Genomic DNA, 72089 nt, shown 5'->3' with positions numbered 1-72089 from the left:
GAGAAATTCATTCACGAAAACGGTGAATGAATGCTCCCAACGGGAGCCATATGGGTCTTCTCGCTGATGAAGCGGGTTCGTAAAAGTGCTCTCGGAGATTTCCTGAGTTGGTCTTTTATGGAAAATATGGGTTGACGCCTCTGTTCGCACGAACAACCAATCACCTTCAGAGATTTCAGAGCGGGAAGAAGTTCTTTGTCTCGGGGGGGGGGGGGGGGGGGGGGCGACACCCACTCGAGGGAGTTATGGTGTTGTCTTAATACTCTAGTAAGATGATTCATATAGTAATAATCATATCATTGCAATCTATTATCGAGATTCAACTCCGTTAAGTCTCAAGATTTAAAATGATATAAAACATGTCATATGAAAGATTATGGGAATACACAAAGTTACATACTTGTATGCATCTTACAAACATTTTAAAGTTTTGATTAATACACGATAACATTGCAGATACACAAATTTGATATGGGAAAATCAAATCCTTGTTTATACATTTCTTAAGTAGTTATACATAAATGTAGGATTAACACTTTATTCCTACTCCTCTCCTGGAATCTCAGTTTGCTTGACATTCCGTTAGGGCAATAAAAACCAAGTGGGGGGAAGGCAATTGCCAGACAATCTTGAATGCTGATTCTAGATTACACATTAGAAAACTACACCTCTATTATAAAGCAAAGCTAATCACACATGCATAATGGCATTGTACTTATATGAAAATGATATTTCTAAGTTCTAATACACAGGTGTGTGTGTGTGGGGGTGTGATGTCACGTAGCAGGAGGAAGTTTCGTTATCTTTCTGTGGTCCAGAGAGGGGAAGGGGGTTTGGAATGTCTCTGAGGTGCAATTAGTGTCGTAAAAGTCCATTTGTCGCCGACTAGCTGGAGCCGACGTATGATATACATTTGGGAGTCAGGAGGTTACAAGCTTTAGTAAGCTTAGCAAAGAACGTTTTGGGAAGGAATGTGCTTAGAAAACACAGAGAGTCTGAATTTGTTAATTCAGGACAAACGAACGAATGATTCAAATAGCCAATGTTGTTACATATTCCCCCTTTTCGTCTGATGAAGTCCCTGCGTGGACATCATCGGACGACAATTATCACAATGGTCACATGGTAGGTGAATCATGACAGTCGTGTAGCAGGTGGATCATGACGGTAGGAAGACAGGTGGTTCTTGGAGCTGAGGATTCAGCTCGATGAGGTTCGGCGTGGTCTCTGATTTGGCACCCCCTTTCCGGGGATTCCATCTGAAACCTTTGGACACAGCTTTCGTGAGCTTGGCTGTATCGCATCTCGTTGAGTCTTCTGGACAGGATGGAGGCCAACCTAGTGTCAGGGTGTGGCTGATTACCTGCAGAGGTGCACAGCCCAATGTCGGCGGCGGTCCCGGCTTGGACCGCAGATGAAGTGTTCAGAACAGGTCGTCGAGACAGTGCTCGGAGGGCTGTGTTGACAGGAGCAGGGTCAGTGAGTTGAGACCCCCTTTTCTCAATCCAGAGTTCCAGTCCTGGATTCAAGGTGAAGTTGAAGTTCTGTCTGGTACTCTTTGCTGGGAAGCTGGTACCATGTCAGGCCATCAAGGTGTAAGATGACACCTTTCAGTACTTGAAGTCCCATTTTCTGGTTGAGCATGTTGACACGGCTGGTTGTGTCATGCTGGTCGTGAGTGACAGTGGCAGTGTGCACAGGCGTGTTAGCACGCAACCTTTCACCTGCAATCTCTGCTTGTGTGTTGGTGACTTTGTTGACCAGGGGGTGCTACCCGCAGATTTCTTCAGCGTTGTCTCTGAGTAAGGGTTTGCTAAGGCAGAGATAACGAATGTCTTTGGTCATAGTACACAGGTGCAGGTTTGGAGCTGAGTACCGTTGTGTGTCGCCGTCGTGGTAGTCCACCACGTCTGGAGGGCTTATCTTGATGTGGGTGTTGTTTTTCCAAAACCTGACCTTGACAATGTCTGTAAGTCTGTAGACTTGGCTTGACTCGCTGATGGGTAGGTTTAGGAGAAAGCCCACTTCTCTCTGCTCGGGATCGACGTAGAGTGGGATGGCGCTACCCAGAGAGTAGGCCAGGTGTATTTGTAGAGGGTCAGCCGGCATGGTGATGGCGGAAGCCAGCACAGTTAGCACGAAGCTTAAGGGTATCATGAACGGTGGGCTTCTACCCGTGGCTAGGCTGTCATTGGAGGAGCTAACCTCCCACAGCATGTCTGTCGTTGTGACCAGCTGAGTCGGGGCAAGGTCATTCTGTAAGACAGTAAACAGTGGTTTCATGGAGTTCACAGTCTGGTTCGCTGCATTGACATTGGACATACCAATGGCTCCGAGCAACGCTCCCAGGAACCATCTGGAGTGGTGGTTGGTGCTTAGGAGTCCCGATTGTGCAACAGTCACTTTCTCAAGTTTGTTGAGCATGTGTTTGACCTTGGCCTCGGCATGAGAGAGGGAGTCCTCTGTCCATTGGGCACTTGTCCAGATGTATTGGGCTACGGAGCTGGGGTAGTGTGCTCTGTAGACCGGGCAGGGCTGGATGAGTCGAACGTGCACTTGCTGGGGGTAGGTCCTGCAGTCGGTGATCATGAGTCTCAGTTGTTCTCTCTGTGGCAGCTGTTCTCTGGTTGGCTGACAGTACAGCATGGCGACCCACAGCAGCAACCTGGTACAGACAACAGGGAGAGAGAGAGAGAAAGGGGAGGAAGAAGCCAGCAAGGGTTGTCTTTGATTGGACAGGGCAGTCTTTTTACTTCGTGGGCGGCGACTGGGTTTAGTTCGCCTTGGCCCATGTTTTGCCACATCTTGCTGCCGGCTTGTCGCTTGCTTCAGTGTCTCGTCAGTGTCTCTGGTGCTGCTGTGTGCAGCACATGATGCGTTATAGACGAACATTAGCAGTTTATCCCCCTTTGTGCGCCGTGGCATTACACGCCTTGGCATAGTGATGTCAATCGGTGCACAACTCATAATGTTGTTCTGTACGCGCAGCATGTGCGTTGTGTCATGCACTGGTCTGAGGCACTGGTTGTCAGTGAGGTCAGACGGCGTGTGAGGGTGGATAAGCAAAGTCTTTATGTAGATGTCAGAAGCCCGCATGTCCATTATGTTTTTCTTTGTAAACAGCGGAGCCAGCGTAAGCGGCTCTGTGGTAGGCAGTGTAGCTTGTAAAGTTCTTATGCTGTGTGTAATCACTTCACGCTTGAGGGTGGGTGGGTGGGTTTGAAGTGACCACAGCTTGTTGTTTAGTGCGCCAGGTTTGGCGATGGCATGAGTGAGGTCATGTCGCTGCAGGTCAGTCATGACCTTGAGGCAGCAGGTGTCAAAGTCTTTGGTGGGCTGTAAGGTGCAGGGTAGCGGATTCGAACCTTCAGTTGGTGCTGAGTCTGTGTCTTCATGGCTGGCTGTGGGAGTTCCCATGAACTCTGTGGCCTGAAAGTCTGGCTCTGCGGAAGTTCTCGTGACCTGTGTGACCTGACCGTCTGGTTCAGACGACCTGTGTGGCTGAAGAGGAAGAGGTTCTCGCACTTGAGCCCAGACTTTGAGCTGTTTCAAGTCCAGTAATGGTTCAAAACGATCTAGAAGGTCTCTGCCGATGAGGAACGGAAAAGTGTCCATTTTTGAGATGAACACTGGATGGAGTAGACTCAGAGGACCAATTGTCAGGTGAATGTGAGCTACCTGTTCGAGCCGGATGTCATGTTGACTGTTCGTTCAGTTCACAAGTTTGAGGTGTAAGAGTTTGATCTTGTCTCTTAGCTTCACATTGGAGTCTTTTGAAAAGTTGATTTGAGATCACCGTAATGTCTGATCCTGTGTCTATCAAGGCTTCCATGCTCACTTCCTTTTCCAACGTGATGTTCAGGTAGAGTTTTCGGCCTGTGCCCTTTTCAATGAGGTTGCTCAGGAACATTGGCATCGGGACAGGTGTAACGGTCGTTGGGTGGTTAGGACCGGTCTCGTGTAGCTTGCTGCGGAGGCAGTTAGCCAAAACAGCATTTCGTGGTACCTTGGGATTGTGGTACCTGGTTTGAGGAAGTGTGCTGTTTCGTTCATGGTGTGCAGCTGTCAGCTGTGGAGCTTGGGTGATGCTGTCACCTTGTGATGTGACAGTTAGCTCTGTGGTCTGTGGATGATGAGCAGTGTTCGAGGTGCTTGGCTCAGTCAAATGGCGGTCAGACGGTTTGGTTTCAGTTCTTATGCTTAGGCATAAGATGTCTGGCTCGTCCTTCTTGTCTTTCTTGCAACGTTCCTGGTGAAGAAGCTCTTTCAGCACCCTTAGGATCTCTGCTGTTTCAGACGTGGCTGCACTGTGGTTATCTGATGTGAGCTCAGGCTTGAGCTTACCAGTGTCGTGTCGAGAGTGGTTCCACTCTCTGTCGGGGCTTGTTGTCCTGGACGGTGGAGATCGGCTCTTCTTGGGTCGCCGGCCGGCTTCCCAGAATCTTTCAGAGCGCTCGCTCTGGTGCTTTGGACGAGCACCACCGCGATTGTGTTGCCCTCTGCTGGTTTGGAACGGTCGTGACTCTCTGTAAAAATGTCTGTGACTGTGGTGTTGTGGGGCACCCTCTAAAGTCAGTTCTGAACAGTGCTCAGAGACAGAATAGATTGTGGGGTTTTTCACAGTCTTTTCAGAAATAGTCTTTTGCTTGGTGTAAGCTTTATGGGCTAAGTCACGCAGCTGTTGGGTAGACATGGTCCGTGCATCGGCCAAAACCCCAATATGATGGGATAAGGTTGATGGAGATTCCGCAGGAAAAGAGTTTTAAAGGTAACATCCTGTTCCATCCCGGGCTCATTCCGTGCTCCGAAGAAGGCTTGTCGGAGTCGGTTGTAGTAGATCTGGGGGTGTTCACGCCGACCTTGCTTGAGGTCTACAGCAACGATGAAACCTTGATCGGAGTCTGGATCAGAGAATTCACGGATCAAAGCTTGCCGTAATTGTTGGAAGTCCGTTTTGACAGCCTCAGTTTGACGGTCTAGGAAGCTACGAACATCACTGCTAGCCGTTATTCTTAACAGATACAAATTGTCCCAAGCTGTCACGTTGGCGACAGTTTGCAAGTAAAAGTCAATGTCTTTTAAATAAGCATGAATGTCACACCCTTCTGCAGAATCTGGATCGAACATAGGAATGTTTCGAGCTAGCTTGTCAAGTTCTCGGGGGGTCGTGCCGTGGTTAGTGGCATGGGTTGTCTGAAGGGGTCCTCCCCCTTTTGCTGCTGACAGGTGTTCTTGAAAGCTGGCTGGTGATGTCTTGAGCGGTGGGCTTACATCTCCCTTTTCAGCTCTGGGTTCTTGGCTGAAAGGGTTGGGGTGGCTGGCCGGGAGAAACTCTGTGATGTGTGTTTCTCCGTTCCAGCCACTCTGCAGTCTGTAAGAATGTCTCAGTTCTGCATGAACAGTGTCAAGTTCATCTTGGAGCTCGTCTCTCTGCAGAGTAAGCTCACCGATTTTAGCTCGGGCCTTTTGCAAATGTTTTTCGCAGGCCCTGGCTTTTGCGTCTGTTTCTTTTAGTTCAGTCTCGGCTCTCCGTAGGAGAGCGTCACTTTGTTGGAGTTTTGCGTTGAGTTCTTTTCTGGTTTCTCTCTCCAACTGTTCTCTTTGGTCTGTGTCAAGGTGCAGATCTTGCAGGGCATTTCAAAGTCTTTTTACTTCTTTCTGTAGCTCTGGATCTGTGGCGTCCTCTTTCTCGCGCCGGTACTGGGTCTCGAGGAGGAGCTGATCTAGACGACTCTGGGTTCGGGCCTGGTCCCTCCGGGCCTCCTCCGCTTGAAGCTTAAGCGTTGCGGCTTGCTGCTCCAGGTCGATGTTGCTCCGTTCGCTGAGCCTCGCCTGGGCGACGACATTGTGGGCGACGCTGCTGACGATCCTGGCCCCGTCTTTGTAGTTGTAGCTTTGGGTAGGATCGTGTGTTATCAGTTCGTTTAACTCGGTGTCCAGTTGCGTTTGGCTCAGATGCTGCAGGTCACTGGCGTCCTTGGCTAAGTGCTCCCGACGGACCGCGGGACTGGATGCACGGGACATATTGGCTTCACTGTAGGCGAGAGAAGCACAGCACACGCACAAAGAGACCAATGCAAGTTCGTTCTAAGGTTGATGAGCTATACTCATACGGGCTATGCCGTTTATGAGAATTTTGGGCTAACTGATGCACAGTTAGACAGTTAGCGGAGCCAATTGACTTGGGTCAAAGGACCCGAACTAGAGATTTGACAGGCAGTAGCCTCGCGGGTCACGTGATGACACCGGCTGCTTGGTCTGTCGCCCTATTATTTAGCTTCCTTGGTGGCTCTCACAGGTTACTTGTCTCTAGGTGAAATGAAAGAAACAAATCACAACAGAACAAAGGATAGAAAAGACTGAGGTAAAACAAAACACTAGTGATGACTAGGTCTGAAATTAAATAAACAGAATAGTAACACAGTACGTGTTCAAGAGGATAAAGAGACCTAAGCTATTACCACTGCTAGGGTTTAGGATAGGCCAACAGGTGAGTGGGGCTATCGGGGGGGGGTAGGAAACCTAGGAAGATGGTATGGCTTAGAGAAGAGATGGGCCAAACACCTAGACTGTACCCGGGGGAATATCTAATATTCTGTGGCTTATAGTAAGTGGAATGGGTTTTACTAAATTTAGATTAACCTGTGGTGAATTGAAGCCGCTCTGGTGGGATCCGTGGCTCAGTCAACCCCTCCGACGGTTCCCAACACTTGATCGCAGTGTTCTCGGGCAACTTCGTTTTCTCCCTGTACCTTGCTGCGCCCTCTCAGACAACTTGCGACTTTAAAACACAACCTGGCAACACCAAGGTTTCCCCGGCCAGACAACACGTCAAAATTGGGTTTTAGCCCGGAACTCTCTCGAAGAGTGGCCCACTTTTAGGCCTCAGTTCGGGTTTATTGTCCCAAAATTGCTTTGTGTGTGTCGGCTGGCGCGGTTGACCTTTGGAGTGCCAAATTGCTAATGTCGAAGTTGCGTGCCGCAACGATGGTACGGGATTTGAAAGTGTCCGAAACTCACGGAACGGCAAGTGTCAGTAACGCCGGTTGGGCAACCTCGCTCGCGGAAACCAACCCGAGATGACTGCAACTCCCCACAGTGCTCTTAGTGAATGCCACCTATAAATACACAAAGGATAAACAAGTGAAACTTAAAGTGAATTAAGGTTAGTTTGTTTAAACCAAATTGATTAATTATTTATGTGGCAATAAGAGTCAAAGGTTTTACTAAACAAAGGGAGATTATGATAATGTTACTTATCAAAATGACCTAACCCAAAAGAGAGATAGGGAAAGAATAACAGTAGATATAAAATAATAGAATAATAATTAAAATTTAAAAATCAAATCAAAATGAAATGACAGGATGAACCCAGGAGAAGAGGCAGGCCGCAGTAGTGGGTTTTCACCACAAGGGGGCGTGCTCCCTCTCTGTGCTTAACCTGGCAAACAGAGAACTTAATTCAAATCAAAAATTCAAAACTTGTTTAAATTAAAATTTAAAATAAGCATGTAAGGAAATGTAAAAATAAGAATGATATCTTATAATAATCCAGATACAATAAAGTATCAGTCCTATTTATAAAAATAATCAGGAGAGAAAGACGATATAAAAGAGTGAAAGGAGGAAAATAGTGATGCCGACTTAGTATCCACAAGGCCACACGATGGTGCTGTTTCCTTCAAGTGGATGTAAGTGGCTGAATACACAACTCAATTTAAATTTAAAATTCAAACTAGTTTAAATCAAATTTGAATGAGCATGTAAATAACATGTAAAAGGAAAACTCAGAATAATATCCCATAATAATTAATGGTAACAGTGAAGTCTCATCACTAATTATTAAGATAATCAAAAGAGAAACGTGGAAGTAAACAATTCCCGACAGGATTTGTAAAGAGAGAAAAGAGAGCTGAGTGGACCGACCTAGCGGGAGGCGGCCACTAGGTGCCGTTGTTTCCTCTAAGGGAATGGCTGAGATTTAATCTAAGTTTTAATTCAAATCTTGTTTGAACCAAACTCAGAGTAAATCAGTTAAAAGCAGGAAAGTTGTCTAACACAAAATAATATTCGCACGAGCAAAGCTGTAAATGCGAATAGTTATTTAGAGTTTAAACATTAATTCACAGGGAAATTTATTCAGCCATAAAGAGAGCGTTATCTGATAACTGGCCACGAGATGGCGTTGTTGCGCTCATGCAGGCAGAAATCAGAGGGGCAAAGGGTTAATTTGGGGCTGCTAAACACTTACGCCCTCTGGCGTTTAGTCAATGGAATTACACCACTTCAATGTGATTCAAACGCTAAGAGCTTTCAGCTCGCGTCACGCGCTGATTTTCTGCAACAGTCACAAATTAGACAGAGGTCTCGGCGGACCTTTTGGTGCTATTAATTCTGCACAGGAGAGTATGGCGGGGTTTCTTCGCCGCAAATACTCAAATGTGGACAACAGGAATTTTCCGTCTGTTGCTAGACTCCATACACACTTTATCAAAATAGCACTTATGATTTAATGTGTCGGTTTAAAAATTGGGTAGCTAATCCATTTTTTTCGACCAGGAGTTTTATCGTTTATTTTTGAATATCACTGTGGCTAACCACGAATTCAATAACGATAGCATGCATGCAAGGCCTAAATGTTTAAAAAGGAATCTCGCTTTAGAAACATATTTATTAATACCGGTAGTACGCACGTGAGAATTCTTCGTTCACAGCGATTTAAAACAAATATTAGAAATGTATCAACTGCAGAGATATTTCTTCATCTCTTAACAGGACATTTGTAATATCAAATAGGCTACTGCAGTGTACGTAGCATTTAACAGTGCTAAAATTGTTTAGGCATATTTTAGCAACTTGTTAAAATGTAACGTTAGGCCTACTGACTTCGGTTTTTTACCTTGGACAGTTAGGAGTGAGTTCGCGATGCGACTTCATTTCATAATTTCATAAAATGTGCACAAAAATTATTAATAAACATATAAACAGATTGAAATTGAATATTGTTCATAAAACAAAGTTTGAAACGTGCCCAAAATATCTCCACCAAACTGTAACGAATATGACTTAGCTCAAATGATTAGGGAATCAAAATTATGAATCGGGTTGATTCATCTATATTCTTACAATATTAATAAATTATTGAAGCTGAAATTTAGACTTATTCGTATACATCAATGTTCAATTACAATGAATTATAATTCAATCATTAATATACCAAAATGTCCCTCTTTCAGATCAATTAATCAGAATAATTTTAAGGGAAATTAATGTATTAATTAAACAGTTGTTTGTCCCGCAAACTGGTCGTAAAATTAATTCCATCAACTTCTCAACAAAATTATCTCTTTCTTATAATTCGAAGAAAGCTATATTTTCTGGCCAAGAAAATAACTTTCTTGTTCTTATAAAATGTAGGTTACTTAACAGTAGCGCATTTGTAAAGCTTGATCGTCATTTCATTGACTTGTAAAATGAACACTTATACAGAGACAATCTAGGATATAATGGGTCTTTAATAATTTGACTAATACTACATCGAACTAAGGAATACAAGTTCTACAATTTACATAAGTATGCGTATAACAATACAAACAGTAAAGACAAATACAAGACTAAACGAATAACGAAAATGAGAGAGAGAGAGAGAGAGAAAGAGAGAGAGAGATCGGACAATGAGAGAGATGAGAGAAAGTGAAACTAACATGTGCGATCAAAGATCGATCACAGTTAGGCAAAGTCACAGGCAGGGTAACCTCGAGAGACAACAAGGAATCAAATCACCTTAAAAGTTCAATAAACTTATCTTGCAAAATGGTTCTCTTTGTTGCTGAAGAACGCCGAGTTCGTGCGTGTGTCCTAAGAGCAGCTGCGTGTGTTTCTTTAAGAAAGCAGGGCTTGCTTCGGTGTGCGCGGCCGCGGGATTTTCAAAAGAGTCTTTTTCTTTGAGTTGAAGTTGCTTGCTGCGTTTGCTTCGCTGAGTCCGAATACGAAAATAAAGAAAAGACTTAAAGAAAAGAAAAGAGAAATTCATTCACGAAAACGGTGGGAGTCACCCACTCGAGGGAGTTATGGTGTTGTCTTAATACTCTAGTAAGATGATTCATATAGTAATAATCATATCATTGCAATCTATTATCGAGATTCAACTCCGTTAAGTCTCAAGATTTAAAATGATATAAAACATGTCATATGAAAGATTATGGGAATACACAAAGTTACATACTTGTATGCATCTTACAAACATTTTAAAGTTTTGATTAATACACGATAACATTGCAGATACACAAATTTGATATGGGAAAATCAAATCCTTGTTTATACATTTCTTAAGTAGTTATACATAAATGTAGGATTAACACTTTATTCCTACTCCTCTCCTGGAATCTCAGTTTGCTTGACATTCCGTTAGGGCAATAAAAACCAAGTGGGGGGAAGGCAATTGCCAGACAATCTTGAATGCTGATTCTAGATTACACATTAGAAAACTACACCTCTATTATAAAGCAAAGCTAATCACACATGCATAATGGCATTGTACTTATATGAAAATGATATTTCTAAGTTCTAATACACAGGTGTGTGTGTGTGGGGGTGTGATGTCACGTAGCAGTCACCACAGCGCGCGGTAGACATTCAGCGCACAACGAGCTCGTTCCGCTGCAGCGCGTCTGTCCCGCTCAAGAAATTTCAGAAGATGCTGGGTCTCATGGCCTCAGCATCATCAGTGCTCCAGCTGGGCCTGCTCCACATGCGCCCGCTGCAGTTTTTGGCTGAAAGCGCGAGTCCCACGCCAAGCGTGGGCATCTGGTCTGCTTCGCCTCAAGGTCAATCAGAAGTGCGTCACAGCTCTGAAACCTTGGAGAGCGGACGACTGGTACCAATCAGGTGTAAGCCTGGGACTTCCTCGAGGGTGAGAGTGGTGTCCACGGACGCATCCACCTCGGGATGGGGAGCGCTGCTCGAGGGCAGACCGTTCTTCGGCCAGTGGTCAGGACGGGAGAAGCTCCTGCACATAAACTGCCTCGAAACGCTGGCAGTAGACAACGCGCTGACGCGTTTTGTCCCCAAATAAAAGGACGCCACGTCCTGGTCCGCTCGGACAACATGTTTGTGGTGTCCTACATAAATCGCCAGGGCGGCCTCAGGTCCAGGAGCCTGTACAGGCTAGCAGAACGCCTCCTGGTATGGGCTCAGCGCAACCTGCGCTCGCTCAGAGCAGCGCACGTGCCAGGGCTCCTAAATATAGGACCAGACAGACTGTCCAGGAACAATGTTCCGGCAGGCGAATGGTCTCTACACCCACAGACAGTCCAACTGCTGTGGAAGAAATTCGGCAGAGCGGAAGTAGACCTGTTCGCGTCTCAAGAAAACGCTCACTGTCCGGAATTTTTCTCCAAGAGCGGGGATGCGCTGGCTCATGTATGGCCCCGCCGCCCGCTCTATGCTTTTCCCCCCGTCTCTCTCCTGCCTCAGGTGATAGAGCGGATCAGGGAAGAAGGATGCTCAGTTCTGCTTGTAGCACCGTTTCTGGGAAAACCAACCTTGGTCCCCAGTTGTGATGCAGTTAGCGAGCGCTGCCCCATGGCCAGTGCCAGTGAGGAGAGACCTCCTCTCTCAGGCCCACGGCTCGGTCTGGCATCCTCACCCGGAATTGTGGTCCCTTCATGTCTGGGCCATCAACGGGTACATGTTGAACTCCCTAAGGGAGTATTAAACACGATCACGCAGGCTAGAGCTCCGTCTACGAGACGGCTCTACTCCTCGAAATGGTCAGTGTTTTCGGGCTGGTGCACAGCCCGTGGCGTGTCACCCACAGACTGTGGAGTAACGGAGATGTTTTCCTTCCTGCAAGAGCTGTTGGATAAGGGCAGGACCCCTTCCACGCTCAAAAGTTTATGTGGCGGCTATAGCAGCGTTCTCAAGAACAACGCTTGGTCAGTCAATAGGAAGGAACGATTTAGTCATCCACTTCCTTAGAGGGGCTAAGAGACTGAATCCTCCCAGACCTCCCTCAGTCCCTGTATGGGACCTTTCTACAGTACTGGAAGCCATGAAAGGTGGACCATTCGAGCCTTTACAGACGATTGATCTGAAACATCTGTTTTTCAAGACTGTGTTTCTGCTGGCTCTCGCTTCAGTGAAGCGCATAGGGGACTTACACGCGTCTAAGCGACGCTGCCATATGTGGAAGAGTGCGGCTTCGCCCCTCCCTCTTCCCGGACTCCCTGTGAGTTCCCTGGGTGATTGTGCACTATATGAACCCCGGGCTTTCGCCCTTGGGTCTTTGGTGTCAGATCTCAGCATGCACGGCGTTTTGCATTGGGTCCCCTAGCGTAAGATATCTTACGCAGTACGAGAGACCTCTCGTAAGAGAACTCTCTAGAAGAGGGAACGAGTACTGCGTATCTTGCCGTGCATGCGCACGCTCTGGTTGCTTCGATGATGAAAAAACAGATAATAGCTGCCTGCGAGCGGTATTTATAGGCCTAGACCACGCCCGTTTCGGCGGGACGTGACGCAGCGGGCGCGAAGCACCCTCATTGGGTCTGGCGTCACACCAGGCCTCGCTCGATAGGCTGCTGCAGTTGCCGCAGAGCAGCCAATAGGCGCGCGAGCTGCCTCGCCTATGTCTGCATGCTGCCGCAACGCGTTTTGCATTATTACAAAATTAAGGATAACTTTTGGCTTCAATATATCGCGGAAAAAGGATTTTCCCCTAGCGTAAGATATCTTACGCAGTACTCGTTCCCTCTTCTAGAGAGAACCGAGGTTACGTTAGTAACAGAGTACGTTTTTTTGGTGATATAAAAAATTCAAGTACTTATTTGTACCAACACGATCCCATAAAATGCTTACCTCAGGAATCAATTCACACATTAAAAGGTCGATATGTTCAAGCTTTTTGTCCTTCTTTTGCTCAAACACAATGTTGTCGATGTGTCCCAGAAGTTCCTCAACATGTGCTGACAAGGCTGGATGAAAGCTCTTAGGTTTTGCCATTTTTTCCAGTCTTCATTTGCCACCATTTGTTCCATGTGGGTTTCAGTGAGCCTTTTACAATTCCTTGAAACAACTCCTGAAAAAAATATTTAGTATAGCAAACAATATCTAGCCATTTAAAATTTTGTAAAGTCTTATATGTACCTGAATTTCAGTATCACTGACAAGAGAACAAATTCCTTTTTTTTTTTCACCTCCTCGACTGTCCTATATTTTAAAAATCATCGATCTACTTTATTTAATACAATTTTAAGTTGATTTATACACGGGTTTCTTGTATACAAACAATACCGGATGCGCGCGCATCCAGGAGGGCAGAAAACAGCTAGCTGTTATGCCGAGTTCTGTAAAAGAACATTGTAATTAACATAGATTTCGCATTGTTTGTAATTTCTTGTTGACTCAATAATAAACTGCAATTTCAGAGTTGGATCTGTTTGTTTGTGTTTCATATTAATATAACATTATGTAAAACGTCCAACTGTTTACGAATCAAAATCCGGACATACTGTGATGCGTATGAATTATCATGTTAGACTAAGTTAGTAATGTAATAGCCAATGTTAACAGTGCAGCATCTATTTTAGCCCGAATTTGCTTTTATATAAGTTAACCTTGTTTACGTTACTTTACGACCTGCAACATTTCATGACACATATAACGTTACTTTACTGTAAATCAAAGATTTGACGATGGATTATGTGGGAAGCCATTAGTACCTCCGACCGTGGCGATTATATCAAAAAACTTACTCTCAGCATTGGTGAGATCTTGCCGGATCCCTACGCAATACATGACGATCTTTGGATTGTGGATGACAAGAAGTGGCCAGCAATTGTATGGCCTGATATATATAATTATCTTATTCAGACACCAAGTGTGTATACAAGAGAAATGATTAGAGCGTACAAATCCCTTGATGCATATAACTAGCTATGTGGTCGGTCATGTGCAGCTCGTCAAATTATGAATAGAAAGAATATAACATACAACTTCCTCCTTCTGTCCCACTCTTCCATTCGCCTAGATTTGGAGTTACTTACAACACATATAATTTAAATGAGCAGATAAAACACAACAGATAGGCCTGCATGTAAATAAATTACGCAACAACTCCTTGGCATTTTGACTTAGCGACAACACCACCACTTTGTTACTAGCCTAAACCCTTTACTCCGGTACGAAGACCGCGGGTCTTTCTGCCTCCAGGTTGCGTGCGCAAGCAGTGATGACGTCGCTGAGAAATCCATGTATATGAATGAGGACACACATTTTACACATACCTTTTATACGTCATATGCTGAACAGCATATGCTGCCATTGATGATGCGTGATATGCCAAAGATCGTCTCCCTGTATCACCTCGTTTTTCATGGAGGTCCATTTGTCCCTCACCTCTATTTCTGCCATCTAATGAAATAAACACAGTTGTTAAAGTAATGTAGATAAAAATAAAATAAAATAAATAAATAAAAGCATTTATTTAACTTGCTGTACAAACCAAAACCCCACAGTTGTTAGAGCCAGCCAGCCTCCACTGTTCTGGGTACTCAACAGTCCATTTTCCCAAGTCCCAAGTATTTCGGAAGGCATTGCTTTTGCACAAAAGAAAAAAGAAATTAATAAATGTACATTAGTAAATAAAGATAACAATTTTGACATTTACAAAGCACAAAATACCATAGTATGGCCAGGTCCATCGCAGAAATTGACTTGTAGTTGCCAGTGGGGTCGTAAACTCGAATACGATTCAGCAAACCATCCAAGACCTTTACAACATAAACAGAAACCGCTTTAACCAGAGTAACAACTGTTGAGCAAAAATGTATTTTTTTTTTCCATACATACCCACAAAATGAAGTGGTTTCCCTTTTCGGGGCTCTGTCCACCAACAATTCTTGGAATAAGGACTGTGTCATTCTCATCAAGGTCCTTGAAAATATTTTTAAGTAAATAAGTAAGTAAGTGTGTCCCCTGCCCCTGAAATTTATTTCATAGATTTTCATTTACCTTCAGACAAGAAATGTGACTGTCATCCACATATTTCTTCATAGTGAAGGATCGCCACCAGAGAACGAACGTGTGCACCTGTAAAGCAGTTCCACCATGTGCTTTACAGAGCTGTGCAATCCTTGTGTCAAGAATCTAAAAGAAATAGTAGATTTCAATAAAATGTTGTTGAATAATAAAAGAAGTACATATAGGAGGTTCGTGTACAAAAGACCATATAAATAAGCTGCCATTGGACACATATGGAGGGCTCGCCTGAGTCCCAAAATTTCTCCAATCATGCATTCATGTCTATGTCTCAGCACCCTCTAACAGAATCCACGGTTTCGAGAATATCCGAGAAACTTTATTTTTTGCCCCAAAAAAACTATAAGGTGTACGTACTGTTACGATAGCAGTAGCGGATGGAGGCCCAAAGTGACAGAGGAAGCCATTGGTCAAGTTCAAGAGAGCTTTTTTTTTATTTGCCACACGATGAGACGCTCAATAATTGTGGAAAAAAAAAACACAAAAACAAAAATTTAAACAACAAAATACAAACTGCACCAAACACATGATCAAAAATAAATTATATTAACAAGACAAACTCTGACCTGTACATGCAATCGCACGACACAAACAGCACTTCCCAACCCCATGCTAAATTTCTGGAGCCATTTTATAGGCCTAACTCCTCCCCTGGTCCGGGACATACCATTTGAAAGGTAACTATGTTTCACATAAATCACATATACATATAATAATAACAATAATAAATACCATAACTCATATCTGCAGATACACACATAACACACACATTATGTACACACAAATAATAAAACAAATAACTTTTGTACAGCTATGACGGATGGAACCCCCGGTGACGTCACACACCCGGACGCACGCGCTACCAAGATGGCGCGAACACCATGTATAAATAGACCGGATTTTTAACTGAACAGGTTTGGCAAATGACTCGTTAAATGTCGTAAGTATATTTGTATCACTCTTAACACTGTACTTAATAAACTATATAAATCAAATAATAATGGTGGGGTGATTTATTTCTGTACATAAGACAACAATCCTATCATGTTATATGCGCTGATGTTACAGCCACTGATTCCCCATATATCTCGCGTAAACCAGGTAATATCAACATACAGGACATAATACACCACAACACACCTTTAAACATACAATAACATCAAATTCTACACAAGTCCGTGTATACATGATTGTCAGTGCCGGCAAACAGACCGTGTTAACATGACGCCGGTGTATGTATGAAATGTGTGTGTGTGTGCGTGTGTGTGTGCGCGTGTTCAGTCCATGCATAGTCACAGGCTTACCCTGTGACACGTACCTTATAGATATTTTGGGTCAAAAAATAAAGTTTCTTGGATATTCTTGAAATCTTGGATTCTGTTAGAGGGTGCTGAGACATAGACATGAATGCATGATTGGAGGATCTAGAGCCTTCCAGAGCTGAGATATGGAGATCCCACAAAGCATTTATTCCATTGGGGCAAATAGAGACTCGCAAATTAAAATTCTAACGTCGTCATTCAGCCATGGGAAACTTTTCTTCTGTGGACACAGTGTCTCGAAATCTTCAACTGTGGCCTGGCATCTCGGAAACTGAATGAGTGGCCGCTTTCTGTCGGTTTCCTCACTCAAAATTCTCATATACATTTCCTAGAAAAAAAAAAGCTTTGTAATTGTCTTACATATATAATATTATATAATATATAACAGACTTCCATTTATTTGACATCTTACCTCTTCTAGCTCCAAGATGTGAAAGCGATCCACGGAAAACTGATTTTATTTTTCAATTTCTGTAAACACATTTGGATCAGTCACAAATCTTTGTCAAAGTTACTTATTGTACTTTTTAAAAATTAAATCAAATAAAGCATTCCTGTGCGTGATGCATCACCTCCTGCCATGTCTGTCTTCAGGCAGTAAGAATCATGGTCATCATGAATTTTCACTGAAAAAGGTTGTATATGTAATATTTTAAATTTGCCATAAACATTTACTTCAAAAAGTGGACCATCTACTGTAATGTACTGCCTTTCTCACCATTCAGGTTAATGTCACGCCGCAGGAATGGTTTGAGTTGGGACACATTGGTTTTCTGGCGGAGAATGTTGCCTGATTTGTCTGCAAGTGTAGCAACCCCTTTTCCGGTAATGTCTTTGACTACAAAAGGGCCTGTCCAGTTCCCCTCTAAACGTCCACCTTTGCGTCCCTCTTTTCTTTTGTTTGCTTTGAGTACCTCCTCTCCTTCATGGATGTGAAATGATTTCACATTTTTTCTTTTCCGGGACTTGTACTCTGCCTTTTGCTTCCCCTGTGCTTTTTCAATGTGATCCCGCACCTTATGAAGATAATGTACAATAAACAGACTTAAAGGGATACTTCAGGATTTAGCATTAAGCTTTGTATTAGTAGAAAACCTGTAGTATTTTCGAATTACCATGCTTTCCACCCTCATATCCCCCTGAGACAAGAGATTTATGTATTTTTTGTCTGGAAAAAATCCTCCGATGACGCAAAAATCGTCATTTTGCGTCATCGGAGGATTTTCTGGCCAGAGGCTAAAGACTACAGCCAAGGCGTTGTTCCGCATGTGTTCAACCCGCCCATAGAGGGTGGGATCTGACTCACAGAATGTACACAGTGTCAGCCGTCTTTCTTTGGAAGCTAAGCTAACAGGCTCTTGTTCTGTGGAGAAAGCTGAATAGTAGGAGAAAGCTGAGTAAGTAGGGGTTACCATCCTCCTTTTCCCGGACTTGTCCGGCGGGCGAGATCGTTCAAAATGTCCGGGATTCAGCTTTTGCGTTCTGCGGTCGCCATTCACTGTTTACATGCACACCTTTTGTTTCAATCTAACTGAATTCATTCCGATTGGTGAGTCTGAATGTAGTGTTTACATGAACGCTAGACGAGGCTACGTTCACACTGCAGGGCTTAATGCTCAATTCCGATTTTTTGAAAAAATTCGATTTTTTTGCAAGGCCGTTCACATTTCCAATTAAATGCGACCTTTTGTGATCTCCTGTGTGAACGTGAAATGACCCAGAAGTGACTCGCATGCGCAGAAGAGTACTCAACGGTCAACGACGTCACTTTTTGTTTGCGGAAGTAGCTAAACTTTAACTGTGATTCTCTCTCTCACACACACACACACACACACACGAGCGCGCGCAGCGACCGTTACACAAGAGCCAGACAGCAGCCGCTGATCTATCTAATATCAGATTCAGCACAAATAAGTTAACATAACGTATATAATGGCCGTGGGCTTTTTTTATTTTATTTTTTTTTTATTAACGGGCTCGTCGAGGTCGACCCGTTCGGCAGATTTACCTCAGCTCGACGAATATGCAGTCCGTTTTCAAACCGACGACTACTTCAACGCAGGATTATGACGTTTTTCGCGTATCAATGACGTGCGGGTCGGATAAATGCGACCTGGCCGTTCAGACTGAAGTCGCATTTGAAAAGATCGGATATGTATCGGATTTGGGACCACATACCCAAGTGGCCTGGGTCGCATTTGAAAAGATCGGATCTGTGTCGTTCAGACTGTCATGAAAAGATCAGATACAGGTCGCATAGGGGCAAAAAAATCGGAATTGGGTCGTTTCAGCCTGCAGTGTGAACGTAGCCCAAGTGATCGGTTGATGTGCGTTTTACCATTGCTAAGAAAATTCCCGCTCCTCCGTGAGAGATGCAAGACCCGGCGCGTCTCAGTAATGACGCCACCGGCCTCGCGCCGTTCTCCCGCGGCCGTCAGCCTCGTCCTGCTCGCCACAGTAAACATAATGAATGGCGACTGTAGAACGCAAAAGCCGAATCCCAGACATTTTGGGCGATCTCTAAATCCCTGGCAAACTCATCACGTAGGCTAGCCTAATAGCCTTGTTGTTCAACTGCGCTCTCTTACCGGTAGGCGTGGCCTCCTAGGGCAGCGAAGCAAGTGCATACTGGGAGTTGTTGTCTTTCATCCACATAAGCCAAAAATACATTTTCTGGCTTTTCTCAGTCTAGAAAGCTCCAAATTCAAAAATTTCTTCACATTTCTTCTACTTAAATGACCTATTTTAAATTCATCTTCCCAGAGCTGAAGTATCCCTTTAATAGAATACCTTAAATAATGTGAATTATTACTTAATTATAGTTCATACTAGAGACAATTACCTTTGCCTGTACTGCTGTCACCTCTACTATCCGTGTTGGCATTACAATATTCGGATCCTCTGCTACAAAGCAATCTGTCTCAGATACTACCTTTGTGTTTAGAACCTCTGGCGTGTTTGAGTGCCGGTGAAACATCAAAAAGAATGGTGTATACTTTGTGACACGACTTAACACCATTAAGTATTTAATATAATATGATCTTGTGGCCTCAATATAATATGTCGTGGCCTCTACATAACGTACCCATGAGTTAATTATTTACACTTGAGGGGCTGTATGAAACCATCTTGTGGTTCGGGAATTTGAGTCTACAATTATCTTACCCACTTCGTGACGTCCGAAAGATGCCTTGCCAGTAGTATGCGCTTGCAATCTTATTAAATGTCCTTGTTATCCCCTGATGCCCACCTGTAGCTGGGCTGTCATGGCAGTCCCGAAGGACTCGTTCCTTCTGTTTCTCATCCATGACAATCAGGGATGTAGTGGAGGCTAAACGCACGTAAACGCCGTTTACGCACCTCCCAAAATTCGGAAATAGCGTTTGCCCACCTACAAAATGCGTTTATCCACCTCTAAATTTCACGTTATTTGAGCGGACTTTGCTTTTCCAGTGCGTGATCGCCGATCGGTACATGATTCGAGCATTTGGGCCGTTAAGGACAGAGCAGAACGCGCAGCGCAAACACGGAGCAGAACATTGAGCAGAGAGCGCAGCGCGCAGACACACACACAGTGGTGTAGTCTAGTTTTTTGTAGTGAGTATACTCTAATATAACACCCCCAGCTCCCCCCCACCCCCCCACCCCGCCGCATACTCACCCAGCCCAGAGCGTCACCCCATAAGCACCACCACACTCACTAATGCATACAGTATGCATCGACATGTAATTGAGAGCATTATGAAATACTAAGTGTTATCAATTTATTTATTTGTTATATGAATATGGTCCCTGAAGCACAGGTTTTATCAGTTGACAATTATCAACAATAAAAAAAAAAAAAACATTATAGGCACAAATACAAATTTACTTTTAGAAATGGTGTTTTTGAAAAAAATTTTATTTTAAAAAACATTTTACTGTGCAATTCCTTTCTAATTAATTTGAGTTATACCGAACTTTTATTTTGGTGGGTTGTAGACATTTGAGTTTCTGTGTGTTTTAATAAACTATAATTATTATTATTATTATTATTAGGCCTGAAGTATACTCTGTGCAATAGTAATATATTTCTGTTATAATTTCTTCAAGTTATACAGAACTTTTATTTTGACAGGTTGTCGTAAAGACATAACAGTTTCTGTGTGTATATGAAACGAATAAATGACGATAGTTTTATCAAATGAAATGGTGAAATTCTCATCAAGTGACTCTCATAGCAGCTCTGCGATGAAATGCACATGTGTAGCCTACATCATGTCTCAATACAGTGAAACGCTGAAAACACCACGAGCGTGAGTCACGCGTGCTTCTGTGTGTGTGTGTGTGTGTGTGTGTAGTGGAGCACACTGAGCGCTCATTCCCAGAGACGCGTAGAACAATTGCAGTCTCTTTTAGCTTTAATATTCATAGACACTAGTCCATATCGAGATTTGATTCATTGTACAGCAGCTACTTTTGATTTATTCATTCAAAAATAGCCTAATTCCGTGACGTTCTGCTTTATATAGCAAGTTCCATTTGTGACTGGATTCCGCGATTCGATCCGTCGCTTCGCAAACACAGACGGGGTGAATTTATGAATGAAAGTGTGAAAGTTCTGACACAAAACGAAGTTGATACGTATCCTCACGCTTTTTTTAAGTGGGTATACGCAAATCCTTGGCCTTTTCTAGTGGGTATACGGCGTATACCTGCGTATCACGTAGACTACACCACTGCACACACACACACATGGAACAAGAGAACGGCGCACACACGTAGCAGAAAACACACGCTCGTGAAGTTACTAAACAAGCTGCGCGAGAATGAAACTTGATCGCAGCCGCAACAGGAAATTATTAAAACGATGCAAAAAAAAGTTTTTATTTTTTATTTTTATTCATTACAGGCAGCTGATTTAATGTAGGGAGCATGTCAACACCCAACTGTACAAGAGATTCAGAGGGAATCAAGCCTGCACCAGGTTAAAGACTTTTCCCATTTACAGGGAAACACTGATCCACATTTTTCTGATAGACCAAACAACTAATCAATTAATTGAGGAAATATTCAACAGATTAATCGACTATGAAAATAATCCCAAATCCCTAATCATTATGTAGGCTACAAGTGCATTGCATTGGAAGCCCTGGATATAAGCCTCCCTCTCTATCTCTCTTAAATATTTTTGTTCTCTCTGTTTTGTCATTTAGTAGCCTAAACTTTATAGATTTCAACCATATTATTCCTTTTTGAGTCTCTTTAACAAGAACTTAGATTAATGTATGAATTGAATAGTGATTGTGTGACCTATGATGAGGGAACAACCAGTGATACCCTTGGTAGTAGCTACCATCAAATGATAGCCTATAGCAATGTCATCAGGATACACATACCGGGTGACCACGTCATGGTCCACCAGAATTTATAGTTTACCCACCTCTTTTTTTACCACTACACCACTGATGACAACTAGACGGTTTGATCCGTCTGCAGTCTTGTAATAAAGATGTCCACCAGTGTTAGAGACATAAAGAGGTAATGTGAGGGAACGCAACACACAGTATTTAAATCATGTTATTTATTGAAGAAAATATGATGTAAATTTAGTTGTTTTATCATAAGCAAACGTAGCGGATACTGTAAATCACAGAATACATAACACATTAAAAGGCAATGATATTTTTTCATTTTGCTACTACTATCATTACGTTAGTAATTCATTAAGTTAACTATAAAGTGTCGCTATGTTGTGAGAAGGTACTCCTTTGCAGAGATCCCAAACCTAACTGAGCATTTAACAAACAGAAAAGAAGTCGTGACATCCCATTGCCAGATTTTCTCCAGTCCTAAAAGTAAAACAAAAAACACAAACAATCTGTTTTTAAAAGATCTTTTAGAAAGTCATGGTCTCTTTTGAGCCTTTGTCAGTGATACTTGATTTCTTTCTTTCAAGACACCTGAAATACTTCCCATCCCATACATGAAAAAAATAAATAAATACATGCCGTGTTGGTGATATCATATTTTATATATATTAAGATATTCTTACATAGGCTATATAAAATAAAATGACACAACCCTGTCTCTTTTTGTTAAATTTCAGTTTTATTGATCAATAATAGCCATTATAAAAGCAGCCTAAAAGGTATAAGAAGCTATACAAGTCAAGAAATAAAGTAAGTAAAACGATTCAGTCAAACACAAGTCAGCAGGCTACAACGTTAAAGATAAATAGCCTAAATAATTTAACGTTATATAAAGTTATGAAACTAAAACTTTGCCCTCAGCCAAAACGATTTGCCAGGGAACAAATTATAGATTAATGATATCAAAGATTGTCCGTTAGATATAGCCTACACAAGACGAATTATATCTCATGTTTAACCACTAGACTAGAGACATAAACCAGCGGCAGACGGCAGTAGATCTAGCCGAGGTAAGGCTGTTCCAGGCGGGGTACATGAGCGCTGAGCACCCGGTGATCCCTTGGATCTCACATCTCCGAAAACGTCAGATACATTTTTTAAATAGGCGCTATCTGTATAAACAAACAACATATTTGAGATTGAAACAACTACATTATCGACTGAAAAACTCTTAAAACTACATTTCGTGACACATTAACAGTAGTATTTTTAAATTTCGCGGTCTTTCTCCTGCTATTGACGCAACTTGAGATTTTAAATATTAGCTATAGAATATACACAATTTACATATACAATATACAATTTAATTTAATCTTACCTTGCATATAGCAGCGGGATTTAGCATTCTACATAAAGCTACCACATAATAACACTAAAACAGCTCACGTTAGCTACAAGTTATCGCGAGAACAGATTTAGATCAGGCATACTACTGGCATACTAATTGGGTCCTCAGCCCGGACCCATCACTTCAGAGCTTCAGAGTGACCGGATACTTCGGGTGCTTCTCATTTCTTATTTGTGCATCCTCGTTTCCTTTCCTCGCGTCTCAGCTCCGCCCCCTGTAGGATGCGAGGGAAGGCTGCAAGGAAAAGACGCGAGGACGGAGGAATCGAATGTAACTTTTTTTTAAACATTGGAATACTTGATCATTCAAGCGTCACTTCATCAAGCGTCACTTCATCGCGTCATCAGCAGCGCTCAAAGGATCTGCCCTTATGTTGTTGAAGTTTGTTTATTTAAGAAATTCATAATAAATAATAATAAAGCAAGATACCCTGTTGAAATATTTGAGATGTGTGGTTTATATAAACTGCAAAGGTAAAGTATAAATTAAAATGATTGTGACCGATGTGAAGGGGGAGGAGAATTTAGACGTGCGTCACGTTAAAGTCGATAAAACTCTTCCGCATAGGATACACCTGTGTATCCTCGCTCATAACTCCTCAGGAAGCCTCCTCACTCCTCGATCCTCGACTCCTCGCGGTGCAATTAGAGAATTGAGATGTCCTTCAAGAGAGGTACCAAGATGGCGACGGAGTAGGCAGTCGCGTTTTTGAGAGCTCTCTTCAAGGCCGCAGATTTTCACGATTTAACTAATCGTCTCTACCCGATTTGAAACGATGAATATTCAGCAGATTCTTAAACCAGCAATATTGCAAATGCCGACCTCGTCAAAGCCTACATTACCAGAAAAGCCAAAGGACGGCGAGCATGACTATTGTGCAATGGACGTCGTAACTCTGCAATCAAAGCGGGAACGCGGACAAGACTCGACGCCGCCAACTCCAAGTAAGACTTTAAAAGAAAAGAAAGCCAAGCCAAACACTGAGAGTGGTCATCCCCAAGCCTCAAATAATGATATTTTGGAAGCAATCTTGGAGTTGGGTAAACGTGTGACTGGAATTGAGTCGCAGTTAGGAGACATCAAAGAACAAAACCGACAGAACACAGCCATGATTGTTAGTTTAACCAAGACTGTGCAGTTCAACTCGGAAGAACTAAAGGAGGTTAAAAATAAAGTGTTGGAAGTGGAGAGAGCTAATAGTCATTTACTGGAAGAAAATAAAGAATTGAAGAAGAAAGTGATGGAACAGAAACGATACAGCATGAGACCATGTCTTCGAGTGAGGGGACTAAAGGAGAAGAAAGATGAAAACCTCAGAGCGACCATCATTCCCATACTGAAGAAAATTGCCCCAGAATATGCGACAGACATGGAGCGCGCGGTGGATGTTGTTCATAGACTTGGCAAACGAGAGGATAATCGCACCAGGCAAGTCATTATCTTGTTTGCTTTGAGACATGTGAAGGATGAAGTCTGGCTGAAAACCAAAGACTCGCCAATATGCAGGATGGAAGGTATCAGTTTTGCGGAGATGTTACCCAAAGAGGATTTGGAGGCACGAGAGCGTTTATGGCCGTTGGTTGACCAAGCAAGAAAGGCAGGGAAGTGAGCCTTTTTCCGTGGACCCTACGCGTACATTGATGGACGTCGTGTTGAAGACAACGGACTACAAACTTCTTCAGGATGATATACTTTCGGGTTGACTTTGTCAGGATGATATAATTTCGGGCTGGAAAGTGGACCCTTTTCCGGGGTTCCATACGTGTACTTTGTTGGACGTCGTATTGAGGACAACGGTCTACAATCCTTTTCAGTTAAGTCTTTAAAGGTGGAGATTTCATGAGCGGTTTGAGAGCTCTAACATGTAGCATTTTCTTTCTAGTAGCATAATATTAAGTATTGTATAACATTATTATTTTATTTTTCTTTTCTTTCTGTGTCTTGTTAGTTCATGCTTAATGTTAAAATCTCGTTTGGTTCTTTAAATGTTAGGGGCTTGAAAGATCTTGTTAAACGAAAAGCATTGTTTTTATTTTGTAAAGGGCAAAAATCTCATTGTTTTTTTTTTTACAAGAAACTCATTCCTCAGAAGCTGATGCATCGTTCTGGTTGAATCAATGGGGCGGAAAAATCCTGTTCAGTCATGGCTCTTCAAGATCCGGTGGAGTAGCGATTTGCTTCAATAACTTTCCAGGAGAAGTTATTACACATTGGACTGACACAGAAGGACATTGGTTGATAGCTGTGGTGAAAACTGAAGGTTCTTTCTTAATGTTGATTAACGTATATGGATATAATAATGATAACCAAAATAAATTATTGTTAGATGATATAACAAAGGTGATTTATGAGCTTAAAGGTCGATATTTTCCAGATTATATTTTATGTGGAGGAGATTGGAACATGACTCCAAATGAGTGGCTTGATAGGTGGCCAGCTAGAGTTGGAAAACCTCAATATAATATCCTAATTAATAACTTTATGGCTGATAATAATGTTAGTGACATTTGGAGAATAATATATCCAGGAATAACAGGTTTTTCATGGTTTAGACCAAATGGAAGCTGTAAATCTAGGATTGATAATTGGTTGGGTACTGATAGTATAATGAGTCATGTTACAAAGATAACTATGTCAAATGCACCTTTATCAGATCACTGTTTCATAGAACTAATCTTAGAACCTACAAATAAATTAACATATAGGAAAGGCTTTTGGAAGTTTAATGCCAAATTATTACAAAATGAAGAATATTGCAGTAAAATCCGAGAAACAATTTCTGAAATTCAAAATGATGACGCGATTATTGGTCATAGTAATAAATGGGAATTCATCAAATTCCGAATTAGAGAAGTAAGTATTCAATTTAGTAAAGTACTAGTTAAAAAAAATAAAGAGATGGAAAGCAAATTATTACAAGAAATACATGCATGCTGTAGCAACACCAATTTAACCTCTGAAGGAAAAAGCAGACTAGTCGAGTTGCAGAACAAGTTAGAACATTATCTTGACAAAGCACAGGGAGCGTTTGTGAGATCGAGAGCAAGGTGGATTGAATCAGGTGAAAAGAACTCCTCTTATTTTTTCAATCTAGAAAAAAGCCGACAACAAAAAAATTGCATCTCTAGTCTTTTAGTAAATGGTGAGGAAAGGAAAGATTCTAAAATCATAGAAAATGAAGTCTACATGTTTTATTCTAAATTATATTCTTCTCAGTTCTCAAAATTAGACTGTAATAATCTTTTTCAAAATCTTAGTCCACTAATCCCCCAGATTGATTTATCTTTTAAAAAGATCTGTGATTCTGAACTTAGAATTGATGAACTGGACGCAGTTCTTAAAGTCCCTGTAAAGTCAAAATTAAGTATGTGTTCTGAGTTTGTCACACCACAGAAAAATGCGTTATTAGCCACCCAGACAAATTTGAATGAAAAAAAAAGCCGGCAAGTACATAAAATAAACTATCAAAATCTTGAAAAAATGAGCAGGAGTCTCTGCTCTCAAACGCTGGGGGCGTGTCCGCTGGCTGCGCTGAAACCACGCCCACTCGCTACAGCCGGAATGGATGCTCCTAGCAGCTTTTTTTTACAAAGCCATACATGTTCGAGCCTGGACTACCTACTATAATTATAACATAAGCACACAAGGCAACAACTTGCACTCATTGGTGGGCACGCACTGCCAACGATGGCACCAGTTGTCGGCGCGACGGGATGATAAAGGGTGAGGCGGGAGATAGTCGGCTCGGACCCATTCACCAGTAACAGCGGACTATCAGTGAATCCCAGTTGTCTCCGACGAAAGTTTATAAAACTATCCCGTGTAAAATGATCACTACAGAGGCAGGTTTTGGCGGTGATCCTCAGCTCTCCATCAAGGTGGCTCTTCACAAAATTAATCCACCTCTTGTTGATGTGATACGTTAGTTTTTCGGAAATTTAAATAAGGACACTGATCTGTTTTGTACGTGATCGCATCCAGGTTATATGCATTTCCGTGATGAGGCATAGCTAGCTAGCAATCTGTAGGCTGTAGTAACCATAGATATCATATAAACTCGCGATCGGCAAACTGATGTGAATGTGCTCTATTTATATTAGGCTTGTTCGACTTCATACAGCTCTGCGCAGACCGATCGGCAACTGACTTGAAGCAGTGCATGCCGGTTAGAAATTTTGTCTGACTTGATACAGCGCCGACGCCACGTGACTGTGACATATGCCATCAAAGTACCGCGAGAGCATTTCGAGAGTAGCCGGAGAACTCAGCCAGCGCAGCTTCTCAAGAGCGGCTGCACTGGGCTGCAGGAGGGCTGATGACGACACAGCTGTCCCACGATTGGCCGGATTCACTTCATGACAACGATCACGTGTGTTTCGTGTTTATTCGAACACCTTTAGTTACTCTAAAGATCACAAATCAGTTTTTTATAACAGTAAACACTCTTTTCATGTCGTATGTTATATTGTGTCATGTTTATCAAATTAAAACTGATTAAAAAACGTAGCCTATAGACTCCACTTCATTAATAGTAGAAATTATGTTGAACTTTATTCTTGTTCAAACAGACGCTGTATGAAGCAGTACATAAAGTAGGCCTATTGAATAAAAATGTCTCTGAAACATCTGTGTATTATTTGGCCAATATTACATTTATTTCACTTCAGCTGTGGTAAAGTACGCGAACACCACGTGAGCGGTCACTACGGGAACCAGAAAGTGTCCGACTTCACGTCTCCGTTTGCAGCTCCTCCCCGCCTGCACGCGGCTACTCTCGCCGATCGGTTACATCCAGCCGCAGCCGATGTCGAACACACCTATTGTTAGGGGAGGGGACAGCGTCAGGGGCTCCAGTGCGTCATCAAGTAGGGGCGTGTCCAGGGGCTTCAGTGCGTCATCGAGCCCCCATTTTAGCCCCGCCCAAAAAATCCAGAACACAGCAATGGTGAAAAACTGTTTAACGGTCTAACTCCACAATTCAGTACTTCACAGTTCACTGTCTTTGTAATATGTTTTAGCAAAACATTTCTAACATTTCTAATGTGTTTAGATTTTTTTTTTAGAATTGCCTTTACAGGGACTTTAAGAAAATGGCTTCAAATAAATCCCCGGGTTCAGATGGCCTTACAGTTAATTTCTATAAATATTTTTGGGAAGATTTGAGAATCATATTATTTGAAGCGTTAAAAGAATGTATAGTTAGGAAAGAATGGATGACTAGTATGAAACAGGGTGTAATTATTCTGATTCCAAAGGTGGGGAAAGACAAACGGCAATTAGACAATTTAAGACCGATTACATTATTAAATACAGACTATAAAATATTGCATCTAGACTTAAAAAAGGGATAGCAGACATAATAAGTGAGACACAGTCAGGCTTTATAAAAGGAAGAGTCATTCATAATAATATAAGACTTGTTATGGATTTATTAGACTATAGTGATTTAATTGATGATGACGGTTTTATACTCTTCCTTGATTTTTATAAGGCCTTTGACTCTGCTGAGCATGAATTTATTTTAGAAACACTTCATTATTTTGGTTTTGGCGACAAATTCATAGATATGCTTTATTCTGATATAAATAGCTGTGTGTCTTTGGGACACGGGACTTGTAAAAGATTTAATATTGGTAGAGGAATAAGGCAAGGATGTGGAAGCTCTCCCTTGTTGTTTATAATGGTTGCAGAAATTCTGTCTATTTTAATTAAGAACAGCGTGATTGAAGGTCTGAAGTTGATGGGCAAACAAATAATTATAAGTCAGTTGGCTGACGATACAACTTTGTTTCTTAAAAATGAGCTCCAAATTCCCATAGCATTACAAGCTATCAATATTTTCGCAAAAGCCTCCGGACTTCAGTTAAATTTAAATAAATGTGAATTATTGCCATTAAAAGACCAATCCATGCAATCATTATATAACATAAAGGCAAAAAAAGAAGTCAAATACTTGGGTATTGTGGTGACTAAAGACAAATCAATTTCTGAAAAACGAAACATAAAAGACAATGTTGATAATTGTAAAACATATCTAAATAGATGGCTACAAAGAGATCCATCCATTTTTGGCAGAATATTGTTAACTAAAATGGACAGTTTATCTAGATTAATATATCCAGCTTACTCCCTTCCAATAGCACCCCAAATAGTTAAAACTATCAACAAACTAAATTTCAATTTTATATGGCGGAATAAATGTCATTATATAGCCAAGCAGGATTTAATTAGAACTTACGAGGATGGAGGTGGTAATGCAATAGATTTTGATTGTATGAATGGTATGTTGAAAATTAGATGGTTGAAAAACTATATTCAAAATCAAAATTCATTGTGGTCTTATATTCCCAATCGGATTTTTGAAAAAGTAGGCGGCATTAGTTTTCTTCTAAAATGTGATTTTGATTTTAAGAAACTTCCTATGAAACTGTCAGATTTTCACCAACAGGTCCTTCTGTATTGGAAATGAATATTCAAGCATAATTTCACACCACACAATACACCTATTTGGAATAATAGGTATATTTTAGTAAATAGAAAATCTCTTTTTATTCCAGAATGGTTCTCTAAAGGTGTCTGGGCTATTGCCCACTTCATGGATGTGGAAGGAAATGTTTTACAACATGTGGAATTCTGTGACAAATTTCTAATTAGATGTACCCAAAAGAAGTTTAAACAGATTGTGAAAGCTCTCCCAGTATCACTTGTAGCTATGATTAAGCAGGATATAATATACTCAAAAATCACTCCTACCCTAAGACAACTTTGTATTAATGGTATTAATTTTCAGAATTACAAATGTAACAACAAGTTCATAAGAAACTGTTTACTTAACTGCCAAACAAGCTCTCTCAAAAGAGATTATATTCTCAAAGATTTTGGGAAGGAGACAATAAGAAAGATTAGATGTAAATATTTAACATTTCCTGTCCCGCCAAAGAGGAAAGAAATGCAGTTTAAAATTATGAATAAAATTTATCCAACTAATGATTTCTTAAAACAGAGGTTTAAAATGGATGTAGGAAACTGTAGTTTTTGTGATAATGAACCCGAAGATTTGGATCATCTTTTTTGTTTGTGTGAAGTTGTACAAAGGTTTTGGCTGGACCTTATACAATTGCTTGTATCCAAAGGAATTCAGATAGTGAATCTAACAATTAATGATATAAAATTTGGTATTTTTCGCAATGATCATAATGATTTTGGCATTAACAATGTAATTCTGTTAAGTAAACATTTCATACATAAATGTCGTTTTTTTAAGATAAATCCTAACATTACTTATTGGAGGAATGAGTTGAAACTTTTTTCAACAGGAAGTCTCGCGTGATATCAGGTCTCGCGATGTAAACAATTGCTTTACGGCCAAAAGAAATCTGCTAAAATGCTGTCATTATTGCACTCCCTCACGCTGTTTGAAACCGAATGAAGAAGACGTTTTAAAGAACGTCCCCTCTGCTTTGATGTCGTTGATCTACTAGCCTCTGGTGTCTGAGAATCACCAACGAGTTTTTACAACAGTGTTGTCAAATATCTATTCCGAAGCTGTGGGGGGAGCTCTAGAGAGAAACCTGCGAGCAAAAAGCGAGAATACAGCGAAGAAATCCCGAAACTTTTTAATTTTTTAATTTGATTGAAATCTTTCCAGTACAGACATAACAATTATAAACATTACCATTTGAACATGACAGTTTAAGATGCTTGCGGACAGAGTCAAACACAAAAGACGCTTAAGAGAAGCGAGAGAATTACAAGAGATGGAGATAGATTAACATAGTAAAAAAAAAAGAAAAGAAAAAAAAACCAGAGAGAGCTAGGGATTTTTTAGCATTTCGAGATCATCTATCGTTGTACAGAGTTTCACAGCATTCTTTCCTTTCATGTGTTTCAGAGATAAAAAGTAACAGTACAATTCTTTGTGAAAAGCAAAAAATTTGGGAATGAATTTCATAAATCTGTTCTTATGTATGAAGAATTTTCCAAGTATTACTATGGAGTTGATCAACATATTGTGATAGTTGTCTTTGACAATAAAACCATATAAAACATTTTCTTTCTTTAAAACAGGAACAGGCAGATATTTAGACAACCAATGGAATAAATCACTCCAGAGGGCATTGATGTAAATACAATCATAGAACATGTGATCTGTGGTTTCTGTGTTATTGGTACAAAACACACAGTTCTTACAGTCAAAACCAAATCTATTAGAAAGAAACTCAGAAGATGGATAGATTCCATTTAGGACCTTGTAGTGTACTTCCTTAACTTTTGGCATAATTGGAAATTTAAAGAAAAAGGATCTTAAACATTCAGCGTCTTTTTTGGAAAAAAACCTGGAGATTGAATTGTAAGATCTAGAGAACGGGTACAGTTCTTTGTTAAATATTTGTCTAATATCGAGGTTACTTATTTTACATTCGAACATATTACTCCCTTGTACCAAAAGCGAAGGAAGCTTTGGAGTCGAACAGTCTCGATGCCGGTGAGATATCATTAAAAGAACTTGCTTAGGTATTGCATTAAAAACTTTTTTATATTGCTGTTTGTCTATAATATTAAATTTAGCACAAAAATCCTCGAATGAGAGTAAGTTACCATTACAGTCTAGTAAATGAGAAACAGACCTAATGCCTTTATCTAACCAGTTTTGTATAAACAGAGATTTACGATTATGTAAAATATACCTGCAGTTCCATATTGGGATATTGTGGGGACTAAAATTATGTTTGTATATCATTTTCCAATAAAACAGAGTTTGATAATGAAATGAAGAGATTTTATAGGGATGTTTCTTGAGGTCATAATCACAACTAAGGAGAAATTTGATGCCACCAAGTTTCATAAAGATATTGTTGGGAATGTGAAACCAAATTTGTGTTTTTTTATTTAGAAATTGTTTTAACCAGTTGGTTTTGATTGTACCATCAATACATTCAAAATCAATTGCCCTAACCCCGCCGCCTTCATAGTTTCTAATCATTGTACTCTTTTTTTATATAATGCGTTTTACCTTTCCAGATGTAGTTAAAGTTTGCTTGGTTTATCGCTTTGATTGCTTCCTTGGGAACTGACAATGATTGGGCTGGGTAGATGAAGCGAGAGATGGTTTCAGTTTTTGTAAGTAATGTTCGCCCGATAATAGATAGATCTCTCTGAGACCAAGAGTTGAGATGAGCTTTACATTTTTCCAAGTTCCCCCAGATATTAAGTTTGGTTAATTGATTCACGTCCTTTGTAATTTGTATGCCTAGATACTTAACTGTTGTTTTCACAGGGATGGAATGAATAACTGAGAGATTACAATCATGAATAGGTAGAAGTTCACATTTATTGAGATTCAATTTTAGCCCAGACGCTTTTGAAAAGAAACCTATTGTTTCAAGGATTTTTGGGAGTTGGTCGCTATTTTCCATAAATATGGCTGTATCATCAGCAAGTTGGCTTATTGTCAGTTGTTGATCAAATATTGTTAGTTTTTTAAATTCTGAATTTTTAATAAGAATGGATAACATCTCGGCTGCAATAATAAATAACAGTGTGGATATAGGACATCCCTGTTTAATACCTTTTTGAATCGGGAATCTTGGGGAAGTTCCTTGCGGCAGAAGGACTGTGCTATTTGTATCTTTGTAAATTAATTTGACTATGTTTATAAATTGTTCACCAAATCCTAAGAGCTCTAATGTCCGAAACATAAATCTGTGTTCGATCGAGTCAAAAGCTTTAAAAAAGTCCAGAAAAAGAATTAGGCTCTTGTCTTCTATTAGGTAATTATAGTCAAGTAAGTCAAGTATAAGTCGTATATTATGATGTATTGAACGTCCTCTGATGAAGCCTGATTGTGTGTCTGACACGATGTCCTCGATCCCCACTCTAAGTCTGTTTGCAAAAATATGAGTCAAGAGTTTGTAATCGTTATTAAGAAGAGTTATGGGACGTAGATTGTCAATTATCTTTGAGTTTTTGCCAGGTTTTGGAATTAGGGTGATAATTCCTTGCTTCATTGTTGTTGGTAAAATGAATGTATTACATATTTCTTTTAGCATATTTAATAAGAGATCTTTTAGGTTATCCCAGAAATGCTTGTAAAAGTTGCTTGTTAAACCATCTGAGCCTGGGGATTTATCCAGTTTTAGACAGTTAAGGGCTTTTTCCACCTCTTCCATTTTAATTTCAGCATCACAGATATTCTTAAAACAATCATCAATTTTAGGGATCTGTTCAGAGATTTTATTAAAGAAAGCTTCAGCATCGACCTGCGAATAAGAAGAGGAATATAAATTACTATAAAACTGAAAAACTGCTCTGGAGATCTTATCAAGGTCAGTACATTCTTGGTTGTCAATTATCAGCGTTTTTACCGCATTTCGTTCCTGCCTTCTCTTCTCTAGACGACAGAAATATGCTGTGCTCTTTTCTCCTTCCTCCATCCATTTTGCTCGAGAACGGATATAAGCCCCTTTAGCTTTATTAACATAAATGCTGTCCAGTGAGGAATGCAGCGTCGTTAATTTTTGCTTATCATCTTCATTTATCAGATGTTTATTGTAAATACTATTGATTTCCTTTACAATATGCATTTCTTTTTGTTTACTGTCTTTACTTAAAGTTTTACCAAACAAGATGGAAATTTGACGAATTTTATATTTCAGATATTCCCATTTGGCTCTATAGCTCGTGAATGATGGATCCATATTTATATCATTAATAGTTCTTTTAATTTCTTGACAAAAGGGATCATGATTAAGGAGGTTTGAGTTGAATTTCCAATATCCCTTTCTTCTTAAGCGCATATTTGATGGAGTTACATTAATTTTAACTAGACAGTGGTCTGTAAGTGGTGCCGCCGAGATTGTACAGTTTATTTCAGAGTCAGGACTAATATCTGACACAAGCCAGTAGTCTAATCTAGATTTAATTGTTCCATCTGGTTTAAACCAAGTAAATATTTGAGTGTCTGGGTTTAGATAGCGCCAAATATCTATCAGTTTGAGTGAGTTACAAAGTTCCAACAAATCTGTATTGTAGTGATAATTTTGAAATCTTTGTCATCCATTACTACATTAAAATCTCCTCCCATAAAAATATCATAGTCTACATCATTTTTGGATAAGTCTTTTACAATATTAGTTCTGGTTGTGGTTGTTATAACCGTAAATATTCCCTAGGATAAAATTTCTGTCACCCATCTCAAAAACACAAATTATCCAATGACCTAGCGGGTCCTTCTTAGTAGCAGTCACTTTCCCTGTAAAGTTGTTCAGGAGTATGGCAACACCTGCTGACCTGTTTGAACCATGACTAAACAGTATCTTATCTCCCCATTGATTTGACCAACATTTTTCATCTGTCTCATTGCTGTGAGTTTCTTGAACAAGATAAGCTTGTGCTTTTTCACTTTTTAAATACAAAAATGTTGCTTTCCTTTTAATAGAGTCTCTTAAACCCCTAGCGTTAAGTGTTACAAAAGAGAGGTTAGAATTAAATAAAGACATGACAAAAACTAATGGGATGAAGGAAAGAATATCTTGAAAAAGGTGAAAGGTTGTAGAACGTAGGTCTGTTAGTTGTAACTAACGAGTTGTGATGAGCCCCTAACTAATTGTTTGGTATTAATCAACATCAGATATCAAACTTTGAATCGGTAATAAGTATCTTAGAAACCGGAAACTTAAGCAGTTTTATTAATGAACTTAAAGGAATATAATAGACTGCCTGTTAAGGATCTGTGAAGGAGGACTCAAATGCAGGATGACAATTAACCCCCTGAGGTCTACGGTATCGCCGGCGATACCAGCTCGCTTTTTTTTTATCAATGTAAAAGAAACTCATAAATACTCTGTTGACTTTGATTTTCCATAGGAGTTTCATACATCAATCGATTCTGTTAAATGTGTATTATTTTTGTGTATACTCACAATAAAAACAAAGTGTTGTGCTTTTTGCCAAATAAAGAAAAATAAACACGAAGCGAGTTCTGCCTTCTCTCTGCCAGTGAAGTCCATTCTGAAACGCGTCCGAAAATGAACAATAACTGAGCGAATACTCAGTCAAACAGGCATACAGACACACAGGCATGAAGCTTGAATTCTCTTCTTTTAAATGAAGTAATTTATATAAAAAACAAATATTCTCATCTTGTGAAATCTGTATTAAAAGAGAGCGATTCCAGTCGAGCTCATCTCAGCTCATTACGTTATAATCGGCCCCGCCCACGGAGAGCGCGCGCTATTCAAACGCAAATGACTGAGACGATCCCATACAAACTGTGAACGCCCACATATCAGCTCGAGAAAACACATCAAGTTTATTCAGATAAGTGTACTTGTCTACACTGTCTCGCAGCGCTGTGAGGAATAATAATAATGGAAAACTTACCTCAGAAGTGCTGGTATTTCGAGGAGCAACGGATGGAATAATGTAGTAAGTTTTTTTTTTCATTCTCAAGTAAATCGCGTTTCTGTGTGAATGAATGAACGGCAGAGATGCGCTGTTTACCACAACTCGCAAAAAGACGGTTTAAATTTGAATTGCGTTTCTGTGTGTGAATAAATGATCTGCTTTTAGCAAACTATTTTGCTATAGCCTACTGAGTAAAATCGATTGAAATATGTTGAAATAAAATGTATTTGTATAAGCAACGTATTAAACTGCAAATTAACATTTATATTCCTTATAATAAAAACGAAAGACCTATGTTACAGACATATGAAAGACAACATTTCGTTGATTAGTTTTGGATAGATTACACATTTTTACTGTAAAATATCTGCCACCTCAAATAAGCTTTTGTTTGCCAATTTTTGCTAATATGTTAAATATAGTATGTTTTGTCAATGTAGGCTATATTCGAAGTTTGAAATATGTATGATAAAATGTATACTTTAGTTTTTACAAAGAAAGATTACACTTCAATTGTTGTTGTAATTGTAACCTTTTTAATAAAAAAAAATATATTTACAAGGTAGATGTAAACAAATTTTAAAAGGTAAATATAAGCATTTTCTTTAATTTTTATTGTGTTTTATTATTGACAAATTTGGGGAGAGGATACATATTCCAAAACTGAAAATACAGTATGAGAATTAACTGCACAATTAATAGACATGTTTTCCTTGGATATTATACAATTTGCAAGCAAAATTTGTGAAAAAAAAAATTGACATGCTTCCAACTGTGAACCAATTTGGTAGAATATATATATATATATATATATATATATACACTGTATATATATTGCTCTTGCATTCTTTCTTGTGGCTATAGGTGACACACCTGAATGAATGGCTCATTAAGTATGCGGGCCCCATTGTCTCCTAAGGTGTGAATCACTACATATGCATGATGCTGTTGAATGGTTGACGCCCCTTGCGCATATTGCCTTTACAAACAAAAAATGTTTTACAAGATTTAAATCAATGTATTGTGTTATGTGAATGATAAGGGCAGGATGATTTTCACATCATTTTGAAGAAAAAACTCTAGGCAAAGACATCAATTAGTCAAAAGTCTTATTGACACGTATTTAGTATGTGTTTTGTGGCCTTATTTCAGAAACTTTAGTTTTTAGTTTTTTCAATAACCATGCATAAACATTATTCTCTCAAAAATACAAACATGTACATGCATGTTGCTCACATATTATGGTAGCCCTGTTTGTGCTATGCCTCACACAGACATGAGAAATACATCAAATACACAAAGCTTGAAATGTCTTTAAACGAAATAATTCAAAAGGAAAAGAAGGCTCCTCTATGATTATGTAATCCATTATGTGCATTTCTCTCTAGGCCTAATTGGCCTGTTCACTACGAATATGGCGATCGTCAACTTCATATTTGCAGCACTAGTTTATTAATAAAAATCCCGCTTGTTGCACGCACACATACTATGTCGGAATAACGAGATATTATGTTGAAATAACATTTATTATTATTATTAATACATATTTTATATTTGATTGAATGCAGAATGTTGCGCTTGTTCAATTTAATACAATTAAAACTTTAATTGTGGTCATTCAAATAATTGAATATTAAATATTTAGTGGGCAAGTTTTGCTCATTTATATAGGCTACAGCTCCCCCTGTCAATGATCTAGAACCCCCAGCACATGCGTTAAAAAATCTCTGGTGCCGCCCCTGGCCGTGACGGGTCGAGTGACAGGCGAGTATAGCCGTGACAGATCGCGGGACAGCCGCATATACCCGTGACAGGTCGCGGGACAGCCGCATATACCCGTGACAGTTCGCGGGACAGCCGCATATACCCGTGACAGGTCGCGGGACAGCCGCATATACCCGTGACAGTTCGCGGGACAGGCGAGTGTAACACCCACTTGTCATAAGTATACACAATAATATTAACTGAATGCCAACAGGTAGCAACTTCAATTGGGTTCGATACACTGAGCCAGATCAATGGGCCAATCAGAAGATACCAAGCTCGAAAGAGGCAAAGCAAACACAACACACAAGTTTGAGGTTTTTTAGATGTTTGTTGTATTAGCTAGTATGTCTTTTTCTTTGTATTGATGTAATGAATGAAATGTACAGTAAATAATAAATGACAAAGGTAAACCAAATGAAATGTCAAACTTTTGACAAAAAGGGAAAAAAAAATACAATATGATCAACCCTGATCAAGTTCTGATTTGAAATAAATTGATAAACCCAAAAGAAAACAAATAAATTCGTCAACAAAGCTTTTTCTTTCTTGACTCTCTGGTTGATAAATTCCCTCTTTCTTATTTTCCGTCTGAGGTTTAAATTTCTTGATTTCTCTAATTCAATTATAACTATTTGTTTAGGTTAATAAGGTTTGTTTTGATTTAAGGTCCTAATTTCCTGGTTTTACTGTGGTTTAAACCAGTTGCTTCAATTACACTCAAATTCAATGTTTTGAGTCAAATGATTCAATTAGAGTAACAAATTTACATGAATTTACCCCAAAAATGAACAATATATATATCCGAATAACACTTCTCTTAAGAGATATACAAAACAAATTGTAAACAAAGGTCACAAAACTGCAAAAAATAAAGATTAAACACCCCTCAGTCCATTCAATAAACTCAGTTCAGAAAAATATACCTGAGTCCATTAGATAGCTTCAGTTCAGGAAAACATATCGAGTCCATTCGATAAATTCAGTTCAGAAAAATATACCTGAGTCCATTAGAGTTCAGGAAGGAAAACGACAACAAATGGATGAGAAGATAAGAAGTAAAAGATCCAAGTTCAGGGAGGCTCGCCATCTTTCTTTTCTCTCAGCACGGCTTGATGAATCCTCACCATGCACGTAAATCACAGCAGAAAATCCAAAAGTCTACACAAACAACAAAAACTGGCCTGTACACACAGGATAACATTTTTAGAAACTCATTCCTAAACTCTGTTTCAACAATATGTACTCTTCACATCAACATTTAGCATTCATGTACAACATAGGCCATACTTCAAATACAGTGAACATATCACTTAATTTTAACACACATAGAAATACAACCAGGGCTTGACATTAACACCCGCCAACCCGCCAAATGCGGGTGGATTTTGCTCGTGGCGGGTAACATAGTCACTCCAACTAGCCACTGTGGCGGGTTGAATAATTGTAGTCTTTTCAAAAGGCATCTGAAATAAGTGTGACTCTACGACACTACAACTCCCATAGGGCTGTCAACGAATATTCTAAATTCGAATATATATTCAAATAGTTTTAAAAAACAGAATTTCGAAGGTGAAAATGAATATTCGAATGTGGAAAAACGCCCGCGGTAGCAGAGGCGCGGCTGTCTGCTTTGCGAGTGGGTGCGCTGCCTGAGGGGCCAGGGACAGGTAACAGGAAGAAGCGTTAACGTTAAACAGAAACATTACTAAAGTGTAGGCTACTGTACTGACTGAATAGATATTGCATGAATAAGGTAGGTTAGATACAGCAGTTTCATGCACTACAGGCTTCCACTGGTTTGATTATTTACCGTTTCATGTCAAGGAAAAGTTCCATGTTTACCACAGCACAGCTCGCTCAGAGCGTTCAATGTCGGTTCTATATAGGCTAAAAACTTCAATTAGCCTATTGTTAATAATATTTGTTTCAATCACTGAATGAAGCCTGCTATATAAGAGTCGCGACCTTAAATTGCTTGCACAAAACTCTTGATCAGCACTCAACATTTGCTTATTGTTGTTGTTCATTTAAACCGTTATGCACAGAGAGCGTGACGCCTCATTCGCGCCGCAAGACCTCCAGAGAGTATGGGGAGGCTGCAGACCTGGAGCCGGTAGATCTACGCCCCTAGCAGTTTTACGCCCCTGGCAGTTTTACGCCCCTGCTGTTCCTGATGCGTCCAGTAGGGGGAGGCTGTACATTGACACGAATTGATTGAGGTATAATAAATAATCCGCTAAAGTTATTGTTGTTTAGCAATGATGCAACATTTATTATTTATAAACGAATAGCTTGATAGAGCTAGGTAGTTATCAATTCATTTCTTTATATCAATGGATAGGTCTATCATTTATTTCGAGAGACAAAAAGTTCTGGACGGTCAGGTTGATGTTCTGTCTGGCTTAAATTTATAAGTTATAGCTTACCACGTGTAAGTTTAGCTGCCCCTAGTCTTCTCTACTCACTTTCAAAATTAATTTTCTTTTGTTGCCCGTCTTTATCTTGCCTCTTCTGGTAAGACTCCTTTACTTTCTGGTTTGAGTTGTTTCTTATAAAATGAGATGATCTAACTATCTCATTTATATCTAAATATAAATTTTTCTTAAAATAGCGTACTGATCTGGATTAAAATGTAGGCTGTGTGCACTTAAAGTGGGATTTATCACACTCTGTCTTTGCCAAGTAACTTGCATGATGCATCCCATAAAGGTGTGTGTTTGCTTTAGCTATGGAAATCTCTCTCTCTCTCTCTCTCTCTCTCTCTCTCTCTCTCTCTCTCGAAACTTTTATAAACTATAAACACCCATCTCTTTTTTAACTGCATTCCAAACCAATAGCTTCTCTAGTAAATAAATGACTTACAGAGACATACAAGGACATGTTTTTAATGTCATTTTTTACATTTTCTCTGCACAGTCCATCATCAGTGGCCAAAAGAAATCAAAGTGTCTTGACACTTTTTCCAAAAGTGTTCCACCAACAAGTACCTGTGCCGTTGTACTTTGAAGATCAGGAGCAAATTGATGCAATCCACACTCATCTGACATAAATTCTGGCCAACACACACACACACACACACACACACACACACACACACACACACACACACACACACTGACACACACACACACACACACACACACACACACACACACACACACACACTGTGACTAGATCAAATTCACCATGGATGTCCTTTTTATATTTTTTTAAAGTTTAGCTTTTTTTTTATGAAATACACACATGAAATGCAAATTAAAAAGGCAGTTTGTGTTCTCGTAACACTTTCTTTTATGTGGTCTGTGACTCATGGGGTCAGTGATTCTGCAGGGTCTCCAATAAGTATTATAGTTTATCTCAGTTGCTTTGGTGCATTTCTCAGATCACACCTGAAATCACATCATCTTTCACTTGTGCACATCATAAAAGCAATTTCTCATTTTATACAAATTGCAAATGCTTTGGTACATTCATGCAATTCATAATGTACAACTGTCTGCTGTTTCCTACATTATCAACTCTTTATGTCATGTTGATCAAAATATAGGCCTATTATGCTATTTCTCTGTTGAATTGTCATACTCAAAACATCTAGGCATTAGTTCCTTGCATAAGTCATTAAATGCAAAATGGCTGACTAGTTGTCATAAACTGTTAAGCATGTTTTCAATACATTTCTATTACACTTTATTTTGTAAATGTGTCCTGAACTGATGAATTGCGGAGGTGTATTTAGAATTTCACTAATGAAGGAAAAAATGAATTGATATAATGAATAATGATGAAATGTACAAAAGCAACTGTGATAAAAAATTAAGGATTCAGGAATTTTATACAAAATTTAACAGTGAGTCCTGCTGCTTTTGAATTTGACAAAATAAAATTCACCATGGATGTCCTTTTTACATTTGTTTGTTTAATTTAATTTTAATTTTTTATCAGTGAGCAGAAGCACTTTGACAGGAGGATAGAAAAACAGTTAAAGCAGAGTGGCAAGCCATAGGGGAGTCATCATAATTCATAAATGGTGTTGATAAATAATGTTTTTGTGAACAAAAATATTGTCTCTTTCTTATAAATGGCCCTTGGAATTTTAGAAAAGGGATAAATTGTGTTTGTCTTCATAAAATGCTATGTAGGACACTGTTTTGTAGCTGTATGATGACTAAGTGAATAGTACAGCAGATATTTAATCGAGAATCCACATGATTACATGGTGCTGTATGTCTAATGGGCTAAATATGTTTAATATCTAATTGTAACTTTATATAAATTCACAACAACATATTTCACTCAGTCTCCTGTATAAAAACATACAGTGAATATTCTATTATTATTAATTAGTATTATTATTATTACTATTTATTCAATATTAATGTATTCAATATTCAATTAACTATTCTATAGTAGGTCATATATCATTACTTGTCATCTGATCCAACTATGTGTGTTATTTTTTAATTCATGAAAACAAATAGTCTTCTGTATAGGCTGAGTGAAGCCCAACCTAATATCTAGAGATTTTTTAATCCATAGTGCAGTGCAGATTTATACTAAAACGTTTAATATTTAAATTAACAAAAACCACAAATTCGGGCAAAATCTATGAACTGGACGGTTATTATTGTGTAAGTTTTGAGCATCGATTTAATGGTGTTATTTCGCAGCATATCCCCCTACTGGACGCATCAGGAACAGCAGGGGCGTAAAACTGCCAGGGGCGTAAAACTGCTAGGGGCGTAGATCTACCGGCTCCAGGTCTGCAGCCTCCCCATATAGCCTCCAGACGCGCGTAAATGCGTCTTTACACTAGCGCCAGACGCTCTATTCGCGTTTGGTGTGAACGCAGCATGAGGGTGAGGGTGAGAGAGAGAAAGAGTGCCTGCGAGTGAGCGAGCGAGAGTGAGGTCTGCGGTCTTGGCCATTAGTTGATTTACTTGTTTTTGTGTAGGTAATACGTTGTCAAATGTGTTTAAACTTAAATAAACTACCTATACAAGTAGTTATGTCTCTTTGTATTAATTTGCCCTGTTATTGACGTAATGCGAGTCATTGACAAAATGCGCAACCATGTTCGAATAGTTCGAATATAGGCTATGTGTTTTTTTTTTTTTTAGAGAGAATATTCGAACGTCATTTTTGAGCAATTTTGACAGCCCTAATGAGTATTACATGCACACAGTGCATGCCGGTGGAGCTATGTGGCGATATGTAATATAATACATGGTTTTATTTTAAAAAAGGAGCTTTACACACAACCTTATCAGAGCTAATGATAATGACCTGTTTTGTGTAGTCTTGATTTGGGTGGGTGTGTACAGTGGTTTTACATTTAAAAGGGTTGTAAATCTAGTTCAAGTAAATTTTAGCACGCCATAGTCGACCTTTAAAAGGTAATTTCACAAAAACAAAAATGTGGCTAGTAAAAATGTTGTGTGGCTAGTAACTTTGGAAAACCACTAGCCACATTGGCTAGTGAGCAAAAAAGTTAATGTCAAGCCCTGAATACAACACACCGTTGTAATTCATCACATATATGAAAATAAGTCCACAACTCACCGATTCCTCTGAATTAACAGTGTTCTGTTAATATTTTCTCCAGATTACACCACGAACTATAGTGATGACTCAACAAACTTTGGCTCGACGTTCAGGATCAACAAGGCCATAACAGGTAAGCTCTTTCACAATACTTCTCAAATTGACACTTAATTCAACTTAAAATAACTTTTAAATGCTTTGTTTAGTAGTTGTATACTACATATTTGCTCAAAATTAGATCGTCTCTCAAATTTCTGGAACTTCGATCACATGCGTTTCTCCGTTTCAGCTTTCTCTTCAGTTTCCACCGCGTCTCACAGTGGGCGGAGTCAGCATTCTGCTGATCACACTCAATTGGAAGATCTACATCTGCAGTGCAGATTCCAACTCTAATTGGATATTTTTTTTTACTGCAGTAACTTGCATATTACTAATATGATTAATAAAGCATTTTATTTGTCTCAATTTTCTTTTATCACTATCCTTTTTTCACATAAACAGTTTTACTGGAAGGGTGCATATGCAAAAAATATTTTTTTTCCTAATTTGACTAATTTGAGTCTGGGTTACACGAGTATACCAGTGACAGGTCGCGGGACAGTCGAGTATACCCGTGACAGGTCGCGGGACAGTCGAGTTACGAGTATACCCGTGACAGGTCGCGGGACAGTCGAGTACACCCGTGACAGGTCGCGGGACAGTCGCATATAGCCGTGACGGGTAGCGGGACAGGCGAGTATACCAGTGACAGGTCGCGGGACAGTCGAGTATACCCGTGACAGGTCGCGGGACAGGCGACTCAAGGCGAGTATTATGGCGCTCGGAATGTATCATTCGGCGACGAGACTGACAAGCACGACAGATAACACACGTGTATACGTGCGTGTACGTCTCCATTTGTTTTATATGGAGACGTACACGCAAATGTCACGTCACGTAGACACGTCAATAACGTGTAGCTGTTGATCGTTACAGACGTGACGGCGGCGTCACGTTAGAATTTAACGTGTGGATAACGTCTGCCCGTCTGCACGTCTGAACGTCTGTCCGCCTAATTTTCCTTATTTTCTCCTACATTTAGGCTACTGTTATAGACATTGTAGATAATCTTATTTTGGCAGTTTACTTAGGACTACATTGGATTTATTTATTTCTATAATGCTGAATGTCTGTTAAGTAGGCTACATACATTTGGTATCCCAATGATAGATAAAAGTCTATTGTCATGTATATACGATCTTATGAGAGACAAATAAAATGGGCTTGTAAAATTCAGAAAAATGGGTCGGTTACTGCTATACTTATTCCGAACAGGTCATTAATCATTCAAATTAAAATCGTTTAACATAAATATACTATTTAATAGAGCTACACTAAAAATGTTATAAAGCCTAGCACTCTTTTAAATGTAGCCTACCCAGATAGCAATTACATTTGGCACGGATCCGTTTTAAGCCCCTTGCCTCCGTTTCTATCTTAGAGACGTTTTCTGATTGTGAACCAGATCCGTGCCAGACAGAGGTTTCAGCTTAAACAATCTAACTACCATCAGTTCAGTATTTATATCATTTTACAGATCTGGCCCAGATCACTTTTCCCATAGGTAACCGAAAGACATTAGCTGTGTCTGACACTGATTTGGTCCAGATCTGCAATATGAATCTGAGCCGATACTGTTTTCACATAGGCTACACTGGTGTGGCCCGAATCTGTGATACATATCTGAGCCGACTGCATTTAAAAAAGGGCTAAAAACTGCTCTGGCCCATATCTGCAAAACAGATTTGAGCCAACACTGTTTTGACAGAGACTACCTGATGTGGACCACATCCGAAATACTTTTCTCAAACTGTGTGAAGAACTCCGTGGAATAAACATTTTCAAAACAACATGGTTACCTGTCTGCATATTTATTTTTCTATCTTAGAGCATGAGATAAATGCATTGTCATTAAGCTGAACAATATTATCAGTGTTTAAAAACTATACAGCAACAGGTCCGTTACAGCACACACTGTAAAAAAAAAGTGTAATTTTACAAGTAATTGTCTGTATTTTTTTTTACAGATTTTTACCGTTTTGTCATTATACAGCAAATATTTGCAAATAAAAGGCATTTGCCGTTGCTGCACATTCAGGGCTTTGTGTGTGTGTGTGTGTGTGTGTGAGTGCGCGCGCGCGCGAGATGACGCAGATTCAAATTCGCCGCCATTACTTTTCCGCTGTTTACTCCCGCCCACAACGGTTAACGTTAGCTGATCAGGATCGAGTTTGGGCAAGCGGGAGATTTGAATTCAGTCTACTCTCGTGAAGTAGACTGTGAGATCAACAGTGGTTCAAAGCAATCGTGTTCGTCAAGAGCAGCCGTGAGCAGGAGCTGTTGTCTGTCAGTCCGTTTGGATTCTTTGGAAATAACACCCTTTTCTGTGAGCCTTGTTCGTCAGCGGACATCATGCCAACCGATCACCGGCTGAGGTAAGAGTCTCATATACTAAGTTACATGTGAACGATATTTTATATTACATTTGTGTTACGTTTACAGTTTTCAAGCTAACGTTAGCATTCTTAAATTATGTTCTGTCATAACTGGCGAGAGCTGGAGGGCAAAACACTGAAAATGTAGCATGCGTCTTTACATTTTCCATCTGTTTTAAGAAAGATCAGTTGAACCCACACCTCAAAAGACCTAAAACAAGCTTTCGTAGACTTGTTATACATATCAAAGTCCGTTTAATTGTGAATAAAATCTTCGTTAATACGCGATAGTATCTGTCAGTAAATCAATCTCTTAAATGGCGGGACATTTTGAATCACTGTCTGGAAGCTGAAAATTCTTCTCTTAAAAAATATCCTCGGTTTTAACTAACCAATTTTTATTACCATTTTTAATAACCACAGTTATACTACAAAAACAAATAGGCCTAGCTGGCCTACCATGTTTTTTTTCTTGTTTTTTTTCTTTGTGGTTAAACCATAGTTAATTTTCGTAAGGGTTAAACATGGCTAACGTTATCTCAAGACTGTTAAGAAAACGAATTCAGTAAATACTGTACTTGATACAGGAAAGCACATGAGACTAGAATATGAACACAACATGATAAATTGCATATTCTGGCTGCATCTGCTTGCCAACACGTAGCTATCTAGAATGCATATATATGTGCATATATTAGGCTTATAAAATAAAAGTTGATAGAATGTTTGTGTTCTGATGAAGAAATGAACATATCTACATTTTGGATGGCCTGGGGTCATCATAGTAGCCTTTTTCATAGGATACTTTTGATCATTGGTTATGAAAATTGCATTGATCCAGATGAACAGACAGTTAACTTACACCCCTAAGGTTAGGTGTCTCAGCTCAAAACTTCACTGTTAGCCTTTCCTGCTCAGCTTCCAGATCATAATCAGTTTAGGTTTTGCATTGTCTCAGTGGAACATATTCTTACATGTGTAAATGTAATACTGAGTTTTTTTTTTTTTTTTTTTTTTTTTTGTGATTTCAGGTCAAGTGGAAAGCAGAATTATCATGGCAAACAAGGTATGGGAAGAAGTAATTTAAAATATTGTAATGGCCGAGTCTTCTGATTCCATATGATTTCACTAAAAGTGGCAGAAAATGTAATTTGTTTTATACTATATTTTCCCATATGAATATTCATTTGATCCTTGTGAGGCCACTGCACAAGGTTTGGTTTTACTACAGTAAGACCACGATTGTGTTAGATTCCACCCATCTATTTAATTTTTTTGTTGTTGTTGGTAGCGTAACTAGGCTTTTTCATTTAGAAACATGACTTTTCCTATCACTTAATGACACATATCTCTACCTTTCATTCCAGCTAAAGGATCTGACGGTTGCTGCTTGCATCTCAGCCTACCTGATGGAAAATTCTTGCTGGATGAATGACTTTCAACTCAACCTTGCCAAGACAGAACTGCTTATGGTTTCAGCCAAACCATCCTTGCTGTGTGATCCTGCTGATTTGCCTTATACAACATCAGAAAGATCCGGCCCTTCCTATCGGAGCCACACAACTCCTTGTCTAAGCTCTTGTTCTATCCAGACTGGACTATTGCAGCTCTTCCAGCATCAGTCAAACCTCTGCAACTGATCCAGATGCTACAGCAAGACCTAAACTCACTGCTTCAGATCTATGTGTCTCCAGAAGCTTGTGTTCTGCAAGTGAACAGCGCCTTGTGGTGCCATCATCCCAAAGAGACACACAATCACTTTCACTGACCTTTCCCTGGACTGTTCCCTGCTGGTGGGATGACCTGCCCAACTCAACACATTTTCAAGAAACTGCTAAAGATCCATCTTTTCATAAACACTTGACCCAATAATACTAAATCTTTGTTTTAATAAAAAAAATAATTTGTGCACTGTGCTACACTAACTGGGACTTGTCACTGCACTTGTTGCTTCTATTGTTCTCTTAATTTTAAGTCACTTTGGAAAAAATGTAATTGTAAATGTTTAAAACAAGTTATATTAGAGTATAAAGGTATACAGCAATTGCCTTTTAATGTGGATATTTTTACATGTTCTAAATTCTATACTAAGCTTGTATTTCCTATCATTCACGTATCTTGATGTTCAGTGTTTGTTTAATGAATACTGTAAGTGTGCAGGTATTCCGTACTTGTATGTTTAGTTAATTTAACAGAAATTCACTGTACATTTGCTATTATTAAGTACTTAATTAGAGATTGCAGGTCTAATTTCACAACTTTGACCAAAAATTAAAACTGTAAATATACAAACTTTATATTTGAATGTATGTACTTATTGCATTTTTATACATAACTTCATAGTTATTTTACACAGAAAAACTATATAAGATAATTACTGTAGATAGACAGAGCATTATTATAAAATAACTTTATGTATGCTTAGGTAGCATAGGTTACTATGATACCCTAACTGACAAAAATGCCGAAAATAAGGCAAAAGGACAATCCAGTGGTGATTTAAGTGGAATCGTAACACATCCGGCACAGCTCCGGTAGGCGGAATCGTTTCACGCACCCGTTACGCATCTGTAACGGGATGATCAGGCGGTGCTGGATCAGCGCTGGCACATATCCGCAACAACCCCTAAAAACAGACCAGAAACGGCTTCGGCCCGATGTGCGTTTGGACTCAGGAACGAGTCCGTGAGGCGGATGCGTGCCAGACCCGGCTCTATCGTTTTGCGGTTGCGGCCCTGTTCCGTTACAGCGTCCAGTGGCTATCTGGGTAGTCATACTGCACATTTTTTTGCTACTATGTTAAGAGGATACAAATATATCACCCAACTCAGGCAAAACAATTGACAGCCCTGATAAATAAAGTAAAAGGCTCAAACGGATGCATCTTGTTTTCACCTGCAGGAAAAACAAAAATGACAGTAAATGACCACTAACATCAGTAGGTGGCAGCAGAGGGACAATCATCTGCTCATTAGCCATCAGTGATGCGCGGGTTACCCGCAGTTACCAGTCATCCCAAAATATTTGTAATGATATTCGGGTCGCGGTCGGTCGGGTCGTTTGATGCCAATTAAACCTTTGTAATTTAGTACTAGAGAGCATATGAGCGGAGTGGAGCGGTGAGAATCTCCCCTGCTCAAAGCTACATCAGGCCGCTCCGCTCATTATCGCTCAGCGCTCAACGCAGTTTGCTCCGCGCTCCACTCAAATCGCCCCCCGCTCGCTCCAAAAAAGGAAAAAAAAATCTACATGTATATCACTGTTAGCTTAGACCACAGCCTTACCTCCTAAAGAACTAATGAGCAACAAAAACATTTTTCAAATAGAAATGTTTTATTTCAAATTACAAATTAGGCCTATGTAAGAAGAAATATAGCCTACACAAAGTCCTGTAAAATTAAACGAATAAATGGGCCTAATAATATAAATAACAATTATATAAACAAAAAAGTAGCCTACATAATTTTAAAAGTAAATTTACTATTAGGCCAGAATTTAAGTTAACTTTTGCAACGCGCACGATTCAAATTTAAATGGGCTTATATCCATTGTACACACAAACTGCTGTAAAATAAAACGAATAAATGGGCCTAATAATATAAATAAAATTTATATAAACAAAAATATAAAAATATATACTTAAACGTTTTAAAAGTAGGCTAAATTAACTATTAGGCCAACATTCTTATAACTGAACTTTTGCGCAGCGCGCAGGATTAAAATTTAAATGGGCTTGTATCAATTGTTTGAATATTACGCTATATTTAATTTACACTTTGTTACAAGTTACCGTATTCGATTTGCTAACCTTTTGCTTTCTTCCCAGCGTGTTCACATAGCACACTGCATGTTTTCGAGAGATGTGTCTTTTTAGATTCCAAAATGAATCTTTACTGACTGAAACGATGTCTCCACATTCGTTTTCTTCTACCACATTATAGTTAGTTTTATATTATAGTAGGCTACACCTGTATGACTTCTTATTTTCCTTTTTGAAGTAGCCTACTTTTTTAACTCCATTTTTGAGCCGAGTTTTGACTGAAAATAGAATCCATCTTGCAGTCATCAACAGTAGACTGAGTCAGGCTTGACTGAGCATGCTTCAGAATCGTGGTGTGCGCGGAGCGAAATTGGAGCGGGAAATAGGGCGACGCTCCATCCTTTTAAAAATGCCGCTCTGCGCTCTGTCCAAGATCCGCCCGCTCGCTCCCGCTCCACTCCGCTCACATGCAATTTTCTATGAAATACATAGGCCTACACTTTAATGGCTGAATAACTGGCGCGAAGATGACGCACGAGCTCAGTCGAGCTCAGGTAGAGATGGAGGCGGCAAGAGAAAATGTGGAGACTGTGGAGTGGTTTATGTGGATAAAGGCATATTTTTGTACATGACTACACAAGTCCTTATAAGGGCAAAAAAAGATGTCGTTTTAACGACATAACATCTCGTTATTACGAGAAAAAGATGTCGTTTTAACGACATACGATCTCGTTATTACGAGAAAAGATGTCGTTAAAACGACATACGATCTCGTTATTACGAGAAAAGATGTCGTTAAAACGACATAAGATCTCGTTATTACGACATAATTGAGGGGAAAAAATAATATGTATGTGGCAGCAATGCGTCACCATAGCTTTGTCATGTGTAGGCCTACTTCTTGCTATGCATTTACTACTTTTAAAAAATGCGGGTCAGGAAGCGGGTCGGGTACAATATTTTCTTCTTTTTTTTTTTTTGCGGTCCGAGTTGCGGGCGGGTTAGTTGAAAACGTCGGTCGGGTGCGGGTTGTTTATACATTGACCCGCGCAACACTGATATATATATATATATATATATATATATGTATATATGTATGTGTGTGTGTGTGTATATAGGCTATATATATATATATATATATATACATACATACACACACACACACACTCTCTGTATGTGTGTGTTTGTGTTACATTGTCTCTATAAAGTATATTTACTGTATTATGTAAATGTGGAGTACGTGTATACAGTACTAAAAATAATGTCTGATTACACACCTGTTCTGTCTACAAACGTTTGAATGATTGAAGACAATGTTGTTCTCCCAACATTCAGCTTTACCTTTTGACCCACCTCAGTCATTGTAAGGTCATGATTGATAACATTGTCTGCTATAGTGTCCTTATTGCATTAGAAACATGTCCACAATCTTGACCTCTTCCACTGTTTCCCCTTCTTCCACCACACATCATTACTCCTCTTCTTCCCGACTGTTGACCCTGTTTGTTTCTGTGTTGTTCTTCCATTATCTAAATGTGTGACACTGAGTTGTGCTCTGTCAATATATGCTTGTCAAATGAAGCTTCAGGAGATGCACTTCTGAGCTATTTCAGAGACCTGGTTGATTTAATGCTTTACATTCCCCTTCATTAGTGAAATGCAAAATTAAAGCATTAAAATGTAGCATGTCATGGGAACCAACAACAGTACATTTAGATTATACCCATATTTCTATTTATAACGCAGCCACTTTAAATTCACATAATGTTTCAATTCTGAGTAACAGAAATATATAGGCCTATATATGTTTAAATATAATGAAAATTAATTGCCAACATGCCGAGTATATAAAAAAATACCAAGTAAAACACAAATTTGTAAATATTTGTTTGAATGTTTCTGTAATGAGCAGTTTTTAGAAAACCAGAATGCCTGTAAATAAACAATATATTAATGACTGGCATTTCACACAATAGTCAATGAAAATACAGTTCCAAACAGCGCCACAGCAGAACAACTGCAATTGTCTAAAAGGAGTAGTTGTGTTGTGTGGGTGTTAAATATATGTTTGTGTTTTTGAAAGAATAGGTTGAACACATGGTTGAACATCAACCAGTAATCTCAATAGAACAGGGCCTTGGCGCCATCTACTGGCAATTTTATATTGATATTTAGTAGTTTAATATTAATTTAGCCTCCGTTCATTTCGGCATTTACAACTCGGTTTAAATGAGCTTGCTAGAAGTTCATAGAACGATTTTTTATGACATAGAAATTCAGAATATAATTAAGTAATGCATCCACTCTACTATAGAGTTTTTTTTATTATTATTGTAGCCTATCGCCTATTTCCTATTCCCATACATGCTCGTGCATAATTGATATTGCAAAATACATTCAAAGCTTTTTACTGTTGAGATTCGTTTTTTTTTTATGTATCCAAACCTAAATAATATTTTCTTAATATTCTTCGAGGATGTTAAAAGCTAGGCCTATAGCAATGTGATTTTCTCTGCTGTAAATTACTTAATCTAATTTAATAATAGCTTAAATGATCAAATCTTCTAGATCACACTGTTCGAACAGTGTCTCTAATAAGACAAGTCCATTCAATTAAATTAAATTCAAATTTAGTTGTATAGCGCTTTTCACAATAGGCTACATCAAAACAGCTTTACAGAAAATGCATTTCAGAAATGTACATATAAAAATACAGTTACTTAGTTAGTCATTTATTAATCCATCATACAAGTAGCTGCATACAAGTAGCCTACGTGCGCTATTTTTAAATTAGCCAAGGCACATTAAGTATTGCGTTCAGACGGGCAGACGTTCAGACGTGTAGACGGGCAGACGTTCAGACGGGCAGACGTGTAGGCGTTCTCCACACGCACGTTAACACGTCTTTAAGCTTGGTTAGGAAAGAAATGACACAAAGCGAGCGCCATAAAAAACTTGACTACACCACTGAGTATACCCGTGACAGGTCGCGGGACAGTCGCAAATAGCCGCCGTGACGGGTCGCGGGACAGGCGACTCAAGGCGAGTATAGCCGTGACAGGTCGCGGGACAGCCGCATATACCCGTGACAGGTCGCGGGACTGTCGAGTATACCCGTGACAGGTCGCGGGACAGGCGCGTATAGCCGTGACAGGTCGCGGGACAGTCGAGTATACCCGTGACAGGTCGAGTGACAGGCGCATATAGCGGTGGCAGGTTGAGTGACAGGCGCCGGTGGCAGCTGCCTCTGCCACGGAAAGATTTTACCCTTACTGCTTTGGTTCTTGCGAGGCTTTAATCTTGTTGGGAGGAACAGAAGATTTTGTTGGAGTCGGAGGGTGGTCTTTCCTCTTACCGTAGCTGCTTCCTGAAGTTTCCATTGGTGTGTAATCGTGGTCAGAAACGTTAGCTTGAGCAGAGGTTGCCGTTAGCTTAGCTTCGCTTTTCTTGCTTGACATATCTCGGTCGGGTTGACAAAAAAGTAAAACAGCTGCTTGGCTTTTCTCAAAAAAGATGCTGGTGTTAAAGGTTATTATATAATAGCAACGGTGGCTGACGTTGATTTAAGAGATTATTTCGGGGGCATTGATAGCGAGCTCAGAAAACCCGATGTGACCTGCTCGCCATTTTTTCGAACCAGCACGAAATCCCGAAACTACTGAGCCCTGCTTTAAACCAAAGTTCGCAAAGTAAAAGTAAATTGTAGATTATTGGATCTTTTACAAGACGAGGAAATGGATTCAAAATCTGTGGAAGAGCTTTCTTGTCCTGTTTGCTGTGAAATCTTCAAGACTCCTGTTCTTCTGTCCTGTAGTCACAGTATTTGTAAAGAGTGTCTACAACAGTTCTGGAAAACTAAGAAAACTCAGGAGTGTCCTGTCTGCAGGAGAAGATCCTCAAAAGCTGAACCTCCAATTAATCTAGCGTTAAAAAACTTGTGTGATTCATTGATAAAGGAGGGAAAGGAGAAACGTTCATCAGGATCTGAGGAGATCTGCAGTTTACACAGTGAGAAACTCAAACTCTTCTGTCTGGAGGACAAACAGCCTGTGTGTTTAGTGTGCAGAGACTCAGAGAAACACACCAATCACACATTCAGACCCATCAGTGAAGTGCTTTCATCTTACAAGGTAAGACTAATGTCTCTCATTTCATATGCTAAATACAGTGGAGTAAAGAAACGGTATTATTTGTGTATGCAATAGACCAGTATTTTTATTTTTTTTACTTAGACTAAATCTCCATTATTTACTACTGATAAAATCCTGCACTAATCTTAGACCCTCTGATGTTCAAATCTTCTTGAAAGTAACAGCAAAAAATAGAAATGTCATGTAATTCATATTTTTTTCATTAATAATATGTGATTTAAGACACTGATACTATATGACCTATTCAACATATAAATAATGTAACAATAAAAACATCCAAACATACAATGTTTAAAGCTCTTATAGCTGCATAAGTTTTACAGATTTTCATCTTAACCTGTAGGAGGAGTTTAATACAGCACTGACGTCCTTACAAGACAAGCTCAAACATGGAGAAGAAATGAAAGAAGAGTGTGATGACAGAATTGAACACATCAAGGTGAGGATATAAAGAGTTAAATACTCAACATTCACACACAGAGTTTATTATTGACATTAGTGGAGTGTGTGTTCATACAGCGCTGACTGAAGTGAATGTGATTTGATTTCAGTCTCAAGCTGAGCACACAGAGCGTCACATTAAAGAAGAGTTTGAGAAGCTTCATCAGTTTCTCAGAGATGAAGAAGAAGCTACAATCACTGCACTGAGAGAGGAAGAGGAGCAGAAGAAGCAGAGGATGAAGGAGAAGCTGGAGGAGATGAACACACACATCTCAGCTCTTTCACACACAATCAGAGACATGGAGGAGATGATGAAAGACAATGACGTCTCGTTTCTAAAGGTGACAAATCAATCTGGCTTCATTCTTTGTGCTGAAAACAACTTGTATAGAGAGACTCATTGACAATGAGAGTGTTTGATAAGATATTAAAATGTTTTCAAACTCTATATTTTCCAGAACTATAAAGTCACGATGGAAAGGTGAGTGAGCTGCTCGTATCTCTTCTCTCAGTGGATCTGAACTCAAATTCACTGCCGTTCTGACTCTTGAATGTTCCTCAGAGTCCAGATCTCACAGCCGGATCCACGGATGAGTTCTGGAGCTTTGATTCATGTGTCGCGTTATCTGGGTAACCTGCCGTTCAGAGTCTGGAAGAAGATGCTGGAAACTGTCCAACACAGTGAGTCTCAGCAGATTTGACACCAGTGCAGAAGATAGTTCACATATAAGGGTGGTTCTTCAACTACGGGCACTTTTGGCCTTGTGAACTTGAGGTAAAAAAAAGTGTTCAAATCAAAATTGTCACAGTCTAACAGTTAACTAGTCTAGTTTAATGATCCATAAGAGAACGCACTTACATTATAAGACAAATTGGTGTTTTTTGACATATTTTCCGATCCGCACTGAACAAATGTCATTTCCATCACATGTAAATATTTGATTATTATTTAAAATGATTATGATATACATAATTTCTTAACAGTGTAAGACCACTTTCACACATAGTTTTACCAATTTATACCTAGATTGCAATTACCATAGATTTGTGGATTAAGTAAATTAATTGTCATGAGGCCCAAACACAAAGCTTACATCCACCACAACCTGAAATATAATATTGCATTGGTTAGATACATTTCAGAAAAATAACTACTTGTGGTATTACATTAAGAGGAACATTATCCCATAAACTATGCAGAATTTTTTAATGAGTGATTAGAATTTTGTACATATTTTTTAAAAAGTTATGAGGTGGTGGAAATGACTGGGTGTTGTGGAAATGACAATGAATGGACATCCATGTAGAAAAACAGAAAACATTTATTTGAAACCCATTTAACAAATCATTATCCATTAGTCTGTTTGGTTCCATAACCAGATGAACAGTTACAGTCTTACTGTAAACAACTTTAACCACAAATAGTCACATGAAAAATGTAAGTTACGCATAAATTGTAATTGTAAAATTGTAACATTCTAATTGTAATAAAACTTTATTAAAAAGATAAAAATTATTATCTAATAATAATAAAATATTCATATGCAGCCACTCAATCTATGAATTGCACCTTGTAAGCATAAATGTCATTTCCACCTCACCTTTGTCATTTCCACCCAAGAAGGTAATGTGGTGGAAATGACGGTGGTGGAAATGACAATCCTACAGTATTTTGTAAAAAAATCCAAGCTAGTATTACAGATTAGCTATGAATTGGTAGTTAGCATTGCATGCATGCAAAATACATCTATTTGTGTTAAAAAATCTATTTATTTACTAACTCATTTATTGTTACGCCATGTTTGGAAATGACATACAATAAAAATATTTTCATTTCAAGCAACATTTACCTTGAGTTTTCTTCTCCAAGTTGCTGAAGAAATTTAAAATCTCATCCATGTCAGACATGTGCTGTGATGTCATTGTTCATCTCCATAGAAACTATCCAAACAATCTTTCAAAAAAACGTTTTAAAGGGACATTACAGTGTTGTGGTGGAAATTACGGCAATACTGTGGGACAACTACATTTTGTATATAAAATCACATTAATAGTTGTCTGACCTTAAATACAGCAATAATTTGATTCTTTTACTGATACTTTATTCAGTCATATAAAAAAAATTGATAAATACATTTTTTTACACTTCTTTTTCATTATTTGAAGATCAGAAGTCTGGGTGTGGGACAAGCACAAAACAGCAATATTTGCATGTATAATGATGTTTAAAAAGGTGAAAAAATCATACCGTAGACTACCGGTAAAAAGTTCCTAAAGTACTTTCATTGTAAATTTAACTATGAAAGTGTTAATTTTTCAAAATTAAATGTTTTTTATAAAATATGATCAAAGGACATGAAAGTGCCCATAGTCTAAGAATTGCCCATAAACACACACAACATCAAGATTTGATAGAAATATATTTAATAATCAATTAAGTGAATCTGAACTGCATTTCAGAAAATCATCAGATCATTCAGCGAACTCAAAATGAAATGTCTATTCCTCATGGTTTATGTTTATGTATTAGGATATAATAGTGTTTATTGAATACTGATATTAAACCTGAAGCCTCAATCCATTCTGACAGTAACTGAGAGACAGAGGTGGAAAGTAACAATTTACATTTACTTGCGTTACGTAATTGAGTCGTTTTTCAAATCTGCAATTTTACTTTTACTGAAGTACGTTTTGTTTGATGTATTGTACTTCATATTTAAATCATATCTGTTAATGAGTAAAAACAAAAGTGATGCAGACCCAGCTGAAAGAGAGCCAGCGAATTCTTATGAAGCGAACAATGGCCAGTGTGGAAATAATTTGGATGTAGAAAAAACGTGTGGTTGTCCTCGAGGATAGATATCCAATTTGCAAAAAATGTGGACACTAAAAGAGGAAACAAAGAAAAGCATCGCTCCGTGCAGATAAAGGGATGTGGGTCATTCCTGGGATTCGGTAATATTTCAGTCCCCCAGACTTTTGGTTCACCAAAATTAAAAATTAAAAGCTTTCCACAATATTTTGGTATGTCCATTATAATGAATAAAAAATTATAATATTGCATTTAAATATTTTTTTTATCATAAAAATAATGTCTTATTTCTAATGTAAACTCAGCATTTGGTCAAGTCTCTTCTCTGGTACTTCACTGAATTTGTACTTAGGAAATATTTAACAAATTGTACACGCGTCAAATTTTGTTTGCAAATGTTGTAAGTATTTATTTGTGTTACTTTCTTGTGAAAAAAACAAACAAGATATTTGATAAAAACCAGACTATAAAGTGATGTCCGTCAGTCTGAACTCAACCCCGTCACGCCAACTATTCTCCACCTATAATAATTTAGACTCCACCCATACGTGACATAATGTACCAGAAATGACATCATTCAGGTCTTTTTAACAGTGTTGCATAAGATGGTAAGTAGTATCATACTTTTTATAATATATGTGACTCAACCTCAACCTCAACACTTAAAAATTAAGATGGAAAATGATTTTTCAAAATTGTATTTTAATCCATAAGTATATACAATGTACTTGTTTCATTGCTGCCATGTATGGTCTACTCTCCTACACTACAAGACCATTGGCCATTTTGTGCAGAAAACCTCAACCTCACATATCTGTATATTTCACATTATTTCAGGGTTGAAAACTTGTGACAGGGTTGAGTTTTTCACTTAATTTATGGATAATTTTAATTAAAATAAATATATATATATATATATATTAGTCATAAAGATATACTTACCAAATTCATGGCAACTCATAATTCTGTTATAAATAGAGTATTTGATGTAATGTGTCCACTTAAACACAAGCTTCTTATCTCAGAAATGGCCGCCGCATCATCAGCAGAAAGACAGTGTTATATATGCAGATCTGTTGATCCAGAAAGAAGGGCACAATATGAGAAATAAAAAAAGAAATAAAATTGAAGACAATGTCTCCCTTCAAACCAGTTACAGTCTTCAACCCCGTCACACTATTCTCAAACTTGTCACATTAATATTTTTGGAAGAAATAGGGAAGGAAATTAAAAAAATGAAGGCGTTTCTTGCTGATTTCCAACTGACATGTGAAGGACTAACACAATACAATTGTGGTTTTAGTTAAACATCTAAATTTACAATATTTGTTATAAAACTAAAGAGACCTCAGGCATACAATTAGTCTATTTTTAACTTCAGTCCCCAAAAAATTTGAAAAGTATCATAAATGTTACATTTGTAGTTATTAAATTGTTATGAGGGACACATGAGCAGTAGATGTTTGTTTTATAGCAAGTTTTGTGTAAAATCCTCTTTAAACCAAGTCCATTTTGTCCATTACAGGGTTGAGAATAAAATGTGTTTAAATACAAAAAACACTGAAATGAATAAAAGGTCTCAAATGCCTGAGGTGGAAAAATATGATTTTTTAGAGGTTTAAAATGTGCCTAATGATGTGGGCTATTTGGAAAATGATTTATATGTAGTTTAAAAAAATACAAAATAATTCCAAGTTGAAATATGACCGAATCCCAGTAATGACCCATGTCCCGTTTATAACTTAAGGCCGAATGATTTCCGTGATTCAGAGGGAATTCCAGAATCCAGTCATGAAAATGGCATTTACATAACGCAGATGTCACGTAAAACACACAAACTAATGGATAGATGAATCAAGTAGAGCTGTGCAATAAATCCAATGTCTGTGAATATTAAAGCTCAAAAAGAGTGCTATGTAAATATATAATCTGCTTGTTCTGCATGTCTCTGTGTGAATGAGATGTGCCGCTTCTTCTACTACTCAAGTACTCGACGCGCTCATGGTGTTTTCAGCGTCTCATAAACAATATGAGGATATTAATACATGAACATTTCCAGAGCTGCTCTGAGAGAACGCCTAATGAGCATTTCCATCATTATATTGGAGAAAAACCAGTCAAATACACTCTGAAACATTCACTACAACCCGTCAAAATAAAAGTTTAACTAGGAGAAATTATGACAGAAATATATTGCAATTGTACGCCTATAATAGAAGGTACTTCTCAAAATAATAAAAACAACAACAATAAAAATACAATTTATTTAAACATTATTTAAAGAATATATATATATATAGATATATAGATATATATATACAGTATATATATATATATTTGTTTGTTTTTTGTCCATGGTTTAATTTAGTAAATCTGTTTTGCAGCACTTCCCCCAAAAATAAAAGGATAAAAGTTTAAGTTTTCATTTGATTACCACTGTTTTTGATAATATATTTGAATTAAATCATAAAAAGAAACATTGATTTTCTGAATAAAATACATTTGATAGGACTCTATTATTCTTAAACAGTTTAATTCATTATTTATGTTAAAAATAAGTTGTAACTCTAATTCATAATCAATTATTGAATTTAGTTGATTAGTTGACATGTTTTATTGAAATTTTAATAAACAAAACACAGATGGTTTCGAGTTTGTTATAATAAAAGCATTTGTTCAACCAAAAAAACCTGTTTTCATTCATTTAACTGTCATTTTAAATGATGATAATAATAAACATAATGTAATAATACTGTTTATTTATTTAATAATTGATTAATACCAGAAACTGTGATATTTTCAGAGACGTTGTCATACTGTGAAAATCTCATCCCGTTACACAGGAGAGCCCCCCACCACACCCCCGCTGTGAAAAACTAACTCAGTAACTTTTACTCTGAGCAAATACTTGAGTAGAATATTGTATTACTCTTCCCACCTCTGCTGAGAGAACACTGTTATCATAGCATGATTTATGATCTCTTTCAACAAAGTCTTTATATGTGTTTTACATTTACATTTCTAATACTTCATATTTCATCCTGTAATCTGATGTTATTCTCTTTGCAGCTCCGTTGACTCTGGATCCAAACACAGCACATCCTCGTCTCACACTCTCTGCTGATCTGACCAGTGTGTCGTTCAGTGATGTAGATAAAACACTTCCTGATAATCCAGAGAGGTTTGACTATTATCCATGTGTCCTGGGATCTGAGAGCTTTAACTCAGGAACACACTGCTGGAATGTGGAGGTTGGAGACAATACAAGCTGGATTCTTGGAATAACCACAGCATCAAACCAAAGGAAGGGAGAGGATTTCTTTGACTCTAATGTCTGGTGTGTGTGGTACATGGACAGCGAATACGGCTCACAATCCCCAGAGCAACCCTACACTGTCTTCACTGTTAAACAGAAGCTTCAGCGTGTGAGAGTTCAGCTGGACTATGACAGAGGAACAGTGTCATTCTCTGATCCTGTAACTAAAGACTGTCTGTGCAGATTCAGGACATCCTTCACAGAGACTGTCTTTCCATTCTTATTTAATCGCTGCACAACTTCTCCTCTGAGGATCTTACCAGTTAAACTGTTTATTACAGCAGAAAAGCACAGTTAAATCTGATTCTGCTTCTAGATTAATACAGTTTTGCAAATTATGCTTCAATAATAACACTGTAATCAAAGGGTCTCGTTGATCAATCACACTTCAATGTAAAGTTTAGAGCCGACTTAACCCTTGTGTTTCCTTAAGGACATGTTTGTCTCTTTCAGGGTTTAATTTAAATTTAATTTTGAATTGGATTTTTATTGGATTTTTCTTATTTCACCCTCATTTCCTTTCATAAATCACTGGGTACACAAACTATTTACACTCAGGACCTTAAGGACAAAAATGTCCCCATTGAAATCCATTAAAACTATTAAATGATGCAGTCTTTGTTAATAGACTTTTGTTCTGTTGGCAAGGCTTCAAAATTAAAAATGTTTTCTATTTTATTTACAAGATGGTGCCGATTTCTCAGGTTTGGTCTATGAAGCAAATACTCATTTTCTTCCTGTTTTCTGCTTCTGCATTTTAGAGTCATTTGGATAAATGATTATGTAGTGTGTGTGTGTGTGTGTGTGTGTGTGTGTGTGTGTGACTCCCTCTGCTGGACAGGCTCATGTAGTGTAGGGGAAGATGCTGTAATTCAATATTTCCAAACCCTGTTCCTGGAGGCACACTAACATTTTTAAATTATTCCTAATCAAACTCACTGGTGCAACTCATCAGCTCTTTAGTAAACGCTTCAAAGCTGTGTTCAGAATCATGTACTTCCAGAGTAGATATAGGAACATCATGCAACTAGTGTTTTTAGGGGCATCAGTAACAGTTCTGGCTCTTCTTCCTATACTGTGAATCCTGATACTCAATGTAATGTATGAATGGCTCATAAAGATAAGGCGGCTCGTGAACTGATTAGTTTCTGCTCTTTCAACTCTTGAACGGCAAAACAACATGGACTCTGTTATATGTGACGGAGCTTTATCTGCAGTATTACCTGTATTAACTGTACATGTCCCGTACAGACACGTCACTCTCTATTACTAATAAAACCTGAACAGATTCTTACATTACCATTACAGTTTAGTGGTGTTATTATAAAGTATGCATGGGGGCCGGGATAAAATCCTGATATAATATACATTTTTTAAATTATCCAAGCAAAAATGCAAGTGTCCTCGACTGCCGGTGATCAACCTGCATTTTCATGTGGAAAACAGTGGATTTTTTTGATAACATTTTCACAATTACTGCCATGTCTTCAGACCCACTTATATCATTTTGAGTTATGAACCGAAGCAAGAACATGCATAATTTCTATCATGACAACTCTCTGAGAGTTTAGCACGGTAATGCTAAACAGATCACATTTCAAAGACAGCTCGATCATGCAGGTTTGCACTGCACAACATCAGGAAGATCAGGCCTTTCCTAACTGAGCATGCAACACAACTTCTCATCCAGGCCCTGGTCATTACTAGGCTTGACTACTGCAATGCTCTTCTGGCTGGACTTCCATCATGTGCAACTAAACCTCTACAAATGATTCAGAACGCTGCAGCTCGTCTTGTCTTCAACGAGCCCAAGAGGGCCCACGTCACTCCTCTGTTCATCTCTCTGCACTGGCTACCTCTCTCTGCTCGCATCAAGTTCAAGGCACTGACGCTTGCTTACAGATCTATCACAGGCTCAGCTCCCTCCTACTTTCACTCACTCCTACAAGTCTACATCCCTACCAGAAGCCTTCGATCGGTCAAAGAGCGACGTCTCGTGGTCCCATCGCAGAGAGCCAAAAAATCACTTTCCAGGACATTCTCATTCACTGTTCCATGCTGGTGGAATGATCTCCCCACCGGCATCCGGAATGCAGAATCCATGACAACATTCAAAAAAGAGCTGAAAACTCTTCTCTTCCGTGAGCACTTAACCTCATAAAAAAATAAATAAAATAAAAATCCTTTTCCTGTAAATTCTCGCTTATCGGGCTTATGCTACTCTGAATAATGCCTGAACTTCGTATTTTGAGCACTTCTTGCGTTGTTTTTGCCTCTTCACGATGACTCGCTTAATTTAGTCCTAATTTGTAAGTCGCTTTGGACAAAAGCGTCTCCTAAATGACTAAATGTAAATGTAAATGTAATGGACCTGACCATGTTAATGTGCCCCTATTATGGTTTTTCGAATATTCCCTTTCATGCAGTGTGTAATATAGATGATTGTGAATGTAAACTACACTGCTGCTGTTATTATTGCTGCTGTTCAATATAGCATGAACTTTAAACTTTGCAAAAACTTTAAAGGCACTTTCACCGAAAACGTCTCAGGTTACGTATGTGACCCTGGTTCCCTGAGAGGGAACTTCGAGCTGCGTGGAGACGCGGTGGGAACGCCCTGCGTGATTGCGTCATGAAGCACGTGTATAATCAGTCCAATGGAAAGACGAGACGTCATAGGCGGGTGACGTCATCGACCAGGAAGCTATAAAGCACCCCTGCGACAGACCACGGCAGCATCTGAAAGCCGAAGCAAGTCGATCACAGGCATGCAGGGAGTATGGCAAGGCGACGCAGCGTCTCGTTCCCTCTCAGGGAACCAGGGTTACATACGTAACCTGAGACGTTCCCTTTCAAGGGAACTTCGAGCTGCGTCGAGACGCGGTGGGAACCCTATACCCACGACGCCATATGACAAATGCCTGTTCTGTATGAAGACCATGCGCATACTAGGAAACAAGCACCCTAGACCCTGGAGTGGAGCCTAGGTCCAAGTCATAAAATCTAACAAATGTATGCGGTGAGGACCTGCCTGCCGCATTACAGATGTCAGAGTGAAACTCCTGATAATAAAGCCTTAGAGGCAGCCATACTCCTGGTAGAATGGGCCGGGACAGCCAAAGGTGAAGGCTGTCCGGCCGCTTCATAAGCAAGTGAGATAGCCTCAACTACTCACTTGCTCAATATCTGTTTAGATGCAGGGCAACCTATCTTAGGTAACCTGAAGCAGACAAATAACTGCTCTTATATATATGCCACAGGTTGCAGCTCTGTGGACATAAGCATCCAAGAGCCCGGACAGGGCAAAACAGATTAAGTTCTTCCTGATCTGGCTTGTATTAAGGTGGAGGACAGAAGGCCTGCAGCACAAATGACCCACAAATTTAGTAGGAATACAACCCGGCAAGGGGTGAGGAAAGACTATCACCATACCAGGTGCAAATCCAAGTACGTGCAGGCCTCAGCCTCAAGTACCACGGAGAAGATGAAATAAGGATCTCTCCTCAGAGATAACCCAGCAAAGAAACATTCATTGCAGAAATCAAGTACTGTACCATAGGGCAGATAGCAAGATTCAGAAGGCATTCTCCGCACCAGGCAGAGAACAGTTTCCATTTCAATGCATATTCAGTCTTCTCGTGGAGGGAGCTCTAGACTGGAGTATGGTCTCCACGACCTCAGTCGAGAGACCTGAATCTATGAGCTGGGCCCCCTCAGAGGCCGAGTCCATAGTATCCATAACTCCGGAAGAGAGTAACTCCCGGGAGCAAAGATATCGGGAAATGCGTACAGGTGTAGCCTCAACCACACCTAATACGTTGCATCCAGTTCAAGCAGAGCTGGATGCATCAGGGAGAACCAAATGGGCAATGCGTTGTATAAACGATGCGAAAGGTAGACTTGAGTTTTGACCGAAGTTCTCCTAAAGGAGCTCCACCACCTTGGGGGTGAAGTCCCCATTCCCCGGGCCTCAGCCCCTGCCTCAACAGGATATCTGCTCTGATATACGAGACCATCAGTGTGTTGTCTGGAAGGACAAGCACATGGTGACCTCTCAGGTCTGGCAGGAAGTATTTGAGAGCTCGAAATACCGCCATCATTTCTAGCCGATTTATGTGGCAAGAACGTTGATGGTCCTGCAAAAGACCTTTCGCCGAGCGGCCACTCATGACCGCCCCCCATCTCGTGAGGGAAGCATCCGTCGAAAGCGTTACGCGTCGACAAGAAGCCCCCAGCACTGGGCCCTGGGCGAGGAACCAAGGTTTCTTCCACATGACCAAGGCACGAAGGCATCGCCACGTGACCTTGATCGTGCGAAATGGATTTCCCCTCGGAGAAAACCCCTTGATCCTGAGCCACTGCAAAGGTCTCATGTACAAAAGGCCAAAAGTGATTACGTTGGACGCAGCTGCCATGAGCCCCAACAGTCTCTGAAACTGTTTCACAGTGAGTGACTGGCCTAGTTTTATCCCCTTTACGGCTGTGAGAATCGCAGAAATACGTGCAGGAGACAGACGTGCTTGCATTATTGTCGAATCCCATAAAACACCCAGAAAAGTGGTCCTCTGAGCTGGGAGGAGCACACTCTTCTTGGCGTTGAGCCACAACCCCAACCTCTTTATGTGAGACAGAACGACATCTCGATGCCGAACCGCCAACTGCTCGGACTGAGCTAAAATCAACCAATCGTCGATAAAGTATAATACGCGAATGCCCTGGAGTCTCAGAGGAGCCAGAGCTGCATCCACGCATTTTGTAAAGATGCGGGCTGATAAACCTAGGTCGAAGGGAAGAACCCAATACTGGTATGCTTCGCCCCCGAAAGCAAACCTCAGGAACCTCCTGTGATGAGGATGGATAGATAAGTAAGCGTCCTTCAAGTCTATTGTGACAAACCAGTCCTCGGACTGAATCTGTGACAATCATTTTGGCGTATAGCATACTTTGAACTTGAGATTCTGAAACCTGCTCTTTAATTGACGCAGGTCTAGAATATGACGCAACCCCTCATCCTCTTTCGGAAACAATGAAGTAACGGCTGTAAAACCCTGACTGTCTGCTGGGAGGAGAAACCCCTTCTATAGCTCCTTTTGCAGAAGTGTCAGTACTTCCTGCTCCATAACCAGAGCCTGCTCGGGGTCCACCACTGTGGGGAGGACCTCTAGAAATCTGTGCGGACGAGAACCGAACTGAATTCTGAAACCCTTTTCTAAAGTGTGCAGGACCCAATGAGAAATATATGGCAGTAGTTTCCACGCTGCCAGAAATTCTACTAGGAGAACCAGTCTCTCGAGACTGGCCTCTGGATTTGGTTGAACAGTCACTTTGGTGCCCTGAAGCGGCGAACTGACAGGGAACAACCAAACTGACCGTTCTACGCCCCTCCTCGGAGGATCGTATGGGGACGCTGACACCTCGGTGCCCTGAACGGAGAACCGGCAGGGAACAACCGAACTGGCAGCGCTGCGACCCTCCTCAGAGAGTCGCACCCCAGAGGGTGCCGAGGAGAAACGATTTCTCAAAACCGTCCCTGCCCCGGGGGAACCTTCAGAAGCCTGATAGCCTCAGCGTCAGGACTTCTTGTCTAAGTTTTAATAGAGATAACGACAGTCCTCAGATCTTGCCTACCTCTAACTAGCTTTGTTCCTACGACCCTCCTCGGAGGATCGCTGGAAAATAGCAGGCACCTCGGCGCCCTGAAACGGCGAACCGGCAGGGAAACCGAAATGACTGCTCTACGACCCTCCTCGGAGGATCGTTTGGGGACGCTGACACCTCGGTGTCCTGAAACGGCGAACCGGCAGAAAAACCGAACTGGCAGCGTTGCGACCCTCCTCAGAGAGTCGCACCCCAGAGGGCGCCGAGGAGAAACGATTTCTCAAAACCGTCCCTGCCCCGGAGGAACCTTCAGAAGCCTGATAGCCTCAGCGTCAGGACTTCTTGTCTAAGTTTTATTAGAGATAACGACAGTCCTCAGATCTTGTCTACCTCTAACTAGCTTTGTTCCTACGACCCTCCTCGGAGGATCGTTGGAAAAAGCAGGCACCTCAGCGCCCTGAAACGGCGAACCGGCAGGGAAACCGAACTGACTGCTCTACGTCCCTCCTCGGAGGATCGTTTGGGGACGCTGACACCTCGGTGTCCTGAAACGGCGAACCGGCAGGAAAACCGAACAGCCAGCGTTGCGACCCTCCTCAGAGAGTCGCACCCCAGAGGGCGCCGAGGAGAAACGATTTCTCAAAACCGTCCCTACCCCGGAGGGGACCACCCTCAGAAGCCTGCAGCCTCGGCGTCAGGGCTTCTTCCATTTTTAGCTATTTTAGAGATAAAACAGTCCTCAGATCTTGCATATCTCTAACTGGCTAGACTGTGACTGCCACCCAGGTCCCCATCGATTGTGGATGAGCCCGAATGGCGAATCTTTGTTTTACCGCACTCTATGCTGCGAGGAGCTTAAGTATGCTGAGACTGCTCCCACCCAGCAGTCTCAGGAACGTTAGATCGGTGAGGAAAAAACCTTTGGAACGCCGCTGAAGAGTTTTTTCTTCGTTTTTTTGAAAGCGGAGCGTCCAGAAGAAAAGACATATTTTATCTTAATTTTTCTTTACATCAGAAAAACTATATATATATATATATATATAAATATAACACTCCGTGGCCACCAGCAGGAAACAACCGAACTGGCAGCGCTGCGACCCTCCTCAGAGAGTCGCCACCCAGAGGACGCCGAGGAGAAACGATTTCTCGAAACCGTCCCTCCCCGGTATAGTTTATCTGTTGTTACATCCTCACATTCATCCATGCTTATATATTTTACCTACCAGTGCTGCCTAATAATATTTATCTATTATGGTGGCTGGTGGGTAATGTCGGGGTTATGATGACACCAACACGGGAGAGATAGCTCGCAAGCGTCTCTTTAACCCGAGGCACTGTCATACCATGATACTTAATACCCATAACATTACTATAGTAGAAGTTTAGGGATAAAACACATAAACAGAAACCGGTTTATTCCACGATCTCGACACCTCAGTGTGGAGATAGGGAAAAAACGGCACTCCCCGACGAGGAGGCTGAGATATAGAGTTTTCCTTATACTTTCACTTATATGTTCGGCTGGCCAGTAATATTTAACTTAGCAACAGCATTATATAAAACCACCTTTTATAAGCTCCTCTTTATTCAACAGAGTTATGAGCTGACTTATTTATTTATTTATTGAAAACTCATAAACATCTGCCTTATTTTCTTTTATTTATTTATTTTTAAAACAAAAACACTAACGATACCAATTCCTCGGAACTGGAAATCGCAGCATGAGTGCCTCATCCCGGGGAGGAGAAACCGCAGAGCGTGCTTCTCCCCGAGATAAGGCACGTGGATCGAACAGGTGTTTGTTAGAACCATTTGCGATCCCCAAGATGCGCGTCGACGCCGTGCCTCGGCAGCAGCGGGACCCGCGCCTCGGGGCGCGCGCACCGAACCGTCCTCCTCGAAGAACGGCCGGCGGGAGCGGAGCGTCCTCACGGACAGCTTCTCGCAATGCTCACAGTCAGCCCCCTCGAGAACTGACTGTTGGCATGCTCCACTCCCAAACAAGCAACACAAAGCTGAAGTGTGTGTCTCCACCCGTGATATAACGTGGGGAGGGAACAACACAACACTTGCTTGCTCTCTTTTGCCATAATAAATATATATATATTGCAACTTGACAGACAACAATAAATATGACAAGGACAGAATACACAGATCGCTTGCTGAAGGCACAGAAGCTGCCGTGGTCTGTCGCAGGGGTGCTTTATAGCTTCCTGGTCGATGACGTCACCCGCCTATGACGTCTCGTCTTTCCATTGGACTGATTATACACGTGCTTCACGACGCAATCACGCAGGGCGTTCCCACCGCGTCTCGACGCAGCTCGAAGAGGGAACAGTTCGCGTTCTTGGGATATCATACATTTGCCCATGTGATCGAAGATTACATTTCCTGCATGATATTACCCGTAACAGATCTATACAGGTGGAGCTGGGGAAGGTGGAGGGTTTCTGCAAACTACAGCAAACACTGATCAAGTATTTGAATGTTGAACAACAAGCTCATTGGCCTCTGATGCAACAGGAACCATCAGCTCGTCATGAGGAGAACAACGTGATGCAAGCAGATTGAGTTGAGGACCATCAGCCTGTGTGTGTAGAGTTTCATGACAGAACTTTGTATTAATGTCTTTACTGTTGCTATCAGGGTTTGAAATTAACTTTTTCACTCACCGGCCAATTTGGATACTAAATTTTTAAATTACCGGCCATTCAAAACTTCTACTAGCCAAGAAAAGAAAAGAAATTAACCAGATTAACTATGTCACAGCTTATACAGTATATATGTAGTGAAGTGCTGCTGTTGGGTAGCACCTCGTTTGCATGTGTTGACTCCGCCCTAGAGGCCCGCAGGTAATTAGCGTCTCATTCATACGGGTATATCAAGGTGGCTGTTTGGCCACCGGACATTGCGTTGATGTGTGACTGTTTCGCTGGCACGTCATTTCTCTGCGTTCATCCTGGCTGGAGTTGCCGTGCGGTTTGTGGATAAGCACATGTGGTGCTGAGTGTTTGCAGTCGTTGTGTTTTCATTCTGGCTGGAGGTGAGTGCGACGGCAGCTGGTTATTATTGCTCGAACCTACCGGACGCTAAACGGTTAACAACGTAACTCTTGTCAGGTGCGGTGCGGCTTGTGGAGAAGCGCGTGTTCAAGCTGAGTGTTTACAGTGGTTGGTGAACGCGCGCCGTTTGCCGTATACGAACGCACGTCATACTACTGCAATAATCCTCGCTGGTGTATTGCTGTTTGGCTTTCTGGTAAGTGTCTTTTTGGCTCTTGTGGTCGTATTTATTTTGAGTAATCTTTAGTCATGGGGTTATCTGTGTATTTCAGCTCGCTTTGGTATTATTTGGTTCTCACTCTGTTGCTGCCGGATGAATGACGCGATCGCCGCATGTTGGTATGTGTGATCACTGTATTATAATGATGAGCCAGTACGGTGCATATTTTAGTTCACATCCGGGCTTTTGCAGGTGAATGAATCTGCCGTTATAAAAGTACGTGAGGACTGCTGCTCGGATTGGGACTTTCATTGCTGCTGTTTTGTTCCCAATATCTTTTTCTTTTGTTTATTGTTTTATTTCAATAACCTGCTGGCCAGTAGTGGCTCTCATGTGAGCACGCCCAGCATTCAATATATTTGAGTTAGTTTGCTTTATTATTGGGACAATTTAACTTCATTTATTTTGTTTGTTTTTGATCTTTTATGGGTTCGCCCTGTATTTCTTTTGTGAATAATATTTGCATTACTTAATTTTGTGAGTGATCCTCAGCCTGTTAGATGAAAGAGGGTTGTGGGTGTTGGCCGGCCTGTGAAGCTGGGACAGGCTGGTGACTGTAAACCAATGCACTGAAAACCTTACTGAAACCCACAACTACAGGTTTGAGTGGATCATATATTTTGTTTTGTGATATTGGGTATTGTGGTTGTGCCTTGTAAATTAGTATTCTTGTAAACTATTTCTTGTGTTGTAATTCGTTTTTCTTGTCTTTCAGGCACTGTGAGTCCGGAGCAGGAGAGCTAGTTGCTCTATTTTGGTGGTGGGGCCTGATGCACCGTGTGTGTGTGGTCTATAACCTATAGGGATTGATCTTGGTTGATGTGAGGGTGCAGTGTAGTGCACGTGTTTGTGCTTCTCGACCATTGCTGATGTGGAGAAGTTTGGCGCTAGCTCATCCTGCTTCCGGTAATCACAAGTCCTGATAAGTCTGTATTGTTGTTGTGTGTCTGTGTGTGTGGAGTGATTGATTCCAATTGCCGCATATTTTAATATTTTACATTTGTCCAATAAAGAATATTTTTTTGTATTTTCTTATACCCACGTCTCCAATTTTCTGTGTAAGGGAAACACCGAACCTGTGTGTCCTCATTAGGATACTACTTTGGTTTAGTGACCAGGGTGGCGTAGTCGACTCTTCCTTAAATCTTTCTGTAATACACCTACTGTCCGCCACACATATAAAATATTGTTATTATAAAATTTGGATTTCATTAATTTCTTATTCGTACAAAATCCTGTCATCCATCTCCTCTCTAACTCTTTCATTCTCATCCTTTCCACCAAAAATGTGTTTTGGGGGACAGATCAATACAGTACAAAGAACATTTTAAAAAATGTAGGAGGAAAATAATGTCTTTTCTGTTAACCAAATGCTTTTTAATCTTAACTATTGCTTCAATGCCAATGAACAAGCGTCCCGTTATTTGTTGCATAGTGAATTAAGTGTTCAAGTAAGCCATATGAGCAGATTCTGCGCAATGCGCTGTATTTAATATATCATGATGACTCAAGTTGAGTATTTGTGCTAAATCTGCACCGATTTGGCTAAAACGAACTTCCCCAGCAAAGTGAGTAAACATAATAGTAACACACCAAATTGGCTCGTGATTTGACAGCGTTACCCGCCACAGTTGATTTTTACCCGCATTCTCTGTAGTCCTTTAGAGCAGGGATGTCCAAAGTCGGTCCTGATGGGCCACTGTCCTGCAAAGTTTAACTCCAACTTGCCTAAACATACATGCCTGTAAGTTTCTAGTATGCCTAGTGAGACATTGATTAGCTGGTTCAGGTGCGTTTAATTGAGGTTGGAGCTAAACTTTGCAGGACAATGGCCCTCCAGGAGCAGGATTGGACACCCCTGCTTTAGAGAAATGCACCGCATCTGTGACAGATTCCCCAGATCTCCCAGTCATTATCACAAAAGGCTGTTATTTAAATGGATATATAATACTTGCATCTTGAAGCAAATAAACGTTGACAAATTCAGATTCCCCCAACCACCCTCACTCAAAACTCATTGTTTCTGGATGAATCACTCGCTAAATTACATATTTTGGCTTCAAAACAGCAGAATTCACCAAAAGTCAATGGCTGTTAGGCACTATTATGAATCGTATAACTACTGTACAATAATCATAGAAAAGGTAAAAATATTGTGTCTTTTCAAAGTTGCATTTAAAATGAATTTGTCTCAAAAATCTGAACCCTCGGTTTGAATTGAATTTTTATATAGTATGTATGAGTGTGTGTGCAATGTACTGACTGTACTGACACTGCTGTATGAGAACTGAACTGAGCTGGAAGATGACATCTTTTTTTGTTGCAGAACTTCTTTATAGATTAAATGAAGTAATTTAATAATTGATGATCTTTACAACAGAACTGAGACTTCAGCTGAACAACAGTGCATAATTCTCCTGTTTATCACTGTGAAGCTGCTTTAAAACAACCTGTAGGCTATTGTATAAAGCGTTATATAAATAAAGATGACTTGACTTACAATCTGCACTGTCATGTGACCTACAACACTTCCTACCCAATCATGACTTCTCTCCCATGAAGTAGCTAGTGTTCATCAGATGCGCACTTAATGTGCATAATTTGCTCTTTATTTAGTTTTACCGCAGTCCACCTGATCCAGGCCGTATCCAGATCTGATTAAGGACCTGCGCCTGGACATGATGACTTGATGACAACGCAGTCCTGAAGTGTCAACCAGTCCCTCCATGTCTACTGAAGTCAGCCGGATCCCGGCCGTATCCAGATAAGATGGTGGACCTGCACCTGGACCCATCCATGACACATCCCTGAAGTGCCAGCCTCATCAGCCCTGTGAAGGTCTCATCAACACGACCACTCTGACACAACCGACCAACGCATTCATCTTAGAAGCAAACATGAATGAATGAATGAATGAATTAATAGATTGATTAATAAATTAATCAATATATTAAATACATGACTACAATCTGTTCCATTGCATATACTAGTAACTCAAAACTATGAAAAAAGCATTTTGTATTCTTGATGTGGACATTTTTCCTGTTTGTAAACAAATAAAACTCATGAATAGAGGAAGTAAATAAACACACACACACACACACACACACACACACACTCTCGCTCTCTTTCACAGGATTATCGTAAATCTGTAGCCTACACCTACTACAGACCAACAATGTATTATAGCCCAGATGGGCAAGGCTTATAGTGACGTTGTGCTTAATGATCATTGTAAGAAGTGTTCTTCAGAAGTACCGGTGCTTGGGGAGAGGGTAGTGCTTAAAGTGTTTTGAGATGGGACCAGTGCAGTCCTTTGAAACAGTGGGAGTGTGTGTAAATGACAGTGCTTTAAGAAATGCATGGAATGGAAATATTTTATACTGCAACAAAATACTCTTGCTTTACAACAAACAATTCAA

At 39.8% G+C, this 72089-nt stretch overlaps 1 protein-coding gene and 5 long non-coding RNA genes across 8 annotated transcripts in view; 3 read left to right on the top strand and 3 right to left on the bottom strand.

The window, feature by feature from the left end:
* The window catches only part of LOC309505118, a 17272-nt gene extending 4082 nt beyond the window's left edge, over positions 1-13190 (bottom strand). Inside the window, exons 1-2 of the long non-coding RNA XR_014208294.1 lie at positions 13147-13190; positions 12859-13078 (exon numbers count right to left, since the gene is read on the bottom strand). This is a non-coding gene — a long non-coding RNA (uncharacterized lncRNA). The remainder of the gene's footprint in view (positions 1-12858; positions 13079-13146) is intronic.
* A 1319-nt stretch (positions 13191-14509) lies between these two features.
* Positions 14510-15043, bottom strand: LOC309505126. The gene is made up of 4 exons (XR_014208303.1): positions 15013-15043; positions 14851-14934; positions 14683-14771; positions 14510-14597 (listed from the first exon to the last, which is right to left on the bottom strand). It is a non-coding gene; the product is annotated as an uncharacterized lncRNA (long non-coding RNA).
* Positions 15044-15059: 16 nt separating this feature from the next.
* Positions 15060-19593, bottom strand: LOC309505133. Of its 3 annotated transcripts, XR_014208310.1 has the most exons (4): positions 19527-19593; positions 19204-19310; positions 17124-17377; positions 15060-15356 (listed from the first exon to the last, which is right to left on the bottom strand). It is a non-coding gene; the product is annotated as an uncharacterized lncRNA (long non-coding RNA). The 3 variants fall into 3 exon arrangements; XR_014208311.1 differs by having other exon boundaries at positions 19204-19583; XR_014208312.1 differs by lacking the exon at positions 15060-15356 and adding an exon at positions 16912-16987 and having other exon boundaries at positions 17080-17377; positions 19204-19583.
* Positions 19594-39377: 19784 nt separating this feature from the next.
* On the top strand, positions 39378-41449 carry LOC309505114. The gene is made up of 2 exons (XR_014208289.1): positions 39378-39511; positions 40209-41449. It is a non-coding gene; the product is annotated as an uncharacterized lncRNA (long non-coding RNA).
* Positions 41450-45028: 3579 nt separating this feature from the next.
* Positions 45029-47210, top strand: LOC309505138. The gene is made up of 3 exons (XR_014208318.1): positions 45029-45307; positions 46339-46373; positions 46675-47210. It is a non-coding gene; the product is annotated as an uncharacterized lncRNA (long non-coding RNA).
* A 5237-nt stretch (positions 47211-52447) lies between these two features.
* On the top strand, positions 52448-60465 carry LOC309505009 (nuclear factor 7, brain-like). Its single transcript, XM_082178361.1, has 6 exons — positions 52448-53197; positions 53562-53657; positions 53770-54000; positions 54118-54140; positions 54222-54340; positions 59541-60465. The coding sequence occupies exons 1-6, from the start codon at positions 52802-52804 to the stop codon at positions 60083-60085; spliced, it is 1410 nt and encodes a 469-aa protein (XP_082034487.1). The 5' UTR covers positions 52448-52801; the 3' UTR covers positions 60086-60465.
* Positions 60466-72089: the final 11624 nt, after the last annotated feature.

Source organism: Leuciscus leuciscus (genome assembly GCF_965113295.1).
Source record: "Leuciscus leuciscus genome assembly, chromosome: 8".
NCBI classification, from domain to species: domain Eukaryota; kingdom Metazoa; phylum Chordata; class Actinopteri; order Cypriniformes; family Leuciscidae; genus Leuciscus; species Leuciscus leuciscus.
The sequence above is the reverse complement of the archived record's forward strand: the minus strand, read 5'-3'. Positions and strand labels throughout refer to the sequence as shown.

What these genes read in the sequence shown, in the direction of transcription:
- LOC309505009 (XM_082178361.1), top strand. Translation starts at nt 52,802, where the DNA reads ATGGATTCAAAATCTGTGGAAGAGCTTTCTTGTCCTGTTTGCTGTGAA. An exon ending in ATGACGTCTCGTTTCTAAAG is followed by an intron (nt 54,001 to 54,117) that starts GTGACAAATCAA and finishes TATATTTTCCAG; the next exon opens with AACTATAAAGTCACGATGGA. An exon ending in GCTGGAAACTGTCCAACACA is followed by an intron (nt 54,341 to 59,540) that starts GTGAGTCTCAGC and finishes TTCTCTTTGCAG; the next exon opens with CTCCGTTGACTCTGGATCCA.